General features: G+C 40.5%; 1 protein-coding gene and 1 pseudogene across 1 annotated transcript; both read left to right on the top strand.

The window, feature by feature from the left end:
- Window positions 1–231: 231 nt before the first annotated feature.
- Window positions 232–2,973, top strand: LOC122044371 (E3 ubiquitin-protein ligase MARCHF11-like). Its single transcript, XM_042604872.1, has 3 exons — window positions 232–643; window positions 1,675–1,885; window positions 2,654–2,973. Exons 1-3 carry the CDS (start codon window positions 324–326, stop codon window positions 2,699–2,701), a joined length of 579 nt encoding a protein of 192 aa, XP_042460806.1. The 5' UTR covers window positions 232–323; the 3' UTR covers window positions 2,702–2,973.
- Window positions 2,974–28,918: 25,945 nt separating this feature from the next.
- On the top strand, window positions 28,919–52,509 carry LOC122040411 (annotated as a pseudogene).
- The last annotated feature ends 19,580 nt before the right edge of the window (window positions 52,510–72,089 follow it).

The raw sequence follows: 72,089 nt of genomic DNA, 5'->3' as shown, positions 1-72,089 counted from the left end.
AGAGTGTCATTTTAATATTCTGGCCCCTTCGTTACTTGCCGGCCTTCCTAAGAATCCGATACCGACACCTACCCCTTCCACACCCATCGGCTCCGGAGTCGTCAATCCTTGTGGACCCCGAGCCATCACCTCAGATTTGCGCGAGGGAGCCGAAATTGGGGATCGATTTTCTGTTTCTCAACTTTTACACTTGTGACACTGCGCACTGCCTTCAATGATTCCTCATTTAAATCGAAATCGGTTCTTGATCTCCGCTCGCTTGTCGTGCGGTTCCGGCGATTCCGAATTCTTCAAGGAGAGAAGCAACCTCGATTTCTCCACGAATGACGGGGAACGAGCAGCGAAATGGGGCAGAATCGAGTAGTCCGGCGGCAGAGGCGCCCGAGGCCGCAGAGACGGCGGCGGGGGAGGCGGCGGAGAAGGGCCCCTGTGTGGTCACTGGCGTGGGGCGATGCGGCGGCTGCGAGGCAGACGGCGACGGCGGCGAACGGGAGGGGGATAGGATGTGCCGGATCTGCCACTTGAGTTCTCGTTCCGGGGAGGGGGGTTCCGAGCTGATCCTGCTGGGGTGCCGTTGCAAAGGCGAGCTCGGGTTCGCGCACCGCCACTGTGCCGAGGCCTGGTTTGTGGTAAAGGGCAACAGGTGCGTTTTGACTTTTGGATTTTTGCTTGATCCGCATTCATCTCCTTGAGTGCCTCTTCCCTCATCTCGTTTGTGGTGTCTGGAATCTGGTTACGCCGACGAAGTCGATTCTAGATCTAGTTTGACAAGTAAGACTATCCCTTTTCTTAAGCTATGAATCGTTTCCCTTACTGCTAGTTCAAGCTTTCTATTGATTGAAGTGGCAGAAAATTCTGGAGTTGTGCTTATTTCTATTGATTGAAGACATGAAACATTGAAGTTACTCCTGTATTTACTGCTAGAAATAATTGTTCTTGATAAACAACCACAGAAGTTCCTCCATTGTGTAAATGAAGCTGGTCAAATGGTTTTATTTGGCACTAAGAAATCTTTGATCATATAGGTTACTTTGTTTGAAAACTTTGGGAAAAGGGAGGAAAAGATAACATAAAAGAAGGGATAGAGGGTGAAAAAAAATACAGGGACATAGAGCTAAATCCAAGCTAGTTCATGCCCACAAACTTATTGATTTGATAATGTTTCATAAAATGTATATATTGGAGATCCTAATGTTTTCTCTCACCAATTTACTTGATTATTTTGCACTGAGATTTTTTCTTTTGCACAGAAATAGATAGTGGCAGGCAATTCTCTAATTTTCTACTTTGATTACTTGTCTATCTTATAAATTAAATGTTTTCATTAGTTGTATATTGAAGTATCTAGTTTTACCACCATGGAATTATATGATTTTGGTGATTTTGAAGCTACTTTTAATTTGTTGTTTTAATAGAACATATTTTACTCCTAAATTGTTTGAAACTAGCTATGGTTTTTGATACTTTGAATAAGATCCATTGCCATACATTGTGTTACTGCTTCTACTCCATCAGCAAGTTCTTGCTTCTTTTTTGTACCATCTAGAATTCTTCTTTGACACATTAGAGAAATAGGAAATCTAATTTCTTGCATCAGCAAGTTTTTTTGTTTTGTTGGTATTTATCTGTTATATAAATGTTTTGCATATGAAATTACTTGCTATGTGGATGCAGATGCTGCGAGATCTGTGGCGCCAATGCGAAAAACATCACAATTGTTATAGACAGCAGGGTTCTGGAGGAAGGCCATGCCAGGAGAGAGTTGAACACTCAAAATCCACATGACAGCGGCGAGACTCAGATCGCTTGTTGGAGGCGTCTTCCAGTCTGCAAATCGCTCATGGCTTGCCTCATAATGGCGTTCCTTCTCCTATGGTTCTTCCACGTAAGTATGCTCTGAGACTTGCTCATCCCTAACTCACTAAGAGTTCTTTACGACAATATATAATTAAAATCCGATACCGTGAGTTGTGAATTAAGTTGCTCTGAGATTGACTTGGAAAGTTTAAGCAGCTAATTACTGCAGTACGTCTCCACCACGTCATGAAGATCACATATCCGATATGTCTAAGTACGCCGACATTTTTGCTTCACTTCATCGAGAAGTTCCACACGCTAGATTCCAATTTCGTCATCGTGACATCATTAGTGCTCCCTATGAATCAATCGTGCTGACTTAAACCTCCCCTGCCTCAGCCAGATGACATGGAGGTAGACACCGAGCCAGGTCCGGGGTCCGTGCTCGTAATCAGGTCATCGGGCCAGTTGTCCGTTGACTCGATTCGTTAGGTTGAACTGGAACTAGCCTAGTAGGGAGGGTCGGTTCCGATTCCATAGGTCAAAAACTGACGGATCACTAGTTAATCGCTAGTTTAGCCCGCCTACTGACAATTTTTTTTTGTGGAAAATCGACGGTTCCTAGCAGTTGAGGGAGGGGTGGGGAGATTTTCTTGGATATTTTTTTAACGGTTAAAATCATTTGATTTTTTTTTATCAATAACTATGATTTAATGTCCGTTACTATCTAAACTTTATAAATAGAGAGTTCATTTTATTATTTTCATACACATCTTTTCTACTCTCAATCTCAATTTCGTATTCGCGTCTTTATTTCTACGTACTTTCATTTTCATGTTTTCAATTATAATGGAAGGAAACTGTGAAGGTGCATCATCTTGAGCTCAGAAGGGAAAGGAAATAGTGAATTCACGCGAGGATCCCAACATTCAATCTACTAATGATGAGATCCTGCACCTTCCGAATCCGACACCTGAAACATAAGGAAGTATCGATGCAATTACTTCTAAGGTCAAGGAAATTCCTTCTCTAAAGTCTTATATTTTTACTAAATATTTTGAGAAAGTTATTCTTCGATTGAGAGAATTGCGTGCAAAATGTAAACACTACAATGCTTCTTATTAATTCCAAGCCAGCGACGGCTAGGGGTCTTTGAAACGTCATGTAGAAATGAAACACCTATCAGAATATGAACTCGACCGTTCTCAAGCATAATTATCCAGATTTTCTTTAAGTAGCGGTAGTACTAATTCCAGTTTATTTTTATATTTGGATAATAAATTAAGAGAATTATTAGCTAAATTTATTTCCGTATAATATCGTTCTTTTATTTTTAGATCTAAATGCACATTTGAAGATTTTGCAAAGAATCTCTTAATCTATGCGCTAAACGTGTAATTAGGACTACACATACTTGTACAATTAAAAAGAAGTCAAATAAGGAAAAAAAATTTAATATATGAATTTAGTAAATTAGATAATAGAGTTTCTTTATGTTTCGATATTTAGAGTAATCATTCGTATATTGGTGTGACTTGTCATTGGATTGATAACTCTTGAAACCTTCCAAAAAAAAAAAATTGTTAGCTTATAGAGTTTTTAATGAATGACATAATTATTATGTTTAATTTTAGAAGAATATGAATTAACTCATAAAATATTTTCAATAGCATTAGAAAATGTGAGTTCTAATACCACTGGTATAGATGATCTAAAATTTGTTTGTCAACATATTATTGATGGTTTATTTTTTCATATTCCTTTGCATATCATGTTTTAAATTTATGTGTTCATGAATTAAAAATTTTAAAAAAATTATATTAAACCAATTAAAATTGTAATTTCTTATTTATGGTCGCATCCATCTATTATTAAACAATGAGGTATGTTTTGTGAAACTAATGGAACGAGACCTAAAAATTATTTCAATATAAAGGATTATTATATTCATTTTTTACACAAAATACTAATACTAATATATATTTATTTTTACAATAATGGAATATTTATAGTGGTATTTGTGAAATTTTAAAAGTATTTAATGATGCAATTAAATAACGCTTTGATATTTATTATCTCACTCTTCAATTAGTTTTAGAAAATTTTTCTAATATATTATTATTTTTAAATGAACATAACAATAATAAATCTTTATCTTCTACATATTAGTTATGAAAACTAAATCGAAAAAATACTTTTATTTTATTTCTAAAATTTATTTAATTACATTTACTTTAGATCCTAGATTTAAATGAGAAGTTTTACCAGAAATATTAACTTTAAAATTCTTTTTCTACTGTTAGTTAATATTATATATAATTAGTTAATATTATATATAATGTTAGAATTTATTTATATGATATTTATAATCAATATTATATAAAACATATAACATAAATTAATATTTTTGAAATACAACAAACTATTAGTAATTTAAAATTTATAAATGCACAACTTTTATTAAAAGAAAGGATGAAATATTCACTAGGATCCTCAAATTTCACATAGGAACTTGAGAATTATTTTACTACTTCTTTTGGTTTTAATGAAGCAGATAACGAAAATTTCGATATCTTAAAGTGATGGTCACAGAAGACTCAAAGTTTTCCCGTCCTCTCCGTGATCGCTAAAGAAATTTTAGCTTGTTCAGTGTCAATTATTGCTGTGGAGAAGACATTTAGTACCAGTGACAACATATTAGATGAACGACGATCAATTTTGTCTCCTAACTCATTGGAAGCTCAATTATTACTCGACGATTGGTCCAAACCGAGTAAATAATCTAAGAAATGTAACTTTCAGATAACGAAGTTGAAGATTTTTATATCGAAGGAACGAATACAACAAGAACGGAAAATAGAAGTGAGTAATAACACTACTTTTAAATGTAAAAGGGTAAAACTTTAAAAGAACTATGTGAGCTTTGATTTCCTTATATCCTAAGGGGATACGTAGGGAATTTAAATGTGTGCAAGCAATTTTTTAAAATAAATTTTAAATTTAAATTTAAAAATTTTTAATATACTAATCTTGAATCGTGATGAACCGTGAGTCGAACCGTGAATGACGGTTCATCACGATTCAAGATTAGTATCTTGGACAGTAATTATCTTAGCTTGGACAGTTAAGATTAAAGATCGATCTGTCAGGAACCGTCGAACCGACTGTTCTGGACCGTTGAACTAACAGTTTCGAACCGTCGAACCGACGATTCCAAATTATAAAATCATCGCTTTTGAATCATGGTCAGATTTACACGGAGGAAGAATAAGAGGTCACTGAAGCTGATGTATTATTGACATGTATGGAATATTGATGAGCTTACAGATTGACTTAAAAACAAGAAATTGAGGAGATGAGGAAAAGATAACCACCGTTCTATTATTTCTTCCGAAAAAAAGAAAGATTTTATATAATAATTGAGTGTGCATTTGTCTATGCTTCTTCGAAATCCTTCCTCGAATTACACACCCTCACCGGCTAGCTTTGACATGATCTCTGGGCCATTGATGCAAAAGAAAAAAAAAACTCCCGTCTCAATTGCATCGGCTCCTGCCTGTAAAGTCTTACAATAGATTTAAATAGTCGAGCACGTATCAGAGGGAGCTCTACCAGCGCTCATCTCGTAGATGATTTCCTCGTCCGTGAGTGCCTCTAGTTCCAGCGCTTTGATTCCGGCGAGCCACGCCAGCAGTACTCGCTAAAAGAAATATAACAGAATTATCTAAATTGACCGGATCAAATTACCAAATCAAATCATATTAGTATTTGGATTATTCAAATAATTCTGTTATAATTATTCTCAGAATTATTCTAATAATTCTGTTATAATTATTCTCATAATTATTCTTAGAATAATTCTGTTATTTATTAATTAGTTATTTGACCAAGTACTTTTGAATATTATATATATTGTATTGTCCTTAAGCCAAATATCAATGAACAATAGATTTTATTATTCTCATTTTATTCCTTCCTCTCTCTCTCTCTCTATTCTTCTTTTTACATGGTATCAGAGTCATCTCTCTTTTTTATCTTCCCTCAACTTCTTGGGGCGGAGATCGTATAAACGGCGAATTTTTAAATTTTTCCCTCAAGCCTCTTATTTTCTCCTACGTGTTTTAATTTTCTTATTCTTCTCAATTTTTCAGAACAAACGAAAAATACTTATTTTCTTCCGTTGCCAACCCCTTTGCTTCTCTTTCCTCTTCCTTAATCTCTTTTTTTTTTCCACTACCACCGGACAAGTTATTTTTTACTTTAGATGTCAAATACTCGACGACATCAAAGAGGACAAAAGCAAAGTCCAGACCGATGTCAAATTTGTTGTAACGACCACCCTTCTTACTACTACTACTACTCTCTAAGAGTGACCGTTACTTATCTACTAACTCTACTTAACCGGTTTATTAAAAATCTCTAGGAAAACCCTACCGAAAAATTTCGGCAGAGTCTCCCCTGTACCGGTGACCATTTCCCATAATACAAACAAATAATAAATCATCAGCCACATGCGGCTGGTATAAATACTTCACAACCACGCAGTAATAATATCACAATAACTAAAAGGAAACTATTCTAGCAATAGTAAACAAATAGAACTCCAACGATAAGACATACCAAACTACAAGTGCGGAATAGACTCAATTACAATCTCAACTTCATCATAGCATTAAAAGAGAACTAAAATAACTAAACAAAAAAGTCTTGGCAATTTGCCAGCTTATTCTGGATCTCTCCATAGTCCAGTCATCACACACCTTCATCACCACCACCTTGTCGCCTTCCTTGCTAAATCTTTTCCTTTCCTTTATCTGCAGTAGGAGGAAGTGCAGTCTATAAGCATAAAGCTTAGTGAGCGCTATCTACTCACAAAAACTCGATATGCATGTATATAAATAAAAACATGCTAAAACTGAATGCTAACATATAAAACTACTCATGCTCATATATATAGCAAAGAAATCAACTAACAGAAAAGCTAACATGTATAACTACTCATGCTCATAAATAGCAAAGACAGCATACTAACTGATATACTAAACATGTGTAGTTAATCATGCTCATAAACTAATAAAGAAAGCAAACTAACTGAAATGCTAACATATAAAGCTAAACATGCTCATCAACTAGAAAATAAATAACATGTAAGAAACTAAACATGTAAAAGCTGCTAGCATAAAAGAAAGCTAAACTTGCTGATCTTTAAAACAAAGTGAAACTTACTTCATTTACTCTAAATTTATTCTTTTATTTCACTTGTTTAAAATTTATACTTTAATACTTGAAAATAATAATCAACTTCTCTTGGGCCCGGCATTGTACCACTTTGCGCGTATTCTTAATAAGAATCGAGGTAGCTAATCCCGAAACTACTAAGATACTTCTAGGCCTTGTGCCTAGGGGCAACTTGGAGCCCATCCCTTGGACCTTGTGTCCGGTACATGCCCTTTAAAAGTAAAATACTTATTATCTTATTTACTACTTCTTTAAATGCCTTGGCATTTTAATAGACACCTTGTGTGCCAAAAATCCCTAAAGTCTTGACTTTGGGATCTACTTAAGGCCTCGGCCTTTTCTTTCTTTCTTTTTTTTTTCTTTCTTTTACTTGTTAATACTTCTAAAAGTATTTAATAGGATTCTTATTTTTCCACTAGAATACATGGCTGTTCATGCTTATTAAAATAGCAAATGAAAACAACTTTGAGCTTACTAATCATGCTATAAAATAGAGCAAAAGAAAGCAACTTTGAACTTACTAATCATGCTATAAAATAGAGCAAAAGAAAGCAACTTGGACTTTCTAAACATGCTGTAAAATAGAGCAAAAGAAAGCTAACTTGGACTTTCTAAACATGCTGTAAAATAGAGCAAAAGAAAGCTAACTTGGACTTTCTAAACATGCTGTAAAATAGAGCAAAAGAAAGCTAACTTTGAGCTTCCTATACATGTCGTAAAACAAAGAAAAGAAAGCACATCTAATCTTACTAATCATGTCACAAAATACACTTTATATATAGCTGTACGTGCCCTGTTTTGGCCAGGAAAACTGCTGGTTCTGCACTTGCTAATAGGAAAGGCAACTAAATTCAATCCAGCAATACCAATAGCAAGTGAAACCTATAATTTCTCTAGCGATTAAAAGAAAGACTTCTATTAAACTCTTAACAACCTTACTATCCTTCCAAATTCCTGAAACCCAGCAGGAATCGTGATTCCCTTCTAAAACAAATCTGATGTCCAGCAACAGCAACAGAAAACAAGCTAAAAATGACTACAATTCTTATACTTTTATAGAGCAACATGATCCTAATTTTTTTTCTACAACAGATCTTAAGAGGAAAAGCCCAAGAACGCATGCTATGCTTAAACTCCCGGACTAATCCAATTTTGTACTCTATAATCTGAAACACCTTCTTAGCTTAACCCTTATTGTAAAGCGACCTTAAATTTCCAATTATACTTAATCAGATTGGTAAGGAACAATTCAAGGTTTAATTGCTTCATGAAAACCACAGTAGACAGCCAAAAAGGATACCAATGTGCTGCTAATAGGATAAATTGCTACTAGAAACCTAAATTTTGTAACTGTTCATCATGCCTAACCTAAACTAATCCTTCTCTTCTTCCTTTTGGTTTCACGGCAGCAAACCCAAAATAGCAGGAACCAAAAGAAAACTAGCCGAACAACAGGAAGGCGCAGAAATACCAAATCAGAGCTCATTCGTAAATCAAAACTCGCGGAACAACTCTACTGCAGGTGAGAAGCAACTCACTTTTGCTTGTCCTTGCACTTACAACCGAGAAGAAGGGAAGGAGGGCTTCTAGGGCTCGGGTAGCAGCTTTTCCGGCGTGTTCTCGGAGCTCTCGGGCTTCTCTCCGTCGGGAACAGCCACCGTGGATGAGGGATGGCTGGAATCAAGTCTCACCGGCGCCGAAATCTCCAACCCTAGCTCGCTCTAGGTTTCCGCCGCAGCTTTGCGCCGTCGCGAGGGAGAAGAGCGAAGGAGATTAGGTTTTCGGGAGAAAAAGTTAGGTTTTCTTAAAATCCCAAAACTTATTTCCTTTTATAAGTATTCGGATATAACCCAACTATACTATAATCTTATTTAACTCTATATGAGATTAACATAAATCTCTTATCCCAGCTGGTCAAGCCGGTTTGGCTTGGTTCAGTCCGACCTGAGGTCGCGGGTTTGAACCTCTCCTCCAACGCTTTTTGCTTAAACTTCTTTGGTTTTGTAAAAATACTAAACGACCTCCAAAAATTACGCAAAAATACTCTATAAATTTCTAAAAATCTCTAGAATATTTTAACAGTATTTTCAAACATTTTTATGGACGTTTGAAACTCAGAATAGGGAAAATTGGGGCGTTACATTTGTCACATCGTTGGTCATACTGGAAATATATGCCCTAAAAGACTTGATTGGTCTAGGGTAAAATGTCAAATTTGTCTTGGAATTGGACATTTTGGTATTCAATGTCCTAGTCCATTTGATTCAAATTTCATTGGTGGTCCTACAGCCTGAAGACAACCATCTATTTCACAAGTATATCATAAAGTTCTTTCGTCTGTGCCTACTTGTGGTAAAAACCCAGAGTTCTCATCTACTGATTGGTATATTGACACTGGAGCAACTCATCATGTCACATCAGATTATAATATCTTTATAGACGTAATGCCATATTATGGCTCAGATACGGTGCAAGTAGGAGATGATTCAGGTTTGCAAATTGCTAATCTTGGAAACACATATGTTCATTTATCTAATCGAACTTTTCACATGCGCAATGTCTTTCATGTTCCATCTATCACTAAAAATTTACTTTCTACACGCCAGTTTTGTCTTGATAACAATGTCATTTTTGAATTTCATCATAATCATTATCTTATAAAGGATAGAGGAACAAATGCTATTGTGTTTTATGGGAGAATCAAAAATGGCCTCTATTGTCTTCAGAGTTCTTCAATCAAAGCTTTTGTTGGTGAACGCACAAATAAACCAGCTTGGCATGCTCGACTTGGTCATCCTTCCCTTCGTATTGTTCAGTCAATCATCAATAGGTATGGTTTACCTACTTCTATTACCTCCTCTCCATCTTATTCATGTAGGGCCTGCATGGAATCTAAAAGTCATAAGCTACCTTTCTCTTTATCTGATCATGTTTCTAATTTTCCACTTGAAATAATCCATTCTGACGTTTGGGGCCCTGCACCTATTTTGTCTAATCAAGGTTTCCAATATTATGTTACATTCATTGATCATTTTAGTAAATATACTTGGCTTTATCCTATGAGAAGGAAATCTGATTTATTTGATATATTTTGTAATTTTCAAATTCAAGTTGAACGATCTTTTAATCGTAAAATACTCTCTTTTCATTCTGATTAGGGAGGTGAATATCAAGCTCTCCATCGTCATTGTCTCTTGTGGAATTGTTCATCGAGTTTCTTGTCCTCACACTCCAGAACAAAATGGCTCTGCTGAGAGAAAACATAGACATATAATTGAAACTGCCTTAGCTCTTCTTCATCATGCATCAGTTCCGCGCAAATTTTGGGATGAAGCTGTTAGCACTACAGTATATCTCATAAATCGACTTCCTACACCATTGCTCAATCATAAATGTCCTTTTGAAAAACTTTATAAGCAAACCCCTGATTACACTTTCCTTCGAATTTTTGGTTGCGCATGTTATCCATGGTTACGCCCCTATTCTAAACACAAACTTGACTCTCGTTCACTACAATGTGTTTTTCTTGGTTATAGCAATTTGCACCATGGTTATCGTTGCTTGCATATACCAACAGGATGAATTTATATTTCACGACATGTTACTTTTGATGAGTCTTTATTCCCTTTTTCGGTAGCTTCTTCAATCTCTCCTCCAGATACAAGTGGCACCTTCTTAATGCCACCTAATATTATCAGAAGTGATGGAATTCTAGGTCCTGCTCCGGAGCTCTCTAATAACTCTCCTATACCATCAGAATCACCTCCGGTTGCTGCTCCAATCTTAGAAGTCTCACCGATCGAAGATAATATGCTCTCTGATTCCTCGGATAATGCAAGTCCGTCATCTACATCACCATGTCAGCCTACTTCCTCGTCGTCATCAACAAGTGATTCAGATGATAATGCTCCTCGTCGCATGCTTCCCATTAGTGATATTTATGAGCGTTGCCCACCAAATGCAACTCGATATCCCCTTCCACGAGCTCTAGTGGTTTCTTCCAAATCTATTGAACCAATCTGTTTTACACAAGCAAACAAGGATCCAAACTGGCTACAGAATTTGATGCACTTCTTCGCAATGGAACATGGACTCTAGTTCCGCGCACTCCCTCAATGAATGTTGTGGGCTTTAAATGGGTATTCCGTCTTAAGCATCGAGCTGATGGTTCTCTTGAAAGATACAAAGCTCGACTTGTAGCTAAAGGATTTAGTCAACAACCAGGTATTGACTTTAATGACACTTTCAGCCCAGTCATCAAAATTACATCTGTTAGACTATTATTATCAATAGCTGTTAGTTCTAATTGGCTTGTACGACAATTGGATATTTCAAATGTATTTCTCCATGGTCATCTTGAGGAAACTATATTTATGGAGCAACCACCTGGTTTCATTCATCCACAATTTCCATCTCATGTTTGCCAGCTCAAGAAATCCTTATATGGTCTTCGACAAGCTCCTCGTGCATGGTTTCATCGACTATCTAAATGGTTACAAGCTCAAGGATTTTCTGGATCAAAGACTGACTCGTCTCTATTTCACAAATATAATGATGAAAATATGATATTTTTTCTTATTTATGTGGATGACATTCTGATAACCGGCAATGATCACAAGGGTATCACAACTTTATTAAGTCTTCTCAATCAAGAATTTCCTGCTAGAGATTTGGGTATTGCTCGTTTTTTTCTTGGTATTGAGCTTATTCCACATGAGGATGGCTATCTTCTCTCTCAGAGCAAATACATTACTGGACTTCTTCAAAAAGCCAAAATGGATGGAGCACGTCCGGTCTCTACACCAATTGCTATAAACAACTCTCCAACTTCATCCTCTCCTGCTCTATCTGATCCACAAATTTATCGAAGTATTGTTGGGGCCTTACAATATGTCACTATCACACGCCCTGATATTACTTTTGCGGTAAATCGTGCTTGTCAATTCATGCATGCTCCAACTGAACAAAATTGGGATAATGTAAAAACAATATTTCGCTATCTCAAAGGTACTATTCTACATGGTCTTCTTTTATATCGCCAATCGTCTCGAGATTTACATGCATATAGTGATGCGGATTGGGCAAGTTCTCCTAAAGATAGACGCTCTACTAGTGGATATGCAATATTTCTTGGACGAAATCTTATCTCATGGAATTCGAAAAAGCAACCTACGGTATCTCGTTCAAGCACTGAGGCAGAATATAAAGCTATAGCAAATACAACGTCAGAAATTATTTGGCTTCAATCACTTCTCTCCGAACTTCATCTTGCATCAAATATTGCACCAAAAATTTGGTGCGACAATATTGGAGCAACATATCTCACAGCAAATCCAGTCTTTCATGCTCGTACAAAACATGTGGAAATTGATTTTCATTTTGTTCGTGAACGTGTGGAAACTCAGCAGTTATCCGTCTCTTATATTTCTACTGAAGATCAAATCGCTGATATCTTTACCAAGCCACTATCCAGACAACGCTTCAACAAGTTAGCAAACAAACTCAACGTCAGAGATCTCCCGTTGAGTTTGTCGGGGGGGGGGGGGGGGGGAAAAGAGATATAACAGAATTATCCAAATTGACCGGATCAAATTACCAAATCAAATCATATTAGTATTTGGATTATTCAAATAATTCTGTTATAATTATTCTCAGAATTATTCTTAAAATAATTCTGTTATTTGACCAAGTACTTTTGAACATTATATATATTGTATTGTCCTTAGGGCAAATATCAATGAACAATAGATTTTATTATTCTCATCTTATTCCTTCCTCTCTCTCTCTATTCTTCTTTTTACACTCGCGAGCTACGGTAGATGGGGTAGATCGACCCCGTTTTCCTCATCCACGGCGGGGCAACCCTTTTCGCCTCCTTCGTCGGCAGGGTGAACGCCATCTGGAGGAAGGGGAGCCCGTCCATTCGCTCCCAAGGGACGTTGGAGCTGCCAGCGAGGGTGCTGATGTCGACGGCATCAGAGTGGATTGGACTCCCGTCAATGCCGTGGATCTAAGTAGCGTCCATATTGATGCGATCGTCAGTGAACTCGAGGCGGGAATGCGGTCGTCGATGTGATGGCCTGCCTTGACGACGCAGAGGCCGAAGAAGTCGCTGGCGGAGCCGGTGTGAAGGCAGTGGGAGGCGGTGAGCCTGGCCATGCCCGCCTCAATGACCACCCACGACTGCATCGATAGCCCGTGCCTCATCATCTCTTCCAGCATGTCGATCTCCGCTAGCATCGACGTACGACTCTCCTCAGACACTACATGGATCTGCTGCCCTCCACCACAGGGCTCCATCATGCCAATGGCCACGCCGTCGGGCGCGAAGTCTTGCTACTCGATGCAGACTCTTTTCAGGAATTCAACATGGCTCGCATCCCTACTGAAGGCAATGCCAGGGACAAAGCTCAGCCGCTTCAGCAAGCCTTCGACTTTCTGATCCACCGCGGAGGAAGAGTTGAAGAATACACCTCTTCCAAGAGGAACACTGCGTTGAACTCGGCAGTGAGCTGGTTGATTTTCTCGGCTTCTTTGATCAAGAAGAAGTTGGGGTTGTCCATTCCACTTCATCTTCACCTTTGTTCGGTTGCTCTTCCTCTAAGACTACATAGCTGGGGTAGGAAATTCTTTAGCTTCTGGATCTAGTATTTAGAGCCGTCAATTTGGGTTAGGCCCGTCGGGTTGGCCCGCCCCGCTAAACAATTTAAGCGGGTTGGGTTTCAATTTTATCAACCCAAGTCCGCCGTGGGCTAACCCGCCTAGGCCCCCGACCCGCGCGGGTCGACCCGCTCGGGCTTGGGTTGGCCCGCGGGTTGAAAAACATATGTAAGTTAAGTTTTAGGTCAATTTATTATCTTTCTTTGTTACAATTTTGAAATAAAAGTAGTACTTTTCATCCAACATAAGTATTTATTTGTGTTCATTTATATTTAAAATACATGTTTATGTATATATTTAATTGTAGAAAACTTTTTCGAAGTAAAATGTTGAAGATATAAAATATTTTTTAATTTTTTAAAAAAATTTTGATGGGCCTGTGGGTTGGCCCGCCAAACCCGCAACCCGCCTTAGAATGGGTTGGGTTGGAAATTTCCCAACCCGTCAAGTTGGCGGGTTGGCCCGCCCCGCCCCGCCAAATGGTTAGCCCGCCACGGGCCGACCCGCCCCGCTACGGGTTGGCCCGTCTGACAGCTCTACTAGTATTGCTCCTGTTTGAAATCGAGAGAGATGGTGTGCTGGATAGGTGGCGATGTTGTTGACCGGCAGAAGACTTCGTGAAAGAGACTAAGATGATGAACTGGAACAGGAAGAGAGCTCTAGGTGCCTTCTACCTCTTTGTGCACACTCAAACGAGTCAACAGAACGTTAGTACTAAAAAACAGGGCAGAGGTATCTGGCGTAGACCCTTAGACGCTCAAGTCAGCAGATGACCTGGTGGAAAAATGGAGAGTTGAATCGTGTGCACAAATGAGGTTGTTGTAAAAGCGTACCTTCCAAATGGAGAGGACCCTCCGTTATATATTGCCTCTCATAACCCCCGTAATTATGAGGTGACAGAAAATGTCAGAGATTATCGGGTAAGAGAAGACGTTGGCCTAGGTGAGATATATTAATCATCTAAGGAATCTTCCGTTATCCATAGGTCAAAAATCAGTGGACCGCCAGTTAACCGCTACTTCGGTCCGTCGGTTCACATAATTTTTTTTTTTGTTTTTTTTGCTAGTTGGAAATCGACGGTTCCTCGCCGTTGAGGGAGGGGTGAGAGAATTTTTTGGGTATTTTTTTAAACGGTTAAGATCATTTGACCATTTTTTTTATCAATGGCTATGATTTAGTATCCGTTACTATTCAAACTCTATAAATAAAGAGTTCATTTCATCATTTTCACACACAAATGGAGAGTTGAATCGTGTGTGCAAATAATATTGTTGTAAAAGCATATCTTGCCAATGGAGAGGACCCCTCTTTATATATTTCCTTTCATAACCTCCACAATTATGAGGTGACAGAGAATGTCTGAGATTGTTGGGTAAGGGAAGACATATAGCTTGGGCGAGGTATAGTAACCGTCTAAGGAATCTTTCGTTACCCATATGTGCACCTCTTTTATCTTTTATAACTTACTACATTGATGATGCGGTTGAAGAAATATGCTGTCATAATATGTCGGTTGATGGAAAGTATAAAGTCACCTTTGAAGAAGGTTCCAGCAAGTGCTTATATTATAATAGAGGAATATTCTCTGATAAACGGTTGTTACTCTGACAAGTTGTTGTGATCTTGATTATGTTGTCTACTGAGTGCATCTCGGTCGGATCCATAAGATGAATGACTGTATATTCATCCTTCTCTTAAGCTGCTCGGTTTATGTACTAGGTGGTGATGGAGATCTGTTTCTGAAGTAACATGGAGCTAAGTCCTCTAGATCCAATTGATTTTATAATTGACAGTCCATATACCAGGACACTTGCCTCTAAGAAATGGAGAACTGAGTCCCGAAAGATTTGGTCAATACTTTATGTCAATTGTCCATATGATTGAAGACTTGCCTCTGAAGTGGGGTTGACCAGTAGTGGGGTCGACCGGTCATATGTTGGGAGACATACTGAGAGTGGGAAGCTAGGCCCCTTGAATCCACCCTGTCATATGTTCGACCAAAGCTGTGGTCGACCGACTATTCCTTAAAGCTACTCAGCTTATGGTTGAATAGAATATATAATAGATGTCTTAATACATATAGAGGACACAGGGCCCCTTAGGTCTGACTAACTACTAGGTCGGTCGTCCTTGGCAAGGAGCCAAGTCCTACTGAGAGTGACCCTTTGATTGCCTCCTTGACTTTAATCGTCATCTCAGCTTGACTTTGACTGCCATGTCATACCTACGTCCATTCAGAACATTTCGTATCACAAGCATCCCCTTCAAGTCTAGTCGAAGGAGACTTGTAGCTGACTGACTGGACCCGAGTATGATTTTAGTTCGATCGCCCAACTTATTTGTCCCACTGGCTTAACATGTTTCTGATTTGATCGCTCGACCATGTTTCCGCTTGCACCTTAAGTATTGTGATTAACTCTTATTTTGAAAAAATGCATGATGGGCTTTTGACAAGCCAAGTAATGTGCCCATGATACATGAGAAGGTATTTTTTAGCTCAATGATGCGATTGTCTTGTCTATCATAAATGTCCATTTAAGGATAAGCCGCGTGCCCCACTATCTCATTCTTCGAAGCAACAACCAACGCACGTCTTTTCGTATAGACCGACTCTCTCTTCTTTGCAATCCAATGATTGTCAATGATTAAGTCATTTTGATCAAACGATGGAGATTAAAAAGTATCTCATATCTCGTGTTTTAAAAATCCTAAGTGATGCAACGACAAATAACTTTTCACTTTGTCTTCTTTTACATTCTCTCTAGCAATTTTCATTGGTAAACTTTTCCTTCTTACAATCTGACTCAGTAAGTTCTTCCCTTGATTCATCTTGGTGTTTCCTACACTCTTTCATGGCCCAAGAATTTTTTGCTTCCTGATCATTTAAATTTCGATAATAGCGATCGAGAGGTTCTTTGTCTTTCTTTTGAAATCCCTAAAAATTATCATATTGTTATTCCAAAAGCCCAAGACCATCCTCATCATCTTTCTCCTTCTTCTGGTCATATCACGTTCTTCAAAGACCAATTCCAAGCTCATTTATGTTTTCCTATTCCCCAATTTCTATGCGAAATAAGCCATTATTTTGACATCCGTCACCAACAGTTTGCACTAAATGCTTTCCACACTATGTGCGGAATGTCCATTTTGTTCCGCATGTATAACATTCCCCCAACTTTTCGTAACTTTCATTTATTTTCTTACCCCAAGAAATTAGAGCAAGGAGTATCTTTATTTCAATCTCGCCCAAATGCGGTTTTCTTTAAGGAACTGTCTTCTTTGAATAAGGGATGAAAATCTCGTTTCTTTTTTGTTGAATTGCCTGAACATACTTCCTAGACGACCTAATGGTGATTCAACCTTCCTCCTCTTCTCGACCTTGGGAATTTTAAACTTGGCCCGACCTTCATTTCTCATTCCAAGAAGTTGGGTGGCGTATAATTTAAAGCTCCCAAGTTGCTAAGAGAGGACCTGCTATATTTGTTCCGATTAAGTCCCATTCGAGCGAAACTTCTTTGTTCCTTTGGTAAGCCTTAACAACTTAGCCATTATGTTATCACTAACTAAGGTATTTCTTGTTTTATGCAGTGGATGCCTTTTTCGAGGCTTTGGTAGTCGATTGCATTAATTTGGTGGACACAGAGCTCATTAGGTGGGAACAAACACTTTTGGCCGAATGAGCTCAACAGTTGACTGACCCTTCTGGCGGGGCGTCTAGTAGTCAAGCGGTCGAATCTAGTTTGGTGGCTGCAACAGAGGGGTTATTCACTGACCCTCTCCCAGCACCCGAAGATTCTCCCCCTAAAGTCGAGGCTCCTTTGAAGAGGAGGCGCAAGAAATGGCGACTTTCCCCTTCGACCCAAGTTCCTAAGGGGTGAGTGTCTCCTATCGACATGTCTTCTCCCCATCTTACACTCATCCGAGAGGAAACTCTGACCCAATCTTCCAAGTGGGCTTTGTCCGCTCTTCCCTCTAGTAGTCCAATCCAAGAAGACGCCACATCTCAACCGGGCGGCTCTCCAACAACTTCTGCACGAGCATCCCCTGTTGTCCTTGTTGCTCCCCTCACCCCAGGCTCCACTGGTTATAGCTTTCGCCATCGAGTCAAAGAGGTTCTATCAATTCTACGCCATCTACAATCTACCTTCTGTTAGTGTAAGCCCTAAGAGCCAATTAAGAGTTGATTGACTTAGGATATATTGTATCATATTTCATTAATAAAAGTTAAAGTTTTGGTTATTATATTTACTTCAGATCTGTGTCAGATGAATAAATATAATAATGTCGTAGGGTAGTAGGTTCTAATTTATAGTATCAATTGATTGAATTTATACTGGGAGCTTATAGATATATATAGACACTATTCTTAACTATTCATAATTAAGTATTAATATGCAAGGACAATATTAATACATTAAGACTAACATGTAGGTTATTTGATGACTTAATCTCACAAGTCATGGATATGAGATATTAAGTTGACATATGAGTATATATTAGAGAATATGTACTGAATTAATTCGCCATGAGAATGTTTCATGGATCATTAATGAGTGTCATAAACATTCTCAAGTGATTATTGGTGTAAATAGTATTTAGATCTAATGTCACTACGGTTGCCTACATAAGGAGTTGTATACTTTAGTATCGACAAACGTCACACGTAACTAGGTAAACTATAAAGTCGGTCACTGGGTATACAATATGTTATGCGGACAGATATGTGTGATGTAGAGGAGATCTATCCCTTCCATATGACGGAAGTGATATATATGGCCCCCTTAATAAGTAGGACACAAGAATGCATGGTTTCCATTAGTTCTTTAACCGATCAGCGGCCGAATATTATTGAGAAGCCAGTTAATAGAGGCCTAAGAGCTAGCTATGAACTGGCTAGATGAACACGCGCCAGCGCAGACGATGAACAAGCATTCATACTATTTAACCACAGTATGCTATAACTACCTTTTACTCCAAACACCTCTGATGATCTTTGTTTTATAGCAATGGGTGATTAGGATGGGCTTGGCACAAAAATTAGCTAGTTTGGCCTTGAACAACGAAGTTTTAAAGTAGCGCTTATCAGAGGTAGACTCCATTTATGCTCTCGCCCGCTCACCCTAGGGGAGTCAAGCACAACTCGACCGACTGAACGAGTTGGAGAGCCAACTCCAGGAGGCTCGGTCGCCCATAAATGTTGGGGCAGAGCGGTACAAATGGTTAAGGCTGCCTTGAAAACTTTAGAGGATAAACTCCCCTCAGAAGTAGCATACTGGGCGAACATAGTGGCCGAGCTAGATGAAAAGATTGCAGAAGTCTAGCGCATCTTCATTCAATTAGGGGAATCAAAGGCTACACATATTGCGGAGATGACTTCTAAAGAATTTGAGTTGGCAGTCCAAACGCAACTTGCGTCCGAGTGGTAGTAAAGTTTGGACACCCAAAGAGCGGAGTTGGAATCCTTGCAGGCGGACTTAGCGGCCAGCCAACATGCTCTGACCGCCACCAAGTCTAAATTGGCGATTTCTGAACTGACAGCTGCCTGAGCGGAGCTAGTTGCCTATCAAGCGGGGGAGGACGAGCTGTTTGAGACAAGGAAGACAACCCTCCTCTAATCACGAGATTTTAACTTGCCAATCATCAACTCCATTACCAAGGCTGTCCTTCATGGGGCTGATGGTGCTGTCACACAACTTAGAGAGGGGGGGCTACTTGACTTCTGAACCCCCAGCTCATTTCCTCAACTATCAACGACTAATCAGGGAGCATTAACCTGACTTATTCCCCAACCTACTTAGTTTGTTTTGCATCTCTGCCCTTCTCCTAGGCAACCAAAACTTTGTAATTAAGACTTCCTTCCCATGTAACTGAGATTTAAGTTTTGACCACAATTGATTTATGCTTACTTGTCTGAATGCTTTTATTTCTGCCAAGTATTTGTGATGACTTCATGCACCTAAGTGAAGGGTTGTTCTTGATCCAATTTTATGTACTGAATGACTTAAAAGTTCTATTACTCAACTATAAGTAATAAAACTTCAAAGGTCCAACCGGGTATTAATCCGATCGGGTGTAATGTAAAGATCACTTAGGTAAGGTTGGTGCCCTTAAGGATCGCTCAGAGTTAAGTCCGTTCGACATTAAAGCTAGTCGAACTGTAGAACAATACCACACTAAAAAAGTTTGATAGACTCTCATGACAATCGAATAGGTGTCAAGGACTGCCTTCAAGATACAGGAAAGGCAAAGCCTTAAAGACTCGACCGGGGTTAAAGTCACTGGGTTGTAGATGACTTAAACACAAAAAATAAGGTTCACCTTGATAAGTGTGTTGACACTTTGGACTAATGATTTACTTTTCACATCTATTATAAATGTGTGCTTTCTATTAGTGACACGTGTGTACAAACCTCATTCCTCTGACACAGTAATCGGTGCACAATTTTCCATACGCTCGTCACTTCACTTTCTCATCTAATGGTCCTAGGAATTAGCCCACCTTTTTATCACCACAATCAAATGGTTCCTCTTAAAAAATGGGGATTTGAAGGATTTCCTTAAAACCCCTAATGCCTTCGTCCGCAGCGTGAATAGACCCCTTGCTTTTACGAACTTCGGTGAACTTGTTTCCTCTTCGTTTACTCTTCTTTGATATTTCTTCTTGCTTTCTATCATGAGTGATCCTAGCTTGTGGTATTCTGGGCCCGCTTCAAGTTTTACGGGGTAGACTTGGATGACCTCCGTTTCAATTACGAGATACCCCATTCCATTCTATGCATATAATTATACCCACTAAGTGAGACCATCCTCATCTTCCCACCCGTTGGTTACGTAACTATTTTCAAGGAACAAGTCTTGGTCGGCTTACATTTTCCCATTCTCCCTTTTTTTTGTTGAGGTAAGCTAGTATTTTCTCCTTCCTTTGCAACAATTAGTTCCCGACGTCATTCGCATCCTAGGTGGCACCGTTATCGCATTTCACATATTCGGAGTCTCTTTGACCCCTCGAGCTTTCCATTATCTATTTTACCCTCAACAAGCAGTAAAGGTCTATTTTGTTTTCATGTCCGTCTCGATGCTACCATTTTTTCTGAGACAACTTAAAGGTCTCAAAGCATCGGGTTGACCAACAAGAGATCTCGACTCTCCTATTGGGCTCGACACCCTTGCCACCTATTGGGAAGTCCCTTCCTTGGGGGTTATAGCTAGAGTCACCTCGGTGAGGTTGATCATTTCCACGCGGTGTGCTTCTAGCTCTATGGCTGTAAGCTTTCTTACCTTGTTGAGAGATGCCCTCATCATTGTGTTGATTATAAAAAGTAACATGTCTTTAGTTGGATATCAAAACTTGTGAAAATGGGGGTTCTTACCAAATGAAGTGAAGATAAATTGGTCTGCGGCTAAGACCAAACATGTGCAGCAATCTTTCCTTGAGTTTGATATTGTTACTAAACTATAAGCCCAATTGATTCTGGGATGCACTGTAGTCACCCCGCTCCAAGTAATAGTCTTTCAAAGTTGGAGCGACGATGGGGGCGAGCCAGGGGGGGGGGGCAATTCTCGCTGCCAATGAGTTAGCTAAGAGATGGAGCCCAGAGTTTGACAAAAAAGAACTGGGATTTTCATACCTTGTGTGATGAAGGAAGCTCCTTGATCAAATTAATCCCATAACAAGATGAGAAGAAGAAGACCCCATCCTCCATCTCTTTCAGGTAAAAGAAAAAAAATGAAAAAAAAATAAGGTGAAAGTGGAATGTGATAATGTTAAAAAGAATCACGACCCTAGTTAAAATACGGAAGAAGTTAGGACCAAGCTGTGATAGCGGAATACAAAAATATTGCGACACTTCTATGAAAAATATAGGGATAGGAAAGCGTATCCCGCTCAGCATGTGGCTTTGAAAGAATGCTACAAAGTTTGGAGAGGACCGTCTAGCTGATCATTGTCATTCGAAAGCCTTAACAGATGATGGACCGGAAGTCCATAAGCCGTCCTCAATCACTCTAGGGATGCATCAGTAAAACTCAAAGAGGTAGATCTTTACCAGAGAGTGGAAGAAGATTCTTCGATCATAGAGTGTGGTACCAAAGAACTGATGAAAGAATGCTTCATAAAGATGAACAGAAACAACTTACTTAGAAACGAAGGAAACTTGGAGACGAAGGACACTAAGAAACAGCGAGTGAAGGGTCATCAAGTGTGTACAAAAACACTTTTATTTGACCAAATATAGCCTGACTCGTTCAATAGGAATCATTAGATCCATGGGGTCACAAGGCGGGATAGATTTTCCACCGTAGGCTCAAGCATATGAGACAGATAAAAACTCGAGGAATCATTACCTATTAAAAAGAAGTGTAGTCTTCCCTGCTATGAGTCATATCACATTAATGTGATGTAATCTCGGAGGCTCATTGGTGCATTGTAGCCTTAGGAATCGAGGCGGATGACACAAGCGACATGCTTAAAGGAGTGGTTGCATTAAAGGACATGAAGATCGATGCATGCTAGCATTTAATGCATAATTTCCTCATAGATATACAATGGATTTTCCACATGGCTCAAGTAGTCGAGGCATATGGGATTATTCTGATTACACTATAGTCTAGTAAGATAGACTCTAGCCTCCTTTGACTAATTTGAAAGAGAGACTTGTGATCTGGAGAATAATCAGTAGGCATCATGTGGGCAAAAGAGGATTGATAAAAACTGTTTAGGTGGTTCCAATAGAGGAAAATTTAGAATCTGTTGGCCCTCGACTCTTAGGTTTATCGTGCCCCCCGCCCCGGGACTCTCAAGCCTCCTAGCCCTTAGCCTGCTAGCCTCCCGGAGTCTCCTTACTCTTGAGCCTCTTGGCTCCTTAATCTCTCCACTCTCGAGCCTCTCGGGCCTTTAGCATGTTGTCTCTCGAGACTCTCAGCTCCTTACACTCTTGACTCTCGAGCCTCCCGACCCCTTAGCCTACTGGTCTCTCGGTTCCTTAGTCTCTCGCCTCTTGAGCATCCTGACACTTTAGTCTGTTGGCCTCTCGGACCTCCTAGCTCCTTAGCCTACTGGCCTCTTGAATCTCTCGGCTCCTTAATCTTCCGACTCTTAAACCTCCCGACTCCTTAGCCTCCTGGCCTCACTGTTCTCCTGGCTCCAGAGTTTCTCGTCTCCCGACTCCCGGACAACTGCCTCTTTTGTCTCCTGACTCTTTGAAGACACAAGATGCACGACTCTTTTAAGAAAAAAATATATCATTGTGTAAATCTCGAATTATTTCAAGAAAAAATAGCGCCGAGAGCAAGTCTCACAGTATTTAAGAAATTAAATAATAACAACGTAAGGAAATGAATAGAAGGAAAAAGTAAGCGGTCTTCCTATACAAGATACCCCTTTTTGACATATAAGATACACACTTATAACTATCTACATCGAAACTTTAATATTCATCTTCTTCATCTTCCCTTATCATCATTAGAACTATCTCCCTCTTATTTATCTGGTCCAAGCTCCCAATTAGATCATCAACCTCATTATTATTCAGTAATTAATAATTAATTTGACAATAAATCAATCCACCGATGAATTCCACCTCAACATTATCACTTATCAAATAAGCTTCAAGGTATTTAAAACACGCATCAGACTCCTTATTTAAAAAACCTGCAAATTAAGTGGATTATCCAAAAAAAAAAAAAATGAACTGTCAAATCATGACCATATGAAATGAGATAAATATAAATACACAGTTAAAATCAAGTGGATTATCAAACATCTACTTGGAAATGCCTAAGCAAGCGATACCGACTCACAGCGTAATTCCGTCAGTTTACCTCTGAAGAAAACACGAAACTTCACTGCACGAGTCCTCTCTTTCCTCTTTTCCTAAAACTGCGGGAATTTTTGCACGGCTTCTTTCTCCTTTACCTTAGGGAAAGACCGTTAGATAGATGTATGATTTACTCATTTTATCTCTCACCTATTATATTTTAAAATTTATTAGTAATTTTTTTGAATTATTTTATATAAAAAAATATATACTATAGTTATTCTCTTTAGTCCTGTATTTAAAATTGACAATACCACGAGTAGAAAGTTTTTATAAATTATCACCTTAGAAAGTACACCTTTCTTTTTTTTTTCTAAGATAAGTATAATTAAAATTTTATTTTACAAGCTAAAATAAATTTTTACTAGTAAATAACTATAATTAATGAACAAGTTACGTTTGACCAATAATATTTAATTTTTTATTGATAAAAATTATATTTGCCAGTAATTTTAATTTTGGCCAATAATTTTAATTTTTTATCAACCAAAGTTTAATATTTTAAATTAATTTTTTTATAAGGAAAAATTTGTTATAGTGACTTACCGAACACATCTTTACCGAGTCAATTTATGGACCTATATACTAATTTACGTATATTTATATATTATATTGCACATTGCATTGCATGGGTGAGCGATGACTATTATAAAATATTAAAAGAATGCTCTTTGATTATATGTATCATAAACTTACATTAGCAACTCCATATGAGGTCAGATCTCTTGATCCATAAAAAAATGGATTAGAAGAAGAATCATTTGCAATTACTGTTAGATTGTGGTCGTGATCTAGTCGTAATTGGTTGTGATTCTTTCCTGATTTCATCTTCCCTCCAAATTATAGTTTGGGTCGGGACGGGTAGTCAGATGCCGTCTAGAGGCCATCGGCGGTGGCCAAGTGACCAAGCTACCAGACGTCGAGTGGAGGGTGGCCTCCGAATACTTGGAAGCTGACGGCGGTGACCAAGTGGCCAAGCTACCAGATGCCAAGTGGAGGGTGGCCTCTGAATACTCGGAAGTTGCCGGCGGTGGGCAAGTGGCCAAGCTACTAGGCGCTAAGCAGGGGTGACTTTCGACCACCGATCCCAACCCAAATTATAACCTGGAGGGACAGTAAAACTAAAGAGAAATCACAATCAATTACGATTGAGTCGCGGTCATGATCTAACTATAATCATAAGTTATCTATGTCCTGGTCTATTTTTTCATGGACTAAAGAATTTGCTCTCACTTCATATTTATTATTTTTAAGTGGCAACTCATTAAAAACAAGCTCTCTTAGGAAACTAAGCAAACACGAGAATCGTTTTGTTCAATAGGTTTATTCTATTTAGTCTAACTTTTATTCATCCGTACACGAAAGAAATATCTATAGTTATACGAATTTAAATTTACAGCATTTTAAAGAAAGATTTTGAAAAAAAATTACAGGTTTATAACGACTTATTATCTTTTATCTTAGATATGTCCTTAATTTACTATTGAAAATTTTAATCATTTGGGACGACTTAAGACATCCCTATTAATTTGAATGTTATATATATATATATATATATATATATATATATATATATATATATATATAATAACATACACTCATATTTATTGTATTATTAAATTTGATTATTTGTAGTTTTCACTATCCATTTATTCAATTTTATTCTTTATATTCAAAATTTATTTTTTATTTTATTTTATTTATATAAAATCCACTCATTAACCTACATCCATATTGATTTGTCATATATAATTTAGGTATTATACCTACCTATTAACATCGATGCTCTTAGACACTATTTGAGCTTCCACATTGACAAGTTATTAGGTGTTATAACTTATGTATTGTTGTTAAAATCAATGTGACTTGGTGTTAATGCCAATATGACTTGGGACGAGTCAAGCGATTGAATACATTAAAAACATTTGTTTATATATAAAAGATAGTAATAAAGTAAGATTTTATTTATAAAAAGGTGAGTTAATTAATAAAAATTGATGTATATAGTATGTGGATCCATAATAATGAGGGCACCCACGGCTCTTTTCCATTTGGCAAGGAGCGGTTCCATCTGTATTGAACCGCTCCTTTATGTTTTTTTTTTAAAATTTTTTATTAAAATATTTTTTATTTAAATGTGATAATGGATGTATTTTTTTTAATAAGGAGAGAGATATGCGGTGTGTCGCATTCAGTTAATTCGGTTAATAAATTAATCGAATTAATAAAAAATCAATTTAATATTAACTAATCGAACCCAATCAAAGTTTTATTAAAACCGAATTAACCGAATCAAATTAAAAATTAGTAATTTCGTTTAACACCGAATTAACAGAATTATTTTAAAAAATAATAAAAAATATATATATAATTAATATAAGTGGGGGTTTAAAAAATGGGAGACCTATGAAAGAGTTATTAAGAGGCTTTTTAAATAGTAAAGAGATGCGTGAGGTTTTTTACTTGTGATACGGTGCGGATGTAGCAATAAAGGAACTCTCACCGAGTTCCAATTATTGTGGATGCTGAGTGTCTCGCGGGTAATGGATCCCATCATCTCGCCCCACATGGTGTCCTTGTCAACGGTCGTGACGAGCATCGAGGCGGAGCCGTCGACATTCATGCCGGAAGTGAGGAAAGGGCTCTTGACGGCGGTGACATCAACTAGGTGGCTTTCGCCTGTGATGCTCGACTTGTCCACCTGCAGAGAGTGCCCCTCAAGGACGACCCCATCAGCTGGAACCTGGTCGTCATTGTTTAATCGGACTACGTCATCGACCACGATTTCGGATATGAAAACAGATTCCTCACTACCGTCGCGGACGATGCTGGCACTGATGTTATTGCACTTCTCCAACTTGTCGAAATGCTTCATCTGGCCGAAGTTGCTGATGGCAGAGATGACAGAGATGGCAGTGACAAGGAAGACGGAGAGGATAATGCTAGCGCCGTCGTGTAACCCATCTTTGACACAAACCATGAGGAGCGATAGGAACAGATAATATGTAAGGCACCAAATCGAACAGAAGTAAACAAGGAGCGCTGTTGTTTTTAAAATAGGGCAGTTATTCCTGCAAGTAGGGCTAGGAAAAATACTGAAATATCCAAAAATCATACAAAAAAAATATCATATATGCCGAAATTTTTAATATACCGAAAAATTTAATATACCAAAAAATTCAGTATACCAACAAATTTAGTATACAGAAAAATTTGGTATACCAAAAATTTGGTACAATATCATACTGTACCGAATTTTTGGTACAATATACATACACAACATCCACAATAATTGGAACTCGGTGAGAGCTCCTTTCTTGCTACATCCGCACCACGTCACAATTAAAAAACCTCACACATCTCTTTACTATTAAAAAAAACCTCCTATATATATTTCTTGATGAGATGGTGGATGTTATAACCCCACGCGGATGCCCTTAGAGGATCTGCAGTGGGAGGTATATAGCATACGATTTATGTTATAAACATCTCAATATAACCCGGAGTGATAGTGACAAGGAAGACGGAGAGGATACTGCTAGCGCCGTCGTGCAACCCATCTTTGACACAGACCATGAGGATCATGATGAACGAATTATTGATCTCCTCAAACACGAAGTGGAAGAATCCCTTGTGCTTCAGCCTGGGGTAAGTGTTGGAGCCGATGGCCGCTCTCCGAGAGATGAGGTCGGCGGCGCCTCCCTGTATCCTTGCCTCTGCATTGGAACCGAGCGCTCGGACGAGACCTGCGGACCCGCCGAGGCGGTGGAGTTCGTCGAGGCTCCGTTCCTTGATGAGCGCCCTGAGACAGCCATCTTCTGAGATTTTCGGCATCGAGTCACACCCTCCGACATCGATGGCAACGTACTAGCGACTGCCGATGAACTTTGTGGAACTGAGGGAGGACATGGCGCGACAAAACAGATCGTGCGCAGCAAAATAGATCGTATGGCAGCTTCTCTTTCAATGGAAAATTAAACAAGTCCAGTATTCTTGTGAGGTTGTCCAACGAATAATCGACGACGGTGGTAATACAAACTTGCATATGGAGAATGTTGATAATCCTTTTCATAAATCCAAGAGGCAAAAGACGTCTGGAGTATGGATAGGAATGAAAGAAATTGTTGATTCAAATCGTGTGGCAAAAGGCGAAATCGCTCGACCCAGCGCCCCTGCCGCACTCAACCCCAAGCCATCACGAGGAAGGTAAATCACGGCAGCCGAGAGGGCAAGTGGTGGGTGGTGTGAGGTGCACAGGGTCTGAGGATTTACGCCCCGATAGCCCTGCGGTTCGACCCCGCCTCCTCATGTGGCAAACGAATCACCACTTACCATCTCGGATGGCCATGGGGTCATTCAAATAGTGATTCCAAGTATGAGCGCAAACTGTCATTTGCTTTTAGCAAAAATAAAAATGACCCCAACACGTCATTTATCTCATTGTGGCAAATATTTGGAGGCTAAGAAGAAGCATGAAGATAAATTAATATAACAACAACTTAATTTTGGGCCTCTAGGTATAGATCCTACAAGTTTTCCACCAAGGGAGAACATGGTGCGATAGGAACAGATAATATGTAAGGCACCAAATCGAACAGAAGTAAACAAGGAGTGCTGCTGTTTTTAAAATCGCGCAGTCATTCCTGCAAGTAGGGCTAGGAAAAATACCGAAATATCCAAAAATCGTACAAAAAAAATTGTATATACCGAAATTTTTAATATACCAAAAAATTCAGTATACCAAAAAATTTAGTATACAGGAAAATTTGATATACCAAAAATTTGGTACAATATCATACTGTACCAAATTTTTGGTACAATATACACACACAACATCCACAATAATTGGAACTCGGTGAGAGCTCCTTTCTTGCTACATCCGCACCACGTCACAATTAAAAAACCTCACGCATCTCTTTACTATTAAAAAAACCTCTTATATATATTTCTTGATGAGATGGTGGATGTTATAACCCCACGCGGATGCCCTTAGAGGATCTGCAGTGGGAGGTTTATAACATGCGATTTATGTTATAAACCTCTCAATATAACCCGGAGTGACAGTGACAAGGAAGACGGAGAGGATAATGCTAGCGCCGTCGTGCAACCCATCTTTGACACAGACCATGAGGATCATGATGAACGAATTATTGATCTCCTCAAACACGAAGTGGAAGAATCCCTTGTGCTTCAGCCTGGGGTAAGTGTTGGAGCCGAAGGCCGCTCTTCGAGAGATGAGGTCGGCAGCGCCTCCCTGTATCCTTGCCTCTGCATTGTAACTGAGCGCTCAGACGAGACCTGCGGACCCGCCAAGGCGATGGAGGTCGTCGAGGCTCCGTTCCTTGACGAGCACCCTGAGACAACCATCTTCTGAGATTTTCGGCACCGAGTCACACCCTCCGACATCGATGGCGACGTACGAGCGGCTGCCGATGAACTTTGTGGAACTGAGGGAGGACATGGCGTGACAGAACAGATCGTGTGCAGCAAAATAGATCGTATGGCAACTTCTCTTTCACTGGAAAATTAAACAAGTCCAGCATTCTGATGAGGTTGCCCAACGAATAATCGACGACGATGGTAATACAAACTTGCATATGGAGAATGTTGATAATCCTTTTCATAAACCCAAGAGGCAAAAGCAGTCTGGAGTATGGATAGAAATGAAAGAAATTGTTGATTCAAATAGTGTGTCAAAAGGCGAAATCGCTCGACCCAGCACTCCCGCCACACTCGACCCCAGGCCATCACGAGGAAGGTAAATCACGGCAACCGAGAGGGCAAGTGGTGGGTGGGGTGAGGTGCACAGGGTCTGGGGATTTACGCCCCGATAGCCCTGCGGTTCGACCCCGCCTCCTCATGTGGCAAACGAATCACCACTTACCATCTCGAATGGCCATGGGGTCATTCAAATAGTGATTCCAAGTATGAGCGCAAACTGTCATTTGCTTTTAGCAAAAATAAAAAGGACCACAACACGTCATTTATCTCATTGTGGCAAATATTTGGAGGCTAAGAAGATGCATGAAGACAAATTAAGACAACAACAACTTAATTTTGGGCCTCTAGGTATAGATCCTACAAGTTTTCCACCAAGGGAGAACATGGTACGATAGGAACAGAAAATATGTAAGACACCAAATCGAATAGAAGTAAACAAGGAGCGTTGTTGTTTTTAAAATAGGACAGTCATTCCTGCAAGTAGGGCTAGGAAAAATACCGAAATATCCAAAAATCGTACAAAAAAAATTGTATATACCGAAATTTTTAATATACCGAAAAATTCAATATACCAAAAAATTCAGTATACCAAAAAATTTAGTATACAGAAAAATTTGGTATACCAAAACTTTGGTACAATATCATACTGTACCGAATTTTTGGTACAATATACACACACAACATCCACAATAATTGGAACTCGGTGAGAGCTCCTTTCTTGCTACATCCGCACCACGTCACAATTAAAAATCTCATGCATCTCTTTACTTTTAAAAGACCTCTTATATATATTTCTTGATGAGATGGTGGATGTTATAACCCCACGCGGATGCCCTTAGAGCATCTGCAGTGGGAGGTTTATAACATGTGATTTATGTTATAAACCTCTCAATATAATTAACCCCTATATAGGTGGGGTTTATAGTTTTTTTTTTTTGTAAACCTATATCAAAATTTGGGGATCAAGTTTATAAAAAAATAGTGGAGTAAGGATGGAGAGATGATTTTAAAAAGAGAGAGGTTTTATGATAGTGGAGAGAAGTTTTTAAAAAGAGTGAGATTTTTAATTTTTGATGTGATATTAATATGGCGGAGATAAATCTCTTCGAGAGGTTTATGATTGTGGATGCCTTTATCAATTCGTTCTCTCTAATTAGCCAATTCCTTTGCCTGCCAGCCATCAACTTCCTTGGGTGGACTCGAAGTCGACACTATTCAGGTCACGAATTAACCATCGGGTCCATTGACTTTCCGCATTGTCCCCTCCCAAAAATTGAAAAGTGTTCAACTCACCTTTCTCGATCTCTCCTACATATGGCATTGTGGCAAAAAGGCGAATACGCTCGCCCCCGCCAACCCGTCCCAAGGTTAACACGGAGGAGGTAAATCACGGGCGACTACTAGCCTTTGGAATAGTGACTAGCACATAAGGGAAGTATTTACCTCGGCTTTACCGAGATTCGAACCCCAGACCTCATTGTGGCAACACCTCATGCGCTAGCCACTAGACCCATCTCTCCTACATGGATAAGAGAGAGGAAGGTGGAGGAGAGAAATAGAGAGAGGGGTGGATTCGGTGTTGGCTGTACAGACACAACACCTCCTATAGACCTCTCTCTATAGGAGCATGTCCGTAGTCTCCTCGGGACGGTGTAGTGGCTAGCGTATGAGGTGTTGCCACAATAAGGTCTGGGGTTCGAATCTCGACAAAGCCGAGCTAGATGTCTCATTTATGTGTTAGTCACTATTCCAAAGGCTAGTATCTGCCCGTGATTTGTCTTCTCCGTGTTGGCCCTGGGACGGATTGGCGGGGGCGCTGGGGGCGAGCGTATTCGTCTTTTGCCACAATGCCAATGAATAGTATCCTCTCGGAGTGGTGCGATGGTTAAGATATGGGGTGTTGCCACATGAGATCCTGGGGTCGAAACTCAACGTATCCAAGCATGTCTTCTCCCTTGTCATGCCGCTTACACTAATAGCTAGTAGTCACCCGTGATTTACCTCCTCCGTGTTAGTCTAGGGATGGATTGACAAGAATATTGGGGGCGAGCGAATCGTCTTTTACCACATGTCCAATGAATGGCAGGTTTTTAGCTTTCTTTGTGGGTCCATCAATAACAGGAAGAGAGGTTAAAAAGTTAAGTTCAGAAAATCGAAACAGCTTTTAAATTTTTTGTGACACGTATAATAGAGAAAAGAGCTTAAAAAAACTTTGTAAAAAAGCTCTGTTAGTGATGCCCTAAAGGTCACCTTGCAGCTAGCTTGGGTCGATACGATATACCGTACCGAAAAATACATACAATTACCAAATTAGATCCATTAAACTTGAAATTTAGTTAAATTTTTAAAAGAAAAAAATCACAAAATTTGTTAGTCGTGAACTGTAAATGATCTATTTGATGTATTTTATACTGTTTTTCATATTCATATGGGAAGCTTATAGCCTTATACTTGTACAAATGCAAATGTATGTGTACATTATAAATGTAAAGATCAATTGTTTATTTTAAACATTACAAATGCATGCAGAAATACGAATCCATAAGGGCAAAGAGCACTGCCACAATTTCGAATGGAGAAAATTATAAAAACCCAAGTTTGGAGTTCACACTAAGCCAAGATCAACAATGAAAAGTTTCACGACAATAGTCATCTCGTGTAGCCTCGACTATTGTCCCCACTTTAATGTGAGTATTATAAGTTAAAAAGAAGCTCTAGTACTAGTAGAAGAAGAAGAAGAAGAAGAAGAAGAAGAAGCTCTATATTGATTGATTTTTTTATTTTTTATTTAATTAGTTTCGACAGCTTACTTATAAGAACAAAGCTGAGATTTTGGACTTGAATATGCAAGATCGAAGCTTAAACCAGTAGCTAGTGGTCCTAGGGTGGTGGCTCCAGAGAGAATCGTTGAAATCTTGCTAGAAATAGCTAAACGCTAGCTAGAAAAATTGGGATTTGTATAGGCTTCAATCCCTACTAAAAATACCATAAATCCACCAAAGAGACGAAGTTAAAACTCTCTGGAAAATCGGACAAGAACTTGCGCAAGCACAACTCTCAGAACATAGCTCGGTGCTTAGATTTCTTTAGATTCAATGCAAGAAAAAAAATGTTAGTGTCAGAGGAAGAAGTTTCTAAGCTGTTGTGCTTCTTCTCCAACGGCTGCCCGCGGTGGTCAGCTGCGCAAGGAGAAGAATTGCGGCGTGAATCTAGATTGCGGGAAGAGTTTAGCCGTTTAGGGTTTGGTTTAGGAGGGATCTAAACTAATATATGAATTTTGTCGGTATTTCGGTATACAGAAATATTTTAAATCGTTACCGTTACCATTACTGAAAAATTCGGTACAGTATGATATTGTACCAAAATTTTGGTATACCGAATTTTTTGGTATACTAAATTTTTTGGTATACCGATTTTTTTTAGTATATCGAATTTTTCGGTATATCAAAAATTTCGATATATACGATATTTTTTGTACGATTTTTGGATATTTCGGTATTTTTCCTAGCCCTACTTGCAGGAATGACTGCCCTATTTTAAAAACAACAGCGCTCCCTGTTTACTTCTATTCGATTTGGCGCCTTACATACTATCTGTTCCTACCGCGCCATATTCTCCCTTGGTGGAAAACTTGTAGGATCTATACCTAGAGACCCAAAACTAAGTTGTTGTTATCTTAATTTGTCTTCATGCTTCTTCTTAGCCTCCAAATATTTGCCACAATGAGATAAATGACGTGTTGTGGTCCTTTTTATTTTTGCTAAAAGCAAATGACAGTTTGCACTCATACTTGGAATCATTATTTGAATGACCCCACGGGTCATCCGAGATGGTAAGTGGTGATTCGTTTGCCATATGAGGACGCGGGGTCGAACCGCAGGGCTGTCGGGGTGTAAATCCCCAGATCCTGTACACCTCACCCTACCCATCACTTGCCCTCTCAGCTATCGTGATTTACCTCCCTTGTGATGACCTAGGGTCGAGTGAGGCGGGGGCGCTGGAGGCGAGCAATTTCGCCTTTTGCCACACTATTTGAATTAACAATTTCTTCCATTTCTGTCCATACTCCAGAGTTCTTTTGCCTCTTGGGTTTATGAAAAGGATTATCAACATTCTCCATATGCAAGTTTGTATTACTACCGGCGTCGATTATTTGTTGGACAACCTCATCAGAACGCTGGACTTGTTTAATTTCCCATTGAAAGAGAAGTTGCCATACGATCTGTTCTGCCGCTCACGATCTGTTCTGTCGCGCCATGTCCTCCTTCAGCTCCACGTCACCATCGATGTCGAAGGGTGTGACTCGGTGCCAAAAATCATAGAAGACCGTCTCAGGGTGCTCATCAAGGAACGGCGCCTGGAGGACCTCCACTGCCTTGGCGGGTCCGCAAGTCTCGTCCGAGCGCTAGGTTCCAATGCAGAGGCTGTTGGAGTGTATACTGAAAGCCTAAGCTTTGTAAACATTCATTATGAATAAAGAATCATATTTGGTCAAATTGTCTACATTTAGTTGTAGTTGTTCAATTAATTTATATTGTAGATAACATAGTATGTGGTGTCACACGCAGAAGATAATGTTATCAGTACCTTATAAATTATAAACAGTAGCTCGCGACCAAAATGGAAAGGAACAAACCATTAGAAGGTCGTAGTGTAATTAGGTATCAGTTTATCTTGACTGTATAATTACACTAGTACACTCAGAGTGTATTGAGTAGGGTCATTTGAGGTCGTTTCTTTTATACTGACTTTATAAAGAAACAAAGACCTCAGTTATTATGGAAGTGTGTGCTCTTAATCCTAATATAATAACAAGCACATATATTTGATATTTATTTCTTTAATTTATCAATGGGTGAGATTTAGCTCGATGAATCAATAAACCCGATAAGTTGGGAAATGATATCACTTATAGTGTGTGTTGTTGATTATAGAAGGAAACTGTATCCTAGAGATACTAGGTTGATAATGTCCTCAAGAGGAGCTCATAAGGATTGTCATGTTAAACCCTGCAGGTGGACTTAGTCCGACATGACGATAAAGTTGAGTGGTACTACTCTTGGACTAAGATATTAATTAAATGAGTTGTCAATAACTAACTTAATTAGTGGACATTCGATATCTTAAACACAGGGAGACTAACACACTCATAATAAGAAGGAGCCCAAAAATGTAATTTGGGATTGGTGCGGTAGTTCAATAATAGTTCTCTAGTGGAATGAATTATTATTGATAAAATTAAGTTGTGTGTTCGGGGCGAACACGGGATGCTTAATTTTATCGGGAGACCAAAACCAATTCCTCCTCTCGGCCCCTATCGTAGCCTCTTATTTATAGAGTACTATACCCACCTATACCCACCTTCTATACCCATAAGGGGTCGGCCAAGCTAGCTTGGGAACCAAGCTAGGGCCGGCCTAGGTATAAGATTGGGTGGTCGGCCCTAGCTTGAACCCAAGCTAGTGGGGGCCGGCCAAATTAAATTAAAAAAGAAATTTAATTTTAATTTTTATTATTATGTGGAAGATATAATTTATTAAAGAGAATTAAAATTAAAATATCTCTCTTGTAAAAGGTCTACAATAGATTAAAGAAAGAGATTAGATCTCCTTCCTTATTTGTAGATTGGTGAGATATTTTATTTTTTCTTTAAAAATTATTCACATGTTGTAAAATTAAAATTATGGAAATTTCTTTTTATCAATCATGAAGAGATTTTTGAAGAGAAATTTTAATTTTAAAATTTCCGGAAATAAATTAGGAAGTTTTAATTGTTGATTGAAACTTGTCCAATTTGTTCTTCATGATGTGGCCGGCCACTTGAATTTAATTGGGGAGATTTTATTTTATTTTTCTCAATTAAATCATGTCAAGGAAATTAAGAAAATTTTATTGTAATTAAATTTCCTAATTTGCCTAGGCCAAGGAATATAAAAGAAGGGGTGAGAGTGCCTTCAAGAGACAACCTCTATTTTATTTCTCTCCCTCTTTTGTTCCTTGGTGTGGCCAGCCATCCTTTCCCTCTCTTCTTCTTGTGGTGGCCGAACCCCTCTCTTTCCTTGGAGCTCTTGTGGTGGCCGGATACTACTTGGAGAAGAAGAAGAAGAAGGAGAGGAAGCGAGCATCTCTTGGAGCTTGGTTAGTGTTTTGATTTTCTTCCTTGGTGAAGCTTCTTTCTTTGTGGCCGAACCTAGCTAGGAGGAGAAGAAGGTGGTTGGTGGTTTCTCATCTCGGAAGATCGTTGCCCACACAACGTCCGAGGTTAGAAGAGGAATACGATAGAAGATCAAGAGGTCTTTCTAGAAGGTATAACTAGTAATTTTTCCTTTCCGCATCATGCTAGTTATTTATGGAAATAATACCAAATACAAGAGGCTTACGTTCTAGTATTTCGAATATGTTTTTCGAAGTTGTGTTCTTTTGTTTTTTTTTTCCTTGTGATTTGATTGTTCTTTTTGGTTAACCTAAAGTTATTTTAGGAAATTAAATATTAGATTTCTATAAAAGGTTTTGTCTAGTCGGTGGTGGTTGCTCCCATATCCAAGAAGGTCATGTGCCTCGCCACGTCAGTACTGGGAACCAATTATGGAAATTAATATTTAATGGAATTAATAACTTAAGGTGATTTGGGTCGAACGTGTTAAGTTCCGCAGGAGACCCAAGTCAAAACCTAAAAGAACAAATAGATTAAGTTTTGGATCAAACATGTTAAGTTCCGCAGACGATCCAAAATTTAATTTAAAAGAACACATGGTAGCTAGGAAAAGGTTCAGACCTTTATACAAAATTTTTGTACAGTGGAACCTTTAGGTTTTCGGAACCTTTAGGTTTTCGGAACCTTTAGGTTTTCCGAGTAGCAACCAACAGAGGCAGGGATACATGATCCTTCAAATTTTGTTTTTTAAAAAAAACCTCCTTCGTTTTTTTCCCTTTTCCTTATCTTCCCTCTCTTCCACGACTTCTATTTCTCTCTCTTCAAGAATCGAAGCCCTCTCTCTACTCCAAGAAACCAGCGTCCTTCTACACGCCCTCTAACTTCTAGATTTCGACACCGACATCCTTTGCTACTGATTTCGGCACCGACATCCTTTGCTACTGATTTCAGCACCAACATCCTTTGCTGCCGATTTCGGCGCCAACGTTCTTTGCTGCTGATTTCAACATCGACGTTCTTTGCTGCCGATTTCAACGTCGACGTCCTTTGCTGCCGATTTCGACGCCGACGTCCTTTATTGCCGATTTCGACGCTGACGTCCTTTGCTGCCATTGTTGGCACCGACAACCCGAGGGTTCCATCACCGCTACTTTCATCCTTTTCGATGTCAGATACTAAACGACATCAAGGTGGCCAAAAGTAAAGTTTAGACCGATGTCAAATTTATCACATCGTTGGTCATTCTGGTATTCTTTGCTCTAGAAGATTTAATTGGTCTTATAATCAGAGAAGATGTCTAATTTGTCTCAGAATTGGACATATTGGTATTCAATGTCCTAAAAGATTTTACTCAAATTTTGCTGGTGGTACTACAGCATTGGGACAACCAACTATTTCACAACGCTAGTATGCATCTTCAAATCGACCACCAACTTCTTGGCATTCTATAGCCCAGTCATCTCATTCTGGAGCATTCTCACATTCTATCTCTCCTAATATAGTTTCATCGACTCTTGAGAACCCAGGATGACATCCGGATTCCGGAGCAACTCATCATGTACACCGGAATATAATATTCTCACAGAAGCTTCGCCTTATGATGGACCCGACATGGTACAAATAGGTAATGGCTCGGGTTTGCAAATTGCTCACATGGGAAACACATCTTTTTACTCATGTGGTCGAACTTTTCGTATGCGCAACACTCTTCATGTTCCTTCTATCACCAACAATTTACTTTCTGTGCGTCAATTTGCTCTTGATAATAATATGTTCTTTGAATTTCATCCTCATCATTGTCCTGTGAAGGATCTGACAACAGGAAATATTCTACTCCGGGGAAATATTAAAGACGATCTTTATCATCTTCAGGCCACCTACACTAATGCATTTATTGGAGAACACATTGATAAATTCTCTTGGCACACACGTCTTGGTCATCTGTCTCTACGTGTTGTTCAGAATATCATTAATCAGTATGGTTTACCAATTTCTTTAGCCTCCTCTTCTCATTTATGTGAAGCTTGCATGAAAGAAAAATCTTATAAATTATCTTTTGTGTCTTCTTCTCGCACTTCTAGTTTTCCTTTAAAAATTATTCACTCTGATGTGTGGGGTCCTGCTCCTATTCTATCTAATCAAGGTTTTCTTTATTATGTTATTTTTATTGACAATTTCAGCAAGTTTACTTGAATTTTTCCTATGAAAATAAAGTCTGATCTCTTTGATATTTTTTATCGCTTTCAAAAACAAGTTGAGCGCTATTTTGATCGTAAAGTCCTCTCCCTTCATTCTGATTGGGGTGGAGAGTATTAAGCGCTTCATCGTCATCTTACTTTATCTGCATCATCCATCGAGTCTCTTGTCCCCACACTCTTCAAAAAAATGGATCCGCCGAGAGAAAACATTGTCATGTGGTTGAAACTGCCTTAGCTCTTCTTAATCATGCCTCAGTTCCACTTAAATTTTGAGATTATACCATCCAAACCGCAGTTTACCTTATCAATCGTTTACCCACTCCATTACTTCAAAAGAAGTGTCCCTTGGAAAGACTTTATAATTGTCTTTCAGATTACTCCTTTCGTATCTTTGGTTGCGCATGTTATCATTGGCTACGACCTTACTCTAAGCACAAGTTAAGCTCTTGCTCTTTACAATATGTTTTCCTTGGTTATAGTAATTTGCATCATGGGTATCGTTGTCTTCATATTTCGACCGGTCGGATATATATTTCTCTATATGTTACTTTTGATGAATCCCTATTTTCGTTTGCAGTTGCTACCTCAGATCCTCCTTCAGATAATCAAGGCAACTATCTAATATCACCGAGTAATATACTAGAAGTCCCAACTATTGATTTATCAGGACATATTGAAAGTACAAGGGGGGATGGTATCTTGGGTCCTGCTCCATCTCCACAAGTTCCTATAAACTCAGCGGCTAGTGGTGATCCACAGATAATCAAGGCAACTATCTAATATCACCTAGTAATATACTAGAAGTCCCACATATTGATTTATCAGGACATATTGAAAGTACAAGGGGGGATGGTATCTTGGGTCCTGCTCCATCTCCACAAGTTCCTATAAACTCAGCGGCTAGTGGTGATCCACTCTCTAGTTCTGATTCTCATCTGTCTGACCACTCATCTCCAAGTAACTCTGATGATGATATTTCTCAGCGGATGCTTCCTCTAAGTGATATTTATGCACGATGTCAACCAGTTTCCACTCGTTATCCTCTTCCACGTGCTCTTATTGCTTCTTCAAATTTTGTTGAACCTTCTAGTTTTACACAGGCAGTCAAAGATCCAAATTGGTGTGCTGCGATAGCTACAGAATTTGATGCTCTTTTTCGTAATGCAACCTGGAGCTTAGTCCCTCGTATCCCATCTATGAATATTGTGAGCTCTAAATAGGTTTACCGAATTAAGTATCGTGCAGATAGTTATATTGAACGTTACAAAGCTCGTCTTGTTCCTAAAGGCTTTAATCAACAACCAGGTATTGACTTCAATGATACTTTTAGTACCATCATTAAAATTACAACTATCAAATTGCTACTATTTATAGCTGTAAGCTCCAATTGGCCAATACGCCAATTAGATGTTTCCAATGCTTTCCTTCATGGACACCTTGAAGAAACTGTTTATATGGAGCAATCTCCTGGATTCATCCACCCGCAACTTTCAACACATGTGTGTCATCTTTAGGAGTCTATATATGGTCTTCGACAGACACCTCGTGCATGGTTTCATCGTCTATAGACCTGACTTCATACTCAGGGATTTTCTGGCTCAGATACCATGAAGAAAATAATAGGCAGAAGAAAGAAATAATATAAAGCTTTTTTGATCATCTTATTACTAAAGCAATAGGTTTATTTATATAAGTTGTTTAAAATAATAATGGAAAGATTAAATAAGACATACAATCCTAATAATTATAAACATAAATATAATAGACTTGAAAATATTATTTTTGCTATTTGATTCATATCGATCTTGATTGTGATGTCAAATATAATAAATCTTAATTGATTAAAATCAATTAGAGATTATTCCCATTATTATCATTATAACAGAGAGACGCCGACCTCATCTCTAAGAGAGCGGCCTTCGCCTCCAACACTTATCCCTAGGCCGAAGCTCAAGGGGTTCTTCCACTTTGTGTTCGAGGAGATCGATAATTTGTTCATCATGATCCTCATGGCCTATGTCAAAGATGGGTTGTACGACGTCCCCTCGGATGGGTCTAGTGGCTAGTGCATGAGGTGTTGCCACCATGAGGTCCGGGGTTCGAATCTCGACAAAGCCGAGGTAAATGTCTTCCTTATGTTCTAGTCACTATTCCAAAGGCTAGTAGCCGCCCGTGATTTACCTCCTCCGTGTTGGCCCTAGCACGGATTGGCGGGGCGCTGGGGGCGAGCGTATTCGCTTTTTTGCCACCAAGATGGGTTGTGCAATGGCGCTAGCATTATCCTCTTCGTCTTCCTCGTCACTGTCATCTCTGTCGTCTCTGCCATCAGCAACTTCGGTCAGATGAAGCGTTTCGACTAAAAGAGATAAAAGAGAATTACCAGAATTGACCGGATCAAATCATCAAATCAAATCAAATTAGTTTTAGGATTATTCTAATAATTCTGTTATAATTATTAGAATAATTCTTAGAATAATTTTTAGAATAATTTTTAGAATAATTCTATTATTTATTAATTGGTTAATTGACCGAGTACTTGTTTAAACCCTATATATTGTATTGTCTTGAGGGCAAGTATCAATGAACAATAAGATTAATTATTACTCTCATATTTTTATCTTCTTTCTATTCTTCTTTTAACATGGTATCAGAGCCATGATCTTTCGTTCCTTCTCTTTCTCTTAATTCTCCCACCATAACCGTGTCTGCCTCCTTTCACCGTTTACATTATCACATTTCTATTTCCATTCTCTTATTATTATTATTTTTCATTTAATTAATCTTTTCTTTCCTCTCTCCTATTTCTCTTCTCTCTCCCTCACAAATCCTCTTCCCTTCCTTTTTCTGTCGCCGCCCAAGACAAAAGAGGAGTTTCTTTTTTTTGAAAACGTAAAACAAGACGACAAAAGGGCTTCTCCTTTTGTGCTACCGCTGCTGTCCACCAAACGCCGGCCAAACCTCGACATCGACAACAAGTGGTTGCTCTAGCCAAGGCTATTATTTTCTCCAAGGGGAGTTTCTCCAGGCGAAAGGCCCCCTTTCCGGCGATCCAGTCTCTCTACAAGATAAGTTATTTTACTTTAGATGTCAAATACTCAACACTATCAAGGAGGCCAAACAAAATTCAGTCCGATGTCAAATTTGTCGCATCATTGGTCATACTGGAAATCTATGCCCTAAAAGATTTGATTGCTCTCGGGTAAAATGTCAAATTTATCACATCATTGGTCATCCGGAAAATTTATGCCCTAAAAGATTTGCCTCAAATTTCATTGGTGGTTCTACAGCCTCAAGACAACCGTCTATTTCACAAGCATATCCTAAAGCTCTCTCATCTGTGCCTACTTGCAGTAAAACCCCAGAGTTTTCATCTACTAATTGGTATATTGACACTGAAGTAACTCATCATGTCACATCAGATTATAATATCCTAACAGACGTAATGTCATATTATGGCTCAGATACGGTTCAAGTAGGCAATGGCTCAAGTTTGCAAATTGCTAATCTTGGAAACACATATATTCATTTATCTAATCGAACTTTTCACATGTGCAATGTCTTTCATGTTCCATCTATCACTAAAAATTTACTTTCTACCCGTCAGTTTTTTCTTGATAACAATGTCATTTTTGAGTTTCATTATAATCATTATCTTATAAAAGATAAAGGAACAAATGTTATTGTGTTCCATGGGAGAATCAAAAATGGTCTCTACTATCTTCAAAGTTCTTCAATCAAAGCTTTTGTTGATGAACGTACAAACCAGCTTGGCATGCTCGACTTGGTCATCCTTCTCTTCATATTGTCCAGTCAATCATCAATAGGTATGGTTTACCTACTTCCATTATCTCCTCTCCATCTCATTCATGTAGGGCCTGCATGGAATCTAAAAGTCATAAGCTATCTTTCTATTCATCCGATTATGTTTCTAATTTTCCACTTGAATTAATTCATTCTGATGTTTGGGGTCGTACACCTGTTTTTATCTAACCAAGGTTTCCAATATTATGTTGCATTTATTGATCATTTTAATAAATATACTTGGCTCTATTCTATGAAAAGAAAATTTGATTTATTGGATATATTCTGTAAATTTCAAAATTAAGTTGAACGATATTTTAATCGTAAAATACTTTCTTTTTTATTCTGATTGGGGAGGTGAATATCAAGCTCTCCATCGTAATCTTGTCTCTTGTGGAATTGTTCATCTAGTCTCTTGTCCTCACACTCCAGAACAAAATGGCTCTGCTGAGAGAAAACATAAACACATAGTCAAAACTGCCTTAGCTCCTCTTCATCATGCATCAGTTCCACGTAAAATTTGGGATGAAGCTGTTACCACTGCTGTATATCTCATAAATCGACTCCCTACTCCATTGCTCAATCATAAATGTCCTTTTGAAACACTTTATAATCAAACTCCTAATTACACTTTCCTTCGAATTTTTAGTTGTGCATGTTATCCATGGTTACGCCCCTACTCTAAACACAAACTTGACTCTCGTTCACTACAATATGTTTTCCTTGGTTACATCAATTTGCACCATGGTTATCGTTGCTTACATATACCAACAGGTCGAATTTATATTTCACGACATGTTACTTTTGATGAGGCTCTATTTCCTTTTTCAGTATCTTCTTCGATCTCTCCTCCAGATACAGGTGGCACCTTCTTAATACCACCTAATATTGTCAGAAATGATGGCATCCTAGGTCCTGCTCCGCTCTCTAATAACTCCCCTATACCATTAGAATTACCTCAGGATGCTGCTCCAATTTTAGAAGCCTCGCCGGTCGAAGATAATATGCTCTCTAGTTCTGGATCCTCGGATAATGCAAGTTCGTCATCTACATCACCATGTCAGCTTACTTCCTCATCACCATCAACAAGTGATTCAGATGATAATGCTCCTCGTCACATGCTTCCCATTAGTGACATTTATGAACGTTGCCCACCAAATACGACTCGATATCCTCTTCCACGGGCTCTAGTGGTCTCTTCAAAATCTATTGAACCAACTTGTTTTACGCAAGCAAACAAGGATCCAAATTGGCATAGTGCAATGACTACAGAATTTGATGCACTTCTTCGCAATGGAACATGGAGTCTAGTTCCGCGCACTTCCTCAATGAATGTTGTGGTCTCTAAATGGGTATTCCGTCTTAAGTATCGAGCTGATGGTTCTCTTGAACGACACAAAGCTCGACTTGTAGCTAAAGGTTTTAGTCAGCAACCAGGTATTGACTTCGATGACACTTTTAGTCCAGTCGTCAAGATTACATCTGTCAGACTATTATTATCGATAGATGTTAGTTCTAATTGGCATGTATGCCAATTGGACATCTCAAATGTGTTTCTCCATGGTCATCTTGAGGAAACTGTATTTATGGAGCAACCACCTGGGTTCATTCATCCACAATTTCCATCTCATGTTTGCCAACTTAAGAAATCCTTATATGGTCTTCGACAAGCTCCTCGTGCATGGTTTCATCGACTATCCAATTGGTTACAAGCTCAAGGATTTTCTGGATCAAACACTGACTCGTCTCTATTTCACAAATATAATGATGGGTCCATGATATTTTTTCTTATTTATGTGGATGACATCCTGATAACCGGTAATAATCACAAGGGCATTATAACTTTATTAAGTCTTCTCAATCAAGAATTTCCTACCCAAGATTTGGGCATTGCTCATTTTTTTCTTGGTATTGAGCTTATTCCACATGAGGATGACTATCTTCTCTCTCAGAGCAAATACATTACTGGACTTCTTCAAAGAGCCAAAATGGATGGAGCACGTCCGGTCTCTACACCAATTGCTATAAACAACTCTCCATCTTCATCCTCTCCTGCTCTGTCTGATCCACAGATTTATCGAAGCATTGTTGGAGCCTTACAATATGTCACTATCACACGCCCTGGTATTACTTTTGCAGTAAATCATGCTTGTCATTGTTGCATGCTCCAACTGAACAAAATTGGGATAATGTAAAAAGAATACTTCGCTATCTCAAAGGTACTATTCTACATGGTCTTCTTTTATATCGTCAATCGTCTCGAGATTTACATGTCTATAGTGATGCGGATTGGGCAAGTTCTCCTGAAGATAGACGCTCTACTAGTGGATATGCAATATTTCTTGGATGAAATCTTATCTCATGGAATTCGAAGAAGCAACCTACGGTATCTCGTTTAAGTACTGAGGCAGAATATAAAACTATAGCAAATACAACGTCTGAAATTATTTGGCTTCAATCACTTCTCTCTGAACTTCATCTTGCATCAAATATTGCACCAAAAATTTGGTGCGACAATATTGGAGCAACATATTTCACAGCAAATCCAATCTTTCATGCTCGTACAAAACATGTGGAGATTGATTTTCATTTTGTTCGTGAACGTGTGACAACTCAACAATTATCCGTCTCTTATATTTCTGCTGAGGATCAAATTGCTGATATCTTTACTAAGCCTTTATCCAGATAACGTTTCAATAAGTTAGCAAGCAAACTCAACGTCAATGATCTCCCGTTAATTTTGTCGGGGGGTAAAAGAGATAAAAAGAGAATTATCAGAATTGACCGGATCAAATCATCAAATCAAATCAAATTAGTTTTAGGATTATTCTAATAATTCTGTTATAATTATTAGAATAATTCTCAGAATAATTTTTAGAATTATTCTGTTATTTATTAATTGGTTAATTGACCGAGTACTTGTTTAAATCCTATATATTGTGTTGTCTTGAGGCAAGTATCAAATAATAAGATTAATTATTACTCTCATATTTTTATCTTCTTTCTATTATTCTTTTAACATCGTCAAGTTGGTGAAGTGCGATAACATCAGTGCCAGCATCGTCCACGACGGTAGCGAGGAATCTGTTTCCATATATGAAATCGTGGTCGGTGACGTAGTCCGGTTAAACAACGGCAACCAGGTTCCAGTTGATGGGGTCGTCCTTGAGGGGCACTCTCTGCAGGTGGACGAATTGAGCATCACAGGCGAAAGCTACCTAGTTGACGTCACTGCCATCAAGAGCCCTTTCCTCACTTCCGGCATGAAGGTCAATAGCTCCGCCTCGATGCTCGTCACGGCCATCGGCAAGGGCACCATGTGGGGCGAGATGATGGGATCCATTACCCGCGAGATAGCGACGCTTCTGTAGGAGCGGCTTGAGAGTCTAACGTCATGCATCGGGAAGATCAGCATTGGGGTCCCTGCTCTGGTCATCGTCGTCACATCATCGACAGCCTCGCCAACATTTTCGGGGACGCCATCACCATCATCATCGTCGCCCTCGAAGGCTTGCTGCTCGCGGCCGTCATGCTGATGTCGGCCTTCTCCATGAAGAGAATGATGGATAACGCCATGGTCCGGCAACTCTAGGCTTGCGAGACCATGGGCTCAGTGACCACCATCTGCATCGATAAAACAGGGACCTTGACGCTAAACCAAATGAAGGTCACCCAATTCTGGATTGGAAAAGAGCAATGTCTGCCCGCGACCTCGATTGTGCCGGGAATTTTGGCGTTGCTACACCAAGTCGTCGGATTGAACACCACCGGCAGCCTCTACCGACCTAACGAGGCGGCAAAGGCAGAGATCACCGGTAGCCCCACGGAGAAGGATCTGCTTAAAAGAGATAAAAGAGAATTACCAGAATTGACCAGATCAAATCATCAAATCAAATCAAATTAGTTTTAGGATTATTCTAATAATTCAGTTATAATTATTAGAATAATTCTCAGAATAATTTTTAGAATTATTCTGTTATTTATTAATTGGTTAATTGACCGAGTACTTGTTTAAACCCTATATATTGTATTGTCTTGAGGGCAAGTATCAACAAAAACAATAAGATTAATTATTACTCTCCTATTTTATCTTCTTTCTATTCTTCTTTTAACATGGTATCAGAGCCATGATCCTTCGTTCCTTCTCTTTCTCTTAATTCTCCCTCACAAATCCTCTTCCCTTCCTTTTTCTATCGCCGCCCAAGACAAAAGAGGAGTTTCTTTTCTTTTTCTTTTTCTTTTTTTTTTGAAACCGCAAAACAAGACGACAAAAGGGCTTCTCCTTTTGTGCTACCGCCGCTGTCCACCGAACACCGGCCAAACCTCGACGTCGACGACAAGTGGTTGCTCCAGCCAAGGCTTCTATTTCCTCCAAGGGGAGTTTCTCCAGGCGAAAGGCCCCCTTTCCGGTGATCCAGACTCTCTACAAGATAAGTTATTTTACTTTAGATGTCAATTACTCAACACTATCAAGGATGCCAAAAACAAAATTCAGTCCGATGTCAAATTTGTCGCATCATTGGCCATATTGGAAATCTATGCCCTAAAAGATTTGATTACTCTTGGGTAAAATGTCAAATTTGTCACATCATTGGTCATCCTGGAAATCTATGCCCTGAAAGATTTGCCTTAAATTTCATTGGTGGTTCTACAGTCTCAAGACAACCGTCTATTTCACAAGCATATTCTAATGCTCTCTCATCTGTGCCTACTTGCGGTAAAACCCCAGAGTTTTCGTCTACTGATTGGTATATTGACACTGGAGCAACTCATCATGTCGCATCGGATTATAATATCCTTACAGACGTAATGTCATATTATAGCTCAGATACGGTTCAAGTAGGTGATGGCTCAGGTTTGCAAATTGCTAATCTTGGAAACACATATATTCATTTATCTAATCGAACTTTTCATATGCGCAATATCTTTCATGTTCCATCTATCACTAAAAATTTATTTTCTACCCGTCAGTTTTGTCTTGATAACAATGTCATTTTTTAGTTTCATCATAATCATTATCGTATAAAAGATAAAGGAACAAATGTTATTGTGTTTCATGGGAGAATCAAAAATGGCCTCTACTATCTTCAAAGTTCTTCAATCAAAGCTTTTGTTGGTGAACGCACAAATAAACCAGCTTGGCATGCTCGACTTGGTCATCCTTCTCTTCATATTGTCCGGTCAATCATCAATAGGTATGGTTTACCTACTTTCATTATCTCCTCTCCATCTCATTCATGTAGGGCCTGCATGGAATCTAAAAGTCATAAGCTACCTTTCTATTCATCCGATTATGTTTCTAATTTCCCACTTGAATTAATTCATTTTGATGTTTGGGGCCCTGCACCTGTTTTATCTAACCAAGGTTTCCAATATTATGTTACCTTTATTGATCATTTTAATAAATATACTTGGCTCTATCCTATGAAAAGAAAATCTGATTTATTGGATATATTCTGTAAATTTCAAAATCAAGTTGAACGATATTTTAATCGTAAAATAATTTCTTTTCATTCTGAATGGGGAGGTGAATATCAAGCTCTCCATCGTCATCTTGTCTCTTGTGGAATTGTTCATCTAGTCTCTTGTCTTCACACTCCAGAACAAAATGGCTCTGCTGAGAGAAAACATAGACACATAGTCGAAACTGCCTTAGCTCTTCATCATCATGCATCAGTTCCACGTAAATTTTGGGATGAAGCTGTTACCACTGTTGTATATCTCATAAATCGACTCCCTACTCTATTGCTCAATCATAAATGTCCTTTTGAAACACTTTATAATCAAACTCCTAATTACACTTTCCTTCGAATTTTTGGTTGCGCATGTTATCCATGGTTACGCCCCTACTCTAAACACAAACTTGACTCTCGTTCACTACAATGTGTTTTCCTTGGTTACAGCAATTTGCACCATGGTTATCGTTGCTTACATATACCAACAGGTCGAATTTATATTTCACGACATGTTACTTTTGATGAGACTCTATTCCCTTTTTAGTATCTTCTTCGATCTCTCCTCCAGATACAGGTGGCACCTTCTTAATACCACCTAATATTGTCAGAAATGATGGCATCCTAGGTCCTGCTCCGCTCTCTAATAACTCCCCTATACCATCAGAATCATCTCAAGATGCTGCTCCCATCTTGGAAGCCTCGCCGGTTAAAGATAATATGCTCTCTAGTTCTGAATCCTTTGATAATGCAAGTCCGTCATCTACATCACCATGTCAACCTACTTCCTCATCACCATCAACAAGTGATTCAGATGATAATGTTCCTCGTCGCATGCTTCCCATTAGTGACATTTATGAACGTTGCCCACAAATGCGACTCGATATCCTCTTCCACGGGCTCTAGTGGTTTCTTCAAAATCTATTGAACCAACTTGTTTTACGCAAGCAAACAAGGATCCAAATTGGCGTAGTGCAATGGCTACAGAATTTGATGCACTTCTTCACAATGGAACATGGAGTCTAGTTCCACGCACTTGCTCAATGAATGTTGTGGGCTCTAAATGGGTATTCCGTCTTAAGTATCGAGCTGATGGCTCTCTTGAACGATACAAATCTCGACTTGTAGTCAAAGATTTTAGTCAGCAACCAGGTATTGACTTCAATGACACTTTTAGTCCAGTCATCAAGATTACATCTGTCAGACTATTATTATCGATAGCTGTTAGTTCCAATTGGCCTGTACGCCAATTGGGCATCTCAAATGTGTTTCTCCATGGTCATCTTGAGGAAACTGTATTTATGGAGCAACCACCTGGGTTCATTCATCCACAATTTCCATCTCATGTTTTCCAACTTAAGAAATCCTTATATGGTCTTCGACAAACTCCTCGTGCATGGTTTCATCGACTATCCAATTGGTTACAATCTCAAGAATTTTCTGGATCAAACACTGACTCATCTCTATTTCACAAATATAATGATGGGTCTATGATATTTTTTCGTATTTATGTGGATGACATCCTGATAACCGGTAATGATCACAAGGGCATCATAACTTTATTAAGTCTTCTCAATCAAGAATTTCCTACCCGAGATTTGGGCATTGCTCGTTTTTTTCTTGATATTGAGCTTATTCCACATGAGGATGACTATCTTCTCTCTCAGAGCAAATACATTACTGGACTTCTTCAAAGAGCCAAAATGGATGGAGCACGTCCGGTCTCTACACCAATTGTTATAAACAACTCTCCATCTTCATCCTCTCCTGCTCTGTCTGATCCACAGATTTATCGAAGCATTGTTGGAGCCTTACAATATGTCACTATTACACGCCCTGATATTACTTTTGCAGTAAATCGTGCTTGTCAATTCATGCATACTTCAACTGAACAAAATTGGGATAATGTAAAAAGAATACTTCGCTATCTCAAAGATACTATTTTACATGGTCTTCTTTTATATCGTCAATCGTCTCGAGATTTACATGTCTATAGTGATGCGGATTGGGCAAGTTCTCCTGAAGATAGACGCTCTACTAGTGGATATGCAATATTTCTTGGACGAAATCTTATCTCATGGAATTCGAAGAAGCAACCTACGGTATCTCGTTCAAGTACTGAGGCAGAATATAAAGCTATAGCAAATACAACGTATGAAATTATTTGGCTTCAATCACTTCTCTCTGAACTTCATCTTGCATCAAATATTGCACCAAAAATTTGGTGCGACAATATTGGAGCAACATATCTCACAGCAAATCCAATCTTTCATGCTCGTACAAAACATGTAGAGATTGATTTTCATTTTGTTCGTGAACGTGTGGCAACTCAACAATTATCCGTCTCTTATATCTCTGCTGAGGATCAAATTGCTGATATCTTTACTAAGCCATTATCCAGACAACATTTCAACAAGTTAGCAAGCAAACTCAACGTCAAAGATCTCCCATTAAGTTTGTCGGGGGGTAAAAGAGATAAAAGAAAATTACCAGAATTGACCGGATCAAATCATCAAATCAAATCAAATTAGTTTTAGGATTATTATAATAATTCTGTTATAATTATTAGAATAATTCCCAGAATAATTTTTAGAATTATTCTGTTATTTATTAATTAGTTAATTGACCGAGTACTTGTTTAAACCCTATATATTGTATTGTCTTGAGGGCAAGTATCAACAAAAACAATAAGATTAATTATTACTCTCCTATTTTATCTTCTTTCTATTCTTCTTTTAACACTGCTTACGTGGTCAATTTCGGATCTCGGAATGTGCGTCGACGAAATGAAGAAGAAGTGCGTTGTCATCCGTGTCGAATCCTTCAATTCGGAGAAGAAGCGGAGTGGAATTTTGGTGGAAGAGAGAGCCAGCGGAGCGACGATCACGCACCGGAAAGGAGCCGCCGAGATGCTTCTGGTTCGATGCTCTCATTACGCTAACGGGAACGGGAGCGTTAAGCTTATAGATTCCGAGGCAAAATCCAAGCTCGAAGCGATCGTCCACGACATGGTCGCCTCAAGTCTCTATTGCATTGCCTTCGCCTACAAGAACACCGCCAGAGCAGAGGACTCCGTGGTCAACCACGGCGAGGCGCCACGACTTGATGACACTGCGCTCACCTTGCTGGGGCTCGTCGGTCTAAAAGATCCGTGTCGCCCGGAGGTGGCACGCGTCATCAATGCTTACAGAAGTGTCGGAGTTGGAGTGAAGATGATCACGGGGACAACGCGTTCACTGCCAGGGCCATCGTCATCGAGTGTGGGATAATCAAACCAGAAGACTCCGACGCTTTGGTCGTTGAAGGGCAGAAGTTCAGGAACTACTCGTAGGAGGAGCGCATGATCAAGGGCGGAGGACCCGTAGCCCGGTGTTGGCGTCGATGCCGACGTCGATGCTCGCGGCCCAACTCTGAACCTTCCTCAAAGGTTGAGATGGTTGACAATGACATGTTGAGATGCATATTTATATTTTTATTCATTTTAATACTAATATTAATTATTCAGGATTTTTACTATCCATTTATTCATCTTTAATATTTATATCTAAAATTTATTTTTTAGTTTTTTTATATAAAATTCATTAACAGCATGTAAAGAATTAAATGATGTTAATGTGCGGATATGATAATACCCATCTTGTTAGTAACACTATTAAGATGGTATAATATCCATATATTGAGATGCTCTCAGCAGAATTCTTTAATTTAATAGGGCAAAAATCCAAGGGCACTTTAATTATCATTTCCTTTGAAAAGACACTTAAAAAAAATCAAAATAAGTCAATAACATGTCCAAAATATATTCTACAAAATTATTTTAACTTAATCAAAATTAAAATACTATCATCAACTTAATTAAAATTATTTAAAATCATATTAATTTAATCAAAATTAACTCTTATAACATGAAATATTGTATATTAAAATATTCTTTAATACCTTAAATTTAATTAAAATCATTTTGATTTATTTAAAATCACGTTATAGCCATTGAGAAATTAATAAGTTTTCTTTAGAAAAGATGAGGCCAAAAAGACCTACCTACCAACCAAATTGTAATATGATAATTAGTGGCTCAAGGTATAGGCCACTAAGACTTATGCTAGGCCCCTATTATATTGATATATATATATATTAATTTTATAAGTAATGAGTTTGATAGTAATATTTAAAATTATCGTTAAAATCAATTTTAATCAAATACTTATATTTTTTTATAAAAGTACTTTTGAAAGTTAAAACTATATTTAATATTCCACTGTTATTACTCTCTAAATTTCATTTTTTTTTCCCTCTCTTTCTTTCCTTCATTATCATTTTATATTGTTATATATTTACCAGTTAAATTTTTTAGCTAAATAAATTTGATTGATAATTTATTAAAGTTAAAATTTATAAAAAGATAACTCGGTGTATGAAACTCTCGATAATATAAAATCTCAAAGAAAGATTTAGTATACACAGTATACAATAATAATTTTACTGTTACGTCAAGATTTTCCTCCGACAAGATTTAAATTGATTGATAAAAAATTTTAAATAATAATTAAAATTTATATTATCAGTATTATTATAATTTATTACTCACCAAATTAATTATTATTCTTAACATGTTATTGATGAAATTTAACTTTATTTATTCAATTTCAAAATATTGATTAAATAAATATATATTATTTTTAATAAATTATTCTTCAAAGTTTAGCAATAAAGAATTTTAATTTTTTTTATTTTATGAAAAAAAAAAGAGATTTGTCATAAGATAAAGATATTGATAAGTGACCATCACTATTTTCAATTGCGAAAATAAATTATTTTACAATGTTTAATGATGCAGATATTGCTTGAGGGTAGAAAAGGAATAAGGGAAAGAAGGAGGGTAGTTTGGTCTTTTGGTATAGGAAGGGTTTTTGTTTTAAAGGGCTCACTGTTCATCCTCACATGGAGGCGCGCCGCCACTGAGCACAAGGGAGAAGGAGCGTTCTTCTCTTCGCCGCCAAGCATAGGAGGAAGTCTGGCTGCTTCTCCTCTCCTCTCCTCTCGCCTGCAGAGATCTTCGGACGCCGCTTCCCATCTCACGCACAACCTCCACGTGATGTCGCCTCCGCCGACAGCGGGCCTCCTGTCGCCATCTCCACACGCTACAACCACTTCCGGCGGACGTCGTAGTTAGCAGGCATCGCCGACTTCGTGTCCAGCGGGCGCAGCCGCCTCCGGCGGACGCCAAGGCTTCCTCCAGAGGCTGCCAGCACCTCCCGCCGCTACTGTCGCCTCCCGCCGTCGCGTCCAGCGGGTGTAGCCGCCCCCCGGCGAGCGCCAAGGTCTCCTCCAACGGTTGTTGGTGCTACTCCGACTGCTGCCGGTGCTCCCTGCTGCTACTACCGCCTCCAGCGGCTGCGGATATTGCCACCGACACCTCTAGCAGCCGCCGACATCGCCCTCCAGAGGCTGCCGCCACCGACATCTCCCACTGCGGCCACTGCCGCAGCCGTCTCCGGCCACTGCCGCAGCCGTCTCCGGCCACCAGCGCCGTCGTCTCAGGCGACCACTGCCACAGCTATCTTTGGCGCCTAGCGCCTCCGGCATCCAGCGCCATCACCTCCAGTGTCCACTGCCGCAGTCGTCGACAACTCTTGGCAGCAGTCATCACACTCCGAGCATCCGCCGTCTGAGGGCTCAGGTATCGTATTATGCATATATTCCGGCCTGCGAGCCGAGAGTGTGTTAGGCCTTCGTGTCGCTCTTGTATCCTGGCCTGCGAGCTGATGGAGTGTTCGACCTTCGTACCACTGTTGTATTCCGGCCTGTGAGCCGAGGTTGTAGTCGGGCAGTGCATCATCCTACGGGTCCATATCGCATCTGGCTCCGAGCCACTGGAGCTAGCTACTCACCAGGCGGACGTTCACCTACTATTCAGGGTCGCGACGACTCGGTCAGTATCCCGATCAGCTTATCCATCCATCTGAGGGTGCCCCCCCCCCGGGCCAGGGTACGTCGTCGTATTCACTTTGTACATATTTTATTGTCCTGATATTATGTGGATGCTTATCTGTGCACGTGACCCACCTCGAGCATCGAGGTACCAGGGATCGGGGTAACCCGATCACTGGTTGCAGGTGTTGTTACCCAGAGGATTCTGGGCGACTTGGTCAACACAAGAGACAACTCATCTTCTGGGTCATGGGGATGCGGTCAACATTCCAGGCATGTCACACCGACAAGTTCGTCTTCTCAGCTTCCCGACAGGATCAAATTGGCGCCGTCTATGGGAACGCACCTAGTCTGGAACGTGAAGACGGACGACCCGGAAAGTTCCGACATCCTCATGACCTTGATAAGTTTCGACGAGTATATCATATCCTTCCCACTCCACGGGTATTCGGGAGTCGAGAAATTGAATCAGATTCTCTGTTGGTCAGCACGTCAGTTTTACAGTTATATTCTCTTTCGGTTATAAAAATTATCATAACTTCTCGAGCGAGGACTCCCGAGCCGGTAGGCCAGGCGTATATTATCCGAGCCGGTAGGCCGAGCGTATATTATCCGAGCCGGTAGGCCGAGCGTATATTATCCGAGCCAAGGGCTCGATGCCGAAGACCCCGTGCTGATCGGCCGGGCGTATATTATCCGAGCCACGGGCTCGATGCCGAAGACCCTGAGTCGGTTGGCCAGGCGTATATTATCCGAGCCAAGGGCTCGATGCCGAAGACCCTGAGCCGGTCGGCCGGGCGTATATTATCCGAGCCAAGGGCTCGATGCCGAAGACCCCGAGCCGGTCGGCCGAGCGTATATTATCCGAGCCAAGGGCTCGATGCCAAAGACCCCGTGCCGATCGGCCAAGCATATATTATCTGAGTCAAGGGCTCGATGCCGAAGACCCCGTGCCGATCGACCGAGCGTATATTATCTGAGCCAAGGGCTCGATGCCGAAGACCCCGTACCGATCGGCCGAGCGTATATTATCCGAGCCACGGGCTCGATGCCGAAGACCCCGTGCCGATCGGCCGAGCGTATATTATCCGAGCCACCAGCTCGATGTCGAAGACCCCGTGCCGATCGGCCGGGCGTATAGTATCCGAGCCATCGGCTCGATGTCAAAGACCCCGTGCTATCGACCGGGCGTATATTATCCGAGCCACCGGCTCGATGTCGAAGACCCCGTGCCGATCGGCCGGGCGTATAGCATCGGCTCGATGTCCAAGACCCCGTGCCATCGGCCGAGCGTATACTATCTGAGTCATCAGCTCGATGTCAAAGACCCCGTGCCATCGACCGGGCGTATATTATCCGAGCCACTGGCTCGATGTCAAAGAACCCATGCCGATCGGCCGGGCGTATAGTATCCGAGCCATCGACTCTATATCGAAGATCCCGTGCTGATCGGCCGAGCGTATATTATCCAAGTCACCGGCTCGATGTCGAAGACCGCGTGCCGATCGGTCGGGCGTATATTATCCGAGCCATCGGCTCGATGTCGAAGACCCCTTGCCGATTGATCGGGCGTATATTATCCGAGCCACCGGCTCGATGTCGAAAACCCCATGCCGATCGGCCGGGCGTATATTATCCGAGTCACCGGCTCGATGTCGAAGACCCCGTGTCGATCGACCGAGCGTATATTATCCGAGTCATCGGCTCGATGTCAAAGACCCCGTGCCATCGGCCGGGCGTATATTATCCGAGCTACCAGCTCGATATCGAAGACCCCGTGCCGATCGGCTGGGCGTATATTATCCGAGCCATCGGCTCGATGTCGAAGACCCCGTGCCGATTGGCCGGGCGTATATTATTCGAGCCACCGGCTCGATGTCGAAGACCCTATGCTGATCGGCCGGGCGTATATTATCCGAGCCATCGGCTCGATGTTGAAGACCCCTTGTCGATCGGTCGGGCGTATATTAGTCGAGCCACCAGCTCGATGTCGAAGACCCCGTGCCGATCGGCCGGGCGTATATTAGTCGAGCCACCGGCTCGATGTCGAAGACCCCGTGCCGATCGGCCGGGCGTATATTATTCGAGCTGCGAGCTCATTGTTGAAGACCGTCGAGCGGCGACGTTAAACTCTAGAATCGAACCGGCGACTATAAAAACCCCGGCTTGAAGACTTTCGAGCAGCGATGTTAAACTCTAGAGTCGAACCGGCGACTATAAAAACCCCGGCTTGAAAACCGTTGAGCGGCGACATTAAACTTTAGAGTCGAACCGGCGACTATAAAAACCCCGGCTTGAAGACCGTCGAACGGCGACGTTAAACTCTAGAGTCGAACCAGCGATTATAAAAATCTCGGCTTGAAGACCGTTGAGCGGCGACGTTAAATCCTAGAGTCGAACCGGTGACTATAAAAACCCCGGTTTGAAGACCACTTCGTGGACCAATTCCTCGGATGTGCTTTCTCCCCCGTTCGGGGTCGAGATTATCAGAGCATGTATCTCCCCCGTTCGGGGTTGAGTGACCGGCTTATCAGATATTTTATCTTCCCCGTTCGGGGTCGAGTGATTAGCATTGATATCAGATCAGTTTATCAGTTATTTCATCTCCCCCGTTCCGTGTCGAGAGATTATTACTGGTCTCGGACCAACTTCGGATATTCTTTCTCCCCCGTTCGGGGTCGAGCTTATCAGAGCATCTATCTCCCCTGTTTGGGGTCGAGGTTATCGGATCTCCTATCTCCCCTGATTCGGGCTTGAGTGATCATCACTGGTCTCGGACCAGCTTCGGATATTCTTTCTCCCCCGTTCGGGGTCGAGCTTATAAGAGCATCTATCTCCCATATTTGGGGTCGAGGTTATCGGATCTTCTATCTCCCCTGATTCAGGCTTGAGTCATCATCACTGGTCTCAGACCAGTTTTGGATATTCTTTCTCCCCTGTTCGGGGTCGAGCTTATCAGAGCATCTATTTCCCCTGTTTGGGGTCGAGGTTATCGGGTCTCCTATCTCCCCTAATTCGAGCTTGAGTGATCATCACTGGTCTCGGACCAGCTTCAGATATTTTATCTCCCCCGTTCGGGGTCGAGCGGTGGTCACTGGTCTCGGACCAGCTTCAGATATTTTATCTCCCCTGTTCGGGATTGAGTGGGCTTCACTGGTCTCGGACCAGCTTCAGTTACTTCATCTCCTCCGTTCGAGGTCGAGCGATTGTCACTATCATATATTTTATCTCCCCTGTTCAGGGTCGAGCAGTCTTGGCGAGCATATATCTCCCCCGTTCGGGGTCAAGCAGTCTTCACGAGCATTTATCTCCTCCGTTCGGGGTTGAGCAGTCTTCGCTGGTCTCGGACCAGCATATCGGGTCTCATATCTCACCCGTCTGGGTAGAGATGTCTTCATTGGTCACGGTGCATCAGAGCAGCTTATCTCCCCCGTTTGGAGTCGAACTATCTCCAATGGTCACAAACGAGAGTATCTTCGCTGGTTTCAGACCAGGATATCTCACGGGCTCTATGCCCACTCGGCTAAAGACTTTCGCGTTCGTGCGCCTCTATTTCCCGGGCTACGCTTCCGTTCAGTTCACGGGTGAGGCGTCCGTTCGACATCGTCCGCCCGACTTCTATTCACCCGATCGATATTCTTCTGATCGCTCGGTTGGCATCTCCGCGATCGCACAATCGGCATCGTCCACTCGACATCTATTCAGCTGATCGACATCCTTCCGATTGCCTGATCGGCCTCTTCGCGATCGTGCGCTCAGCAATCGCTCGCGTACCAGTATACAATGAGTTCAGCGATTTGACTTTAACATCGAGGGCGATTCAGCCCTTTGCGATAGACTGTCCAGTCAGTCGGACTAGCGCCTCCTTCGACTAGACTTGAAGGGGAGGCTTGTGATGCAGATATTGCTTGAGGGTAGAAAAGGAATAAGGGGGAAGGAGGGTAGTTTGGTCTTTTGGCATAGGAAGGATTTTTGTTTTAAAGGGATCACTGTTCATCCTCACAAGGAGGCGCGCCTCCACCAAGCACAAGGGAGAAGGAGCGTTCTTCTCTTCGCCACCAAGCATAGGAGGAAGTCTGGCCGCTTCTCCTCTCCTCTCCTCTCGCCTGCAGAAATCTTCGGTCGCCGCTTCCCATCTCACGCACAACCTCCACGTGACGTCGCCTCCGCCGCCAGTGGGCCTCCTGTCGCCATCTCCACACGCTACAGCCACTTCCGGCGGACGCCGTAGTTAGCAGGCGTCACCGACTTCGTATCCAGCGGGCGCAGCAGCCTCCGGTGGACGCCAAGGCTTCCTCCAGAGGCTGCCAGCACCTCCCGCCGCTACTGTCGCCTCCCGCCGCCGCGTCCAGCGGGTGTAGCCGCCCCTGGCGAGCGCCAAGGTCTCCTCCAATGGCTGTCGGTGCTCCTCCGACTGCTACCGGTGCTCCCCGGCCCGCTGCTACTACCGCCTCCAGCAGCTGCGGATATTACCACCGACACCTCCAGCAGCCGCCGACATCGCCCTCCAGAGGCTGCCGCCACCGGCATCTCCCGCTGCGGCCACTGCCGCAGCCGTCTCCGGCCACTGCCGCAGCTGTCTCTGGCCACCAACGTCGTCGTCTTAGGCGGCCACTGCCACAGCCGTCTTTGGCGCCTAGCGCCTCCGGCATCCAGCGCCATCGCCTCCGGTGTCCACTGCCGCAGTCGCCGACAACTCCTGGAAGCAGTCATCACACTCCGAGCATCCGCCGTCTGAGGGCTCAGGTATCGTATTATGCATATATTTCGGCCTGCAAGCCGAGAGTGTGTTAGGCCTTCGTGCCGCTCTTGTATCCCGGCCTGCGAGCCGATGGAGTGTTCGGCCTTCGTGCCACTGTTGTATTCCGGCCTGCGAGCCGAGACTGTAGTCGGGCAGTACATCATCCTACGGGTCCATATCGCGTTCGGCTCCGAGCCACTGGAGCTAGCTACTCACCAGGCGGACGCTCACCTACTATTCAGGGTCGCGACGACTCGGTCAGTATCCCGATCAACTTATCCATCCATCTGAGGGTGCCCCCTCGGGGCCAGGGTACGTCGCCGTATTCACTTTGTACATATTTTATTGTCCTGTTATTATGTGGATGCAGGCGACTTGGTCAACATAAGAGACAACTCATCTTCTGGGTCATGGGGATGCGATCAACATTCCAGGCACGTCACACCGGTAGGATCGTCTTCTCAGCTTCCCGACAGGATCATATAAATTATCCATTTAAATTTTACTAATAAAATTAAATATCTCTAATAATAATTTATAAAAATATTATTTATTTTTTAAATAAATATTAAGGCCTTAGAAAAAAATTACAGGCAGAGGATGACTCAAATTTATAAATTAATAATTATATAAATATATTTTTAATTGTCTAATCGAATTTTTCATATACACAATATCTTTCATATTCTTTATTACTAAAAATTTAGTTTCTTCCAATCCATTCAGTCTTAATAACAATATCTTCTTTAAATTTCCTCTTGAGCATTGTTTTGTAAAAAATAGAACCACATGAGCTATTCAACTTCATGTTTTAATATTCTTCTGTTAAACGAAAGACAATGCCGACGTCAATGATGACGTCTACACCCGGACTAGCCTCCTCTGTGTCTTTCGTTTTTTTCATTTTTCTACAGTAAATTGACCCTTTTTCTTTTCACCGCCGTTGAGCACCTGAGCCCGGGTAGAACGCTCCGCCCTTGTTCATGCGCTCCTCCGACGAGTAGTTCCTGAACTCCTGCCCTTCAACGACCAAAGCGTCGGAGTCTTCTGGTTTGATTATCCCGCACTCGACGGCGATGGCACTGGCACTGAACACGTTGTCCCCGGTGATCATCTTCACTCCAACTCCGGCACTTCTGCAAGCATCGATGACGCGCGCCACCTCCGGGCGACACGGATCTTTTAGAATGACGAGCCCCAGCAAGGTGAGCTCAGTGTCATCGAGCCTTGGCTCCTCGCCGTGGTTGACCTCGGAGTCCTCTGCTCCGGCGGTGTTCTTGTAGGCGAAGGCAATGCAGCGGAGACTGGAGGCAGCCATGTCGTGGACGATCGCTTCGAGCTTGGATTTTGCCTCGGAATCTATAAGCTTAACGCTCCCGTTCCCGTCGGCGTAATGAGAGCATCGAACCAGAAGCATCTCGGCGGCTCCTTTCCAGTGCGTGATCGTCGCTCCGCTGGCTCTCTCTTCCACCAAAATTCCACTCCGCTTCTTCTCCGAATTGAAGGCTTCGACACGGATGACGGCGCCCTTCTTCTTCATTTCGTCGACGCACATTCCGAGATCCGAAATTGACCACGAAAGCAGAGCCTTCTCCGTGGGGCTACCGATGATCTCTGCCTCTGCCGCCTCGTTAGGCCGGCCGGTAGACGCTGCCGGCGGTGTTCAATCCGACGGCTTGGTGTAGCAACGCCAGAATTCCCGGCGCAATCGAGGTCGCCGGCAGACATTGCTCGTTTCCAATCCAGACTTGGGCGGTCTTCATCTGGTTCAGCGTCAAGGCCCCCGTTTTATCGATGCAGATGGTGGTCACTGAGCCCATGGTCTCGCAAGCCGAGAGCTGCCGAACCATGGCGTTGTCCTTCATCATTTTCTTCATGGAGAAGGCCAGCATCAGCATGACCGCGAGCAGCATCGCCACCGACGCCCCAATTAGCAGTCGAAAATCGGACCGGTGCTTCGCTAGAAGTCGTATAGCTGCTGCCGCCGCACGCTTCGTATCCGTCGACGTTGAGACCAGTCCCTCCAAGCATGCCTTAACCGCCGGCTCCACGCTCTCGATGGACGCTTCCTCCATGTCGCCTATCTCTAGCATGAGCGCCTCGACGTTGCCGGTCAGGGAATCCACTGCACTCGGCCCCACCTCGTCGGGAGGGATCAGCGCCAACCGCCGGAGCTCACTGGAGACGTCACAGTCAAAACTACCATGGCGGGAGAAATCCCGCGAGAGGTCGAGCAGCTCGGCGGCTGACTCGCCAATGGTCGGCGAAGAGGAAAACCGCAAGGAGGGCGCTTTGGCGAGCTCATGCAGCTGCAAGTCGACGACCGAGTTAGTCATCTCACCGGACACGGTGGAGGAGCGGCGCGAGGCCGAGGGCGACACCGTCCGCGCAGACCAACCGAGGGAGCGCGGAAGCGCAGTCGGCGAGCGACAGCATCTTTTACGACAATCCACCTAATCACGGAGACGATCAGAATCAATCCATGCGCTCGGCGACCAAGCGGCGGAGCGATCGACTCGACTAATTCCTGGGCGAGGACTACGACGATAACTCCATGGCGGTGGTCTTGTCCTGCTTTTGCCGAAACAGGGGAGACGCCACGGCGCGACAGTGTTGGCGGGGATGAGCGACGCGCATCATGCTCATGCTGATGCTGGGCTTCGTCGTCGTCGCCCTCGAAGGCTTGCTGCTCGCGGTCATGCTGATGCTGGCCTTCTCCATGAAGAAAATGATGAAGGACAACGCCATGGTTCGGCAGCTCTCGGCTTGCGAGACCATGGGCTCAGTGACCACCATCTGCATCGATAAAACGGGGGCCTTGACGCTGAACCAGATGAAGGCCGCCAAGTCTGGATTGGAAACGAGCAATGTCTGCCGGCGACCTCGATTGCGCCGGGAATTCTGGCGTTGCTACACCAAGCCGTCGGATTGAACACCGCCGGCAGCGTCTACCGGCTTAACGAGGCGGCAGAGGCAGAGATCACCGGTAGCCCCACGGAGAAGGCTCTGCTTTCGTGGTCAATTTCGGATCTCGGAATGTGCGTCGACGAAATGAAGAAGAAGTGCGCCGTCATCCGTGTCGAAGCCTTCAATTCGGAGAAGAAGCGGAGTGGAATTTGGGTGGAAGAGAAAGCCAGCGGAGCGACGATCACGCACTGGAATGGAGCCGCCGAGATGCTTCTGATTCGATGCTCTCATTACGCCGACGGGAACGGGAGCGTTAAGCTTATAGATTCCCAGGCAAAATCCGAGCTCGAAGCGATCGTCCACGACATGGCCGCCTCCAGTCTCCACTGCATTGCCTTCGCCTACAAGAACACCGCCAGAGCAGAGGACTCCGTGGTCAACCACGGCGAGGCTCCAAGGCTCGATGACACTGCGCTCACCTTGCTGGGGCTCGTCGGTCTAAAAGATCCGTGTCGCCCGGAGGTGGCGCGCGTCATCGATGCTTGCAGAAGTGCCGGAGTTGGAGTGAAGATGATCACCGGGGACAACGTGTTCACTGCCAGGGCCATCGCCGTCGAGTGCGGGATAATCAAACCAGAAGACTCCGACGCTTTGGTCGTTGAAGGGCAGGAGTTCAAGAACTACTCGTCGGAGGAGCGCATGATTAACAAGGGCGGAGCCAGGTACGCGGTGAGAAGGGAAAATGCCAATTGTAATGTAGAAAAAATGGGCAAAACGAAAGACAAGGAAGAGGCTGACCCGGGTATGGCGTCGGCATCGACGTCGACGTTGGCGCTCGTGGCCCACGGCCCGTCTGTCGGCGTCGATGCCGATGTCCTCGTGGCCCAACTGTGGACCTTCGTCAAAGGTTGAGATGGTTGACAGGTCGAAAATCTTTTATTTAATAATTCAACATCTTAATTTAATCAAAACCAATTATTAACATGAAATATTGTATATTACAAGAGTCTTTAATAACTTAAATTTAATTAAATCATTTTGATTTATTTAAAATCACGTTTTAGCCATTTTTTGATTTATTTAAGATCACGTTATAGCCATTGAGAAATTAATAATTAAGTTTTCTTTAGAAAAGATGAGGCCAAAGAGACCTACCTACCAAATTGTAGTATATGATAATTAATAACCTAGAAAATGAATAGAAAGGAAGAGAATTATGTTACTAGGAAATTCCTATGAAGTATACAGCAATAATCATGCCTAAAAGAAGCCTTTCTCTGCTGTCTTCCTTCATCTGACTTCAATTGCAGAGCCAAGTAAAGAATAACAATTTGAACATCACCTCTCTTCTGCCAGTAGCTGTGGACAAATTATGTGATTCGTCTGTATGAGAGAGATGGTTGCTACTTGCTAGTTCTGGATGTGGTTTGGCCAAAATTATCTTTGAAAACGCAAGAGAAGGATTAATTCTTGACAATTTCATTAACAAGAAAAGATTGATCATTTGTAAGCAACAGTCATTGGAAGATCATTAGATAACAAAAGAGAAAGCAAGGCGCCTCACTGATATCTCTGGAATAGAAAGAAGAACCAGCTCTATCTGTGCAGTTCAAGCTGACCGAAATGGTTGTTCCAGAAATAATATTATGCAGGTAGAAATTGACGCCAAAGAAGAAAGTAGTCTTCCTCTTGATTTGATGAATTTAAAAAATAATTAAGAAATAAAGAGTAAAAAGTCTTATATAATTAGTTATAAGAAAAATCTAAACTCTAAATTGAAAAGGTAAAAAATTAAGGGGGCATTTGGTTTGCGTTTTCTACGTTGTTTTCGGTTTTCATTTTCTGAGAAAATGGAAAACGCGTTTGGTTTGCGTTTTTCACGTTCATTTTTAAGAAAATGAGAGAGCGTTGTCTAAGAAAACGAAAAATGCGGAAAAATCATTTTCTAAAAAACTAAAAACGTGTGTTTTTCAAAAAATAAAAATGAAAATGGGGCAAACCAAACGCACCCTAAATTGTCTTAAAGACTATAAACAGATAATTCTGATAAAATTATATAATCTAATATCTCCCCTCAAAATCACGATGCTACAATCAGAAGCATTGAAACTTTATTAGACAAAAATTGAAAACGCGAAGCAGAATGAGTCTTGGTAAACATATTAGCTATCTGCAGTGAGGAAGGAACAAAAGGTAGTGTGATAGTACCAAGCTGTAGATGATGACAAGTGAAATGACAATCTATCTCGATATGTTTCGTTCTCTCATGAAAATTTGTATTACGCACAATCAGAATGGCACTCTGATTATCGCAATGAAGAACAGAAGATTTTTGAAGAAAAATTATCATATCTACAAGCAACCAACGTAGCCAAATAATCTCACAAGTGGTGGTAGTCATGACACGCTACTCAATTTTTGTGGAGGATCTGGAAATAACATTTTGCTTCTTACACTTCCAAGAGATAAGAGAATCTCCAAGAAAAATATAAAATCCAGTGGTCGACTTACGATTCGTAAGGTCACCCGCCCAATCAGCATCAGAGTATGCACAAAGCTCTAACGAGAAAGTAGAAGGAAATAAGAGACTTTGAAACTGAGCCTAAAAAAATAACATAGTAAACCCAAGTCTTTCATAGCGAAACAACGAGCTAATTCAAACTTCAAAGACTCAATTCCATCAAAATCATTACTAGTAATTATCATGTCATCCACATATAAAACAAAAGCATACGACTTACACGCGTACTCTTGACAAATAAAGTTAAATCATGATTACTGGGACAAAAGCCAAGCGAGGTGATCACCGTGGAGAACTTCGCAAACTAAGCACGTAGTGCTTGTTTGAGTCTATAGAGAGCTTTGCAAAGCCTGCAAACTTCACCAGATCGGTGAGCAACTCTAGGAGGGGGCACCATATACACTTTTTCTTGAAGATCACCATTCAAGAAAGCATTTTTGACATCCATTTGATATATTTTCCATTGATAAACCGAGACAACAGCAATTAACATACAAATAATGGTCATTTTAGCAACATGGGCAAAAGTTTCCTCATGATCCATGTCATACTCCTAAGAGTAACTTTTAGCAACAAAATGAGTTTTATACCGTTCGACATAACCATCAGATTTAGTTTTAATCTTATAACCCCAACAATAACCAATGGTGTGTTTCCCTGGTGGTAGATGTACCAAATCCTAAGTATGAGTATGATATAGAGCAGTTAATTCTTTATCCATAGCATTCTGCCAAAGGGGATTACTAAGAGCTTCTTTATAGGACAAATGCTCAAAAAGATGATGAACAGAGGAAACAAAAGAAGCAAAGGAAGTAGAATAACAAGAATAAACAAAATCAGGTTGTTTAGTAGACTTACGATGACGTGTAGACTGATGAATAGGATTGTCCATAATCTCCATAATCTCTAGAGGTGATGGAACAATCGTAGGAGGGGAAGGGAGAGGTGGAGGAGATGTCTCGAGAATACTAGATTCAGTGAAGTCGTCATGTGAAAGAGTAGCCATGGGGGAGTCTTCATCGGTGTCAGTACTGAAGGGATCAATGCAAATAAGATCTACATAAGTCATGTCATGTGGTAGAAGAGGTATGGAGAAGAAAACAATATGCTCAAGAAACATAACATGACAAGCAACATTCAATTTTTTACTAACTAGATCAAAACAATGATGTCTCTTTTGACCAACACCATAACCAATGAAGACACACAAAGCAGACTTAGAGGGCAACTTATCATACTCAACATGTGGTCATTGAACAAAATAGGTACAATAAAAAACACGTAAAGAGGAATAAACAAGAGCATAACCATATAGTTTTTGAAAATGAGACAAACCTGAACTATGAGAAGTTAGAATCTTATTAATTACATGAGTAGTAGTAAGAACTGTTTCTTCCCAAAAAAAATATTAGAAACATCTGTAGATAATAAGAATGAACGGGTTGTCTCAACAAGATGTATATGTTTTCTCTCTGCAACCTTGTTTTGTTCAAGTGTTTCTCGACGCGAGGTTGATGTATAGTACCTTTTAATGCAAGTAATGAGAAAAAATAATAGAATTGTATTCGCCCCCCCCCCCCCAAATCACAATGAAAACACTTGATAACCGTCGAATGTTGAGTTTTGACAAGAGCTTTAAAGTCATTAAAGATGGTAAGATAATCATATCTGTGTTTCATAAGATAAACCCAAGTATAGCGAGTGCAATCATCAATAAAAGAAACATAATATCTTGATCCCCCTTTTGTAGTAATAGGAGAAGGCTCACATACATCAGAATGAGCAAGATCAAAAGGATTAGGAGAAAAAGATAGACTTTTATTAAAAGGTAATGCAGAAAATTTTGCCAGTTTACAACCACTACAATATAAAATATCATGACTTTTTAAAGTTCTTAATACTCCAACCGATGCTAAAAATTATAAACGAGACACTGAAATATGACTTAGATGAGTATGCCACAAATAAAAATCTAAAGAAGAATGACTCAATCAGAAAGACGATAAATCGACACCAAAAGCTGCAACATCTGGTACTTGAAGCTTATCCAAGACATAGAGTCCCTTTGCCTATAGCCTACCCAATCACCTTATGAAATTGCGAGTCCTACACATAACAATTGGACAAAGAAAAAGAAATTGAATATCCAAACTCAGACAATTGACTAACAGAAACAAGACTATGTATAAAACTAGGAATATAATAAACATCAGGAACTGACAAGCAAGTTGTAACAACAGAACCAACACCTAATAATGACATCGAAGTACTATCAGCCGTTATATCTGATAAAGATAAATTAAAAGATAAGGAGATAAAAGATGATAAGTTAGGTGACATATGATGAGAGACTCCAGTATCTAAGATTTATAAAAAGGAAGATATACCTGATGTACCAGAGGATGACAAACCTATATGAGAAAAAGTAAACATGACAGAGGGTTGTAAAGGAATTATTGAAACTGCTCAAGTATATGTGGATCTAAAGTGGGGCAACCATTGTATTACTAGACTAAGATAGTCCATTGGCAATTGTTGTGGTTGATTACCAGATTTTCATGAAGCATTCTAATGTAGCAATGGTGGTTATTGAGGTCGTTGCTGTTGATATTGTTGTTGCGGTGGTCGTTTTTTACTACTACGGTAGTTTACCTTTGTTCAACAATAATAGACACTGAGACTTCCAATGTCCGTTTTCTTTGCAATAAGCACACTCATCACTAGAAACCTTCGAAGCCAACATACTTTGATTATGCGGCATAGACCGCTGTGGTGTTGTAAAAAATAGATGGCGTAGATGGTGCAATAGTCCTTTTATCAACCTGAGACTTAAGATGAATCTCCTCAGCTAGCAATTCATGTACTACTGAATCAACGGAAGGGAGAGGACTACGATGCAAAATTGTTCCACACAATCCTTCAAAGTCATCATGAAGAGCCATCAAGAATTGGACTAAATGTTTTTCTTCTCTACGAGTGACATAAGCTGGGAATGCTTGTAATTTTGAGAATTCTGTGAGTGATAACAGGTCCCATAGTTCTAACATAGCAGAATAAAAATCTTGGATGCCCATACGCGGATACTGTTTCAAATTGATATTGTTTGACAAAATTAGACTACGTGTATAATCTTGTCAGATAATCTCAAACCTCTTTGACTGTCTTGTATTTGGCTAATTGAGTACCAATGGAGTGTGAAACATAATTATTGATCCATGTAATAATTTTCGCATTATCGGTCTCCCAAACATCCAATGATTTTGCATAATCATCATCATTGATGTCTGTAGGTTGAACTCGTACACCTGAAACATATCCCTACATAGATTTTTCCCGCAAGAAGTTTTTCATAATATACTCCCAATACGAATAATTTTTCCATCTAGTCGAACACTGATCCACGAAAATTATGGATTGAATTAATAGTTCTTCAATCAAATTATCCAAAAATATAGAGATGAAGGTTCTGATACCATATAGAAATTGACGCCAAAGAAGAAAGTAGTCGTCATCTTGATTTGATGAATCCAAAAAGTGATTAAAAAATAAAAAGTACAAAACTTTATATAGTTAGTTACAAGAAAAATCTAAATCCTAAAATGAAAAGGTAAAAGATTAAATTATCCTAAAAATTATAAATAAATAATTTTAATAAAATTATATAATCTAATAATGCAAAAGGCGCTTGTTGTCTTTACTAGGAAGAAAAGTCGCCTTCAACAAGTTTGTCAGATCAAAAATTCTATATGATATCTGCAAATTTCAGACCTATTAGCTAAATTGAGGACTTCTCTAGGTTGTCGAGAACTAGCGAAGAAGCAGACGTGTCGAGGACAAGGGGAGAAGGAGCGGACGAAGGCAAGGAGGTTGGGGTTGGAGAGGCGTTGAAGGGTGGGTTGACGGTGATGATTGGCTAGGCGAGGCCACGGTGGAAGAAGAGGCGGCCAAGCTCTACCATAGAGACCAGGAGGCCCATCCCGGCGACGGGTACAACACCACCATCTCCTTCCCGCGCCTGGCCATCGATAATCCAAGATTCATTCTCTCTTCGGATCTTTTGCAATGATCTATGGATCTAAAATTAGGCCAAGTCTATTACGAAGGTTAGGAGTGTAATCGAGCCGAGCCGAGCTGAACTCTTGGATATTTGAGTTTGGTTCGTTTATAATCGAGCCGAGCTCGAGCTTTATTTAACGAATATATTCATGGCTCACGAGCTTATTCGAACTTTTATCGAGCCTAAATGAGTTTAATAAATATAAATTATAAATTTAAATATTCATTAAAAACTAAATTATATATTTTAAAAAAATTATAATATTCTTGTTAAAATTTATGATTTTATTATAATAAATAAATTTAATATATTTGTCTATATTTTTCATAAGTAGAGTGTAAAATTTATAAATTCAATATCAAAACTATTATTTTTTTTATTTAAAAGTTGATTTATGAGCTTAACGAATATGCTCACCAGCTAACGAGCCGAATATTGTGAAGTTTGAGCTTGGTTTGTTTATCTTAACGAGCCTCATTAAACGAGCTCAAACGAGCTTTTATCGAATCGAGCTTTGAATAGCTCACAAGCGGCTTCACTCATTTACACCCCTAGTGATGGTAGTCTTCCAACAGTGCCGCAGTGGATGACAACTTGACGTGGCATTCTCTGGTTGGTTGAATCTGAATTGCTAGATTGGGAAAATGATTGTGAGTCAACGAATGGCAAGTAACTTTGACTGGATCGTCACCAACGATGACACTTGCTATGGTGAACTGCTGCTGTTTACTAGGAGGAGCTGGAGTGACAAGTAAGGAAGGGAGCTCCCTCGTTTAATTACGAGGAAGCTCCGTGTCACGGAGTCGCTTTTTCATTTTTTTTTTAATTTTTTTATTAAATATTTTTATTTTTGATTTAAAAAATAAAAATATTAAAATACTAAAAAAACAATTTGTGATTAATAATTTATGAATTTAAATTTTATTTATAATTAATAATTTATTAATTTAAATTTTATTAAAATTTAATTATATATAATTGTAGAATAGAAAGATGGAAAAAATATATATAATGAAAAATGTAAAGTCTATGCAAGAATTGTTGAGAGATATTTTGATAGTAGAAAAATATGTAAGATTTTTTACTTTTGACATAATATAGATGTGACAATGAATGAACTCATGAAGAGACTCTACGATTATGAATACCTTAAGGGCATCGGCAGTGGCGTATCCAGGATTTTAGAACAGGAGGGGTGATTTTATAAAAATTCTAAATATTACTGTAGATCAATTTTTATCCTCCAAAAGTCTAACTTTCAAATTTAAGGAGTTAAAAATGAACTTAAATTTAAAAATTTTTACTTTAGCCCTTGATTTTAGTTGAGCCCTTGATTTTAGTTGAAACAATGATCTATGGATCCGAAGACCTTATCTATGACTTAAAGTCTAAGAATCAATTTAGGTGGAAGAGAGAGAGAAGGGAGGATGTAGTGAAGGGGGATGTCCTATTTGAAGTAAATATATCTCATATTTTTTTTAAATACTTAGACATTGTTATTTCACCTAATTTATCATTAATATAATATTTTAGACACATAATCACTTAATTTAATGACTATTTTTTTAACCATTCAAAAATAATTATAAAATTGATAGTAAACAAATAAACATGAATATGAAAAATTGACACTATATATTTTTTTTTGACATTTATATCCGTAAGGAAAAGGAAAAAATAAGAAAACTTTACTTCAATCAAAAGGTATTTGTTGTGGAGTATTGGTGTAGCGACAACGATGACATTGGTAGCAAACAATGGCGGCACTAGTAATAATATCGTGCGGTGACAATAATGTGTATGGTAATGGCAACGACATGAGATGAAGAATATATTTTGAGGATAAAATTAAGGTTAGGAAAAAAAATAAGAAGGGGATTAGAGGAGAAAAAAAAAGAAAATACGGTGAGAGAGGAAAAAAATAAGAAAAATTAAGGAAAAAAATAAAATACAATATTGAAGAAAAATAAAAAAAAAATGGGAGAGATGAGGAGGAATCATGGGAGAGAAAAAAATATGGTTGGTTTTCATTGGATTTTTTTTATAAAAGTCCATAAAATTTAAAAATTTATAATTAAATGTTTTTTTTTATTTTTCTACCCAATGTATATTTTTTTTCCTCAAATTTCAGGAGGTATGGTCACATTCCAAAGCTTCACCTAGCTACACCCTTGGGCATCGGAGCTCCCATGACCTAGGTGGCCATTAGGAGGGAATCATGGAGCCGCTCGTTCATTTTATTTTTAATATTAAAATGTATATATTTTTTTTTAGTTTATTTTAACAAAATTGTTAAGAGGTGTTTTTGACAATAGGATCCATGAGAGGTTTCTTTATAATGAGAAAATAGGGGAAGTACATTATTACGTCCCTATTGTTTCTGAGTTTTCCCACTTATGTCCCTGAAATGTTTTCGTTCCCATTTATGTCCCTCATAAATCGTTTTTGTTCCCACTTATGTCCCTGCTGTTAATTGGTCCGTGAATATGAGACGGAATCGGCACTTGATCTACACGTGTTTGTAAAAATCTCCTAAAAATCAACTGATGGGCCTTTTCATGATCGGGCTCCGGCAGCGGTTGCAGGTCGTCGAATTTTCGCCGGATCAACTTGTGGAGCACAAAGGAGAGACACAGATCTTTGAGCCTGCTGTCTGGATCGCCGATCGTGAGCAGGCTTCCTTGGCACTGCCAGACCTTCTCTAGGGTGATCAGTCTCTTCTCATTAGCTACCCGCAGCTCGATCCGGTAATCCGATGGCGCAGGCTACAACTTGTCCTCCGGTTTGGCTTCACCGTAGACCAAGTACTTGTAGCCGCTCGTGGTGATCGGATCTGGCTTCTCAGAGCTGCTCAATTCGTGCTCGTAGCTCATGTAGTCAGCAACCAGTCGCGAGCTCTGACCGTGCCGGTAAGACTGATTGACCAGCTGAAACACCCAAATCCTAAACAGGAGCTTCACCACGTGCAACATCAGTATCGTCCAGATGGCCGGCAGAATCTGGCGGTCGCTGGTGGTGTAGAGAATGCCGGTGTAGACAGAGTCCATGATCTTGACGAGCTCGTACTTCAACCTGCTCACCCTGTTCTTCTCGAAATCGGCATGGCAAACGATGTCAGTGAGGACGAGGAGGAGCGTCACCTAGAGCCAGTTGAAGTCCTTTTGGGCGAAGGTCATTTGCTGTATCGAGCCGATGATGTACGGGACCAGGGAGTCAGAAATGGCGTCGAAGGCGTGGAGGGCGTACTTGAGGAAGCTACTGCGGCACCGGTACAGGTTCAGTATGTAGGCCACCACCAGCAGCAGGGGGATGGTGATCACCAAGCCCTCGACTCTCATCAGCTCTGTGCCTTTGGGCCAAGTGGAGCTCATGCTCCTTTTGCAAATCCATCTCGATCTCTCGATCTGCACCTCCCTCTCTCGCTCTCTCTTCTCGTCCTATTTAAAATCATTGCTCCAGTTTTTTTTTCTGATCGATTGAGAGCATAAATTCATCGATTTGATGAGTTTACTGCATATATTCTCGACGGACACATTCGCGACAAGGCATCTATGCTCGAATGAATGAGGTTTGCGTCGGATGAACGAGGAATCAGGATTTTTTTGGGATTTTTACGAGCACGTGCAGATCACGTGCCGATTCCGTCTCATATTCACGGATCAGTTAACGGTAGGGACATAAATGGGAACGAAAACGATTTATAAGGGACATAAATGGGAACGAAAACATTTCAGGGACATAAGTGGGAAAACTCAGAAACAATAGGGACTTAATAATGTATTTCCCCGAGAAAATAGATGGAGCTTTTTAATTTTAACATGATATTAACGTAACATCGAATCTAATGAGTTTATCGTCATGACTATGGATGCTCGAATTACGGGGAAGATTACCCCTCTGCATGACAATTCTGTTGCTGATAAGGTCCCCTGTAGCTCATGCTGCTGGAACTTGTTGCTAGGAAGGCTGTTGGACTGATTTGGAATGGAAGAAGGGGTTGACTCGTGCTGTTGAAAAATAAACAAGATAAAACTGACGATTGAAAATAGAAGACGAACGCGGCTTGGTGGATAAGACAAAAGAAGAACGAAGGCAGTTAGCCTGTCGCCGAAAAAGACACCAGCAAAAACTTGATTGCTTGCCGGGAAAGGAAAAGGAATTAGGAAGGTGTACAGAGGAAGTTTATAGAAAGAAAGGAGCCAACTGTGGCTTTTCTTAATTTTAGGCTATGAATCGTTTCCCTTACTGCTAGTTTGCACTGGAATATTTTCGTTTAGCATTGAACCAGAAATTGAAGTGAAATAGATAGATAGTCGTCGGAATTGCTCTTATTTTCTACTGGCTGGTATTACTTTTCTCTCTTATAAATTAAATGCTTTCATTATGTTCTCCTTGTAATCAAGTATTTAACTTTTACCACCAGGGAATTATATGATTTTGGTGACTCATCACTAACTCACTAAGAGTTCTTTACCACAATAATGAATTAAAATCCGATACCATTAGTTGTGAATTAAGTTGCTCCGAGATTGACTGGGAAATTTTAAGCAGCTAATTAATGGAGTACGTCTCCACGGGATTATGAATATAGAAGGAGATAAATAAAAACATATGATTGAGATGTTAATTTCATCCCAAAGATTGAACTCTATATCTTTCGTTAATACGTTCATCTTCAGCGCCCCCGTCAATCCGTCTCAAGGTCAATACGGAGGAGGTAAATCACGGACGACTACTAGTTAGCCTTTGGAATAGTGATTAGCACATAAGGGAGATATTTATCTCGATTTTTCCGAGATTCGAACCTCATATCTCATTATAACAACACCTCATGCGCTAACCACTAGATTCATTCGAAGAAATTTTATTATGATAACACCTTATACACTAATCCTCAATTCTACCATATCCTGGGGACTATCTCTACCACATCATTAAGATCATACGCCCAATATGTCTAAATATGCCGACATTTTTGCTTCACTTCATCGATAAATTCCACACGCTAAATTCCAATTTCATCACCGTGACATCATTCGTGCCCCGCCTCCCTATAAATCATGACTTAAACCTCCCCTGCCCCCGCGGGATGACA

Source organism: Zingiber officinale, chromosome 2A, assembly GCF_018446385.1.
Source record: "Zingiber officinale cultivar Zhangliang chromosome 2A, Zo_v1.1, whole genome shotgun sequence".
In the NCBI taxonomy this organism is placed as follows: Eukaryota; Viridiplantae; Streptophyta; class Magnoliopsida; order Zingiberales; family Zingiberaceae; genus Zingiber; species Zingiber officinale.
The sequence above is the reverse complement of the archived record's forward strand: the minus strand, read 5'-3'. Positions and strand labels throughout refer to the sequence as shown.

Coding starts and splice junctions, on each gene's coding strand:
- LOC122044371 (XM_042604872.1), top strand. CDS start 324: ATGACGGGGAACGAGCAGCGAAATGGGGCAGAATCGAGTAGTCCGGCG. Junction 644..1,674: donor TTTGTGGTAAAGGGCAACAG/GTGCGTTTTGAC, acceptor ATGTGGATGCAG/ATGCTGCGAGATCTGTGGCG. Junction 1,886..2,653: donor TTCTCCTATGGTTCTTCCAC/GTAAGTATGCTC, acceptor TTATAATGGAAG/GAAACTGTGAAGGTGCATCA.